This window comes from Micromys minutus (genome assembly GCF_963924665.1).
Source record: "Micromys minutus genome assembly, chromosome: 31".
Taxonomy (NCBI): Eukaryota; Metazoa; Chordata; class Mammalia; order Rodentia; family Muridae; genus Micromys; species Micromys minutus.
In genome coordinates, this window is record NC_137966.1 from 16,619,803 (window position 1) to 16,691,891 (window position 72,089).

The window sequence follows — 72,089 nt, forward strand, 5'->3', positions numbered from 1 at the left end:
CAGAGAGGCAGAGAGAGTACCCAGCTGACCTTCCTACTTCACCGATGTCCCAGAAGGAAAAGGCTCCTGCTCCTTCTTCAGGCTGTCTTAAATACCTGTCAACTCCAAGACCCTCCTTTCTCTTTCCTGGGCTTTCTTGTGTTCACTCCCTGTCACTGGTTGCTTGCTTGCCCTTTGACTTATGTTGACTTTTTTAGCTCTTGTTTACAAAAGGCTCTTGGGTTAAAGGTGTAGGCTAGGGCTGAGCCACACCACAACAAGAAACAGGTTTTTCTAGTTCACCATCTCCGTCTTCACAATTCAATGTGATCAAATATTCTGCAACAGGTACATCTAAATCAAACCCAGTCACTATGGGAAGGCAACCCAAGGGCCTGTTCCATCCTATATCATACAAGACTCAGATGGATTTTGGGATGTAGTAGCAATTCTCCACTGTGGAAGTGAAAGACAAAAGCTTGTACGAGCCTCAAATCCTGTCACTCTGCCACACTCAGAGCAGGATTATATAGACCAACGGCTAGTCCACAGTTTTTTCTCTAACCACCTCCATATTCAGTTATTGAGTAGGACAATGTATTTGCGGCTCAAGGGCGGTCAGGAGGTGCCCATGTGCAGAGGTCTCAGCCTTGGAGTGGAGAAAACTGGTCGAGTTGTTTGGTGTCTTCGCTGCCATCAGTACATAATCCACAGCTGTTCAACTCTGTCCAGGACTCAGTTGGGCCTCCTTTAGCCAGTGTTCCAGTGTTTTCATATGCTTAGACTGAGGTTTGCACCAGAGAGGAACTTGTGGGTCCTTTCCTGCCGCCAGTCTCTCAGCGCAGAGACATTGGGAAGGTAGGGATACTGACCCTCTGGTTCTTGAATCCCAAAGAGCAGTAAATAGTACTTTGCAGCTCCTGTTCTGCTCTGTCTGGTAGAGAACCTGAAGTTCACATGTGGCTGTGATGCTTGGGGTCAGACATGGCGATCACCCCCAGACAACATGCATTGCCTGGGAAATGTGGAGGACTTTCTGGAACTTCTTTCAGGAGCCTGATTTACTAGCAGAGGTAGGTGAGCAAAGCCCCAGGTCCTCTAGTCTAGGAGACATGGGTGGCCCCTTAGGGTTCTGGAGCATATTCCCAGCTCTCTTACTCAGTGAATTCCAGTCCATGCTGGGAAATGTTGGGACAGTGCTCATCTATAATCCCAGTACTTGGGAAGCAGAGGCAGGGGAAAAAGCAGGAAAAGAGCCCAACAACCCAGTTATGCTCATTGTCTTAGATGTTTTGAATTACATGACTGGGGTCTTTTTGTTCTACTTAGAAATTGTGGGTAGGCGAGGACTAGCTCTTTAGATCTCAGCTCTTGGTAGCTTTTGTATCAGCTGAGATGTACAATGTAGTAAGAATATTTTAATGATTTTGGTATGGGGTTCCTTCCTGCCTTAGACCATGTATGTTCCCGGATGAAACACACACACACACACACACACACACACACACAGCCCTTATATTTTAATATACCTTAAGAAGCACAGTAGCTGGGCAATTGCCTACCTTCCATGCTGTTAGACCCCACCTCCCACCTATAAATCGGAGTTACTACTTATTAATTTCTATGTTCCATCTCAGCTTCTCTTGTCCAGTTAAGCAGCCCTCTGAGCCACCTTCTCTTGGCCCTTTTATATGGTGGCTCTCTTCCTCCCTCCTGTACATTCCTGTTCTTCCATGATGGCTCTCCCCTGCACGTTCTTCCCCTTCCTTGGTGACTTTCCTCTCTCCCCTGCTCCTTCCTCCTGGTCCGTAGCCTAGGAAACCTAAACCCCGCCTATCTCCCTCCTCTCAAGCTATTGGCTGCTGCCATCTTTATTTACCAATCAGAATTAACTGGGGGCAGGTTCCCAGAATTTAACTCCAGATCTGGGAACCACCACTTAGCATTACAGTCACAACGTGGGTAACAGTATTCACAACAGCCACCAGTCCTGGGATCCCTCTCTATCCTCAAAACCTCAGCTCTCTGCCATATACTCCTGCCATTCCCGCCTTGCTTCTGCTAGTTTCCTTTTGGAAGGCTGTTACTTTAACTCCCTTACTGTTGTCTTTACTAGTGTTTGTCTTACCAACTCAACGTGCTCTACTAAAAGTTACCCAAGAAGAGGCAAAAGAAGGCCCTGTATGCAAATAGAGGTGTTTGTTTCCACCAATCACAGCTTTCCCTCTATAGCATCAACCACAGCCTTCAAGGCTTGTGTTTTGGACCAATCACAGCCAGCTCTCAGACTGTGAACCCCAAAAAGGCCACCCAGGAGCCGTTTCCGATGTAATCACATTAGGGTTTCTTAATTCAAGCCCGAGCTTGGGCCACACCTGTCTCTCTGACACAGGAGAATGGGAAGGGGCGTCTGAACCCAGTTTCAGGCAATCATTTATAGAGGCAAGAAGGGGGTACGTAGCCTGGTACACATCTGACTGGGGAGCCATTATGGACTTTTACATAACTGGCTGGTGCTGGGAGCTAAACCATAAACTTAACTTCTGTTTTCCTCCTGATTGGTGGTTGTTAGGAAGAGAAGTGTCCGGGGCGGGCTTGTAACCCGGACGTGCAGATTTGTTAGGGGAATAACCTGGAAACTGGTGTTAGGTATCAGTTTATTAACTCAAGTTTAACCTTAGGTCAGGTTCTCTAAGACGGAGTCAAAACACAAAAGATGTAGTCTCTCAGGAGAAACTAAATTCAAGGTCCCAGGCCCTAGGTAATCCGAGGACTTTCCTGTAGCTGAACAGCTTCTGTCGTAAAGAGACAGGTGTCTGAGTCCGGCCGTCTCAGGGATGACAACTCCATTTTGCTGGTAGGCTTAAACAAGTTCATGTTCCCAGACCTAGGTAGGACCTGCTTCTTTGTTTCCTTATCATTCTTGACCTAATGTCTGGGAGAATGAATTAAGGACCCTGAAAGCCAGGTACCCTAGATATGGCCCAATCTCCTATGGGTAATCCCTGGTTTAACCCATAATGTCAAAATACAGTTGTATACTTGACCAAGGCCCGCTGGGTCAGTCAACAACTTCCCAGGGCAGGAGTGAGGGTTGAAAAGAAAAAAGACATTAGTTCTGAGGCTGAAGCGGTTTTATTATTTCCCAATCTGCTTTTAAAGCACTTTAATTACACGCAGAATAATAAGATCAGTTCTGGGTGAAGGAACAAGCAGGGCAATAAACAAAATCCTATAAACTTCTTTCCAGGGGTCAAGCAGGATGACCAAGACAAAAGGAGTGTGGCACATCCTCGCTGAACCTGTTTACATTTACTCAAATGTAATGTTCATAATCAGGGCCTGTTTCCTGAGCCCAGGCCCTGAGTCAGATTTCTGCCTTGAGTTTTTTCTTTTGTCCTGGTAATGTCAAATTCCTGCCCAGGTGTCTAGAAGCTAGTGGCTCCAAAAGGCCCTCCACTGATACCCCTGCAGGTCCCTCCCCTACTTGCTTTGTGTTCCCAGCCTATAAAAATGTTGTACAATTCCCCTTCAGGCTCAGATAGAGAACTGGCTACCTCCCTGGACACTCAGAAAATAAAACTTTCATTTTTAAGCTTCCATCTCTAAAGTGAGTTTTCTTTGATTCCACTCCGAATCCAGCTCTGAGGTCTGGTCTACAGATTCAGTTCCAGGACAGCCAGGGCTACACATAAAAACACTGTCTTGAAAAACCAAACCAAACTAACCAACCAAACAAACAAACAAACAAATTTGTCTATAAGACCAAATAAGACCACAAATACTAATAATGATTTTAATAGTGCTCTAAGAGTAAGGGAATGCTCATTTTTCTGATAATACTTCCATCCCATAAACCATTAAACCTTTTGCAACAAACCTCCACAACATGTTACTTTGTATTAATTAGTTTTCTACAGCTGCCATTACAAATTACTAGAAGCTGGGTAGCTTAAAAGAGTAGAAAGGTATTCTTGCTACTCTGTAGCCAGCAGTCTTTCCTTGAGGTATTTGCAAAGCCCGCTTCCTCTCAAGGTTCCAAGCAGGGCCCTTGTCTCCCAGACTGGTAGCTGCCTGCAATCTGAATTGCTCTTTGGTTACAGACACATACCCTTGTCATCCCAACAGTCTCTTCCCACTGTGTTCTTGTCTATTTCAGGCAATGGATTAGAGCTTATTCAATTTCACTATGACCTCATTTCACATATCTATCTCTGCAAAGACCCCTGTTTTCTAGGTCCTAGGTAGACATGAATTTTTGTTGTTTGTTTTGAAACAAGTCTCACTGTGTAGCCCTTACTTTCTAACTCACAGAGAGCCACCTTCCTTTGCCTCTTGAATGCTGGGATTAAAGGCATGCACCAACCAATACTTATGTTTTGGGAGTGAAAGACCCCCGGAGGGTATCTTCCGTCTGAAGAGACCCCTCCCAAGGAGCAGCGAGACCACTCACTTCGGATGCAAGTAGCAAGAGGTTTATTTACACAGGTACCTGTGGGCACACAGTCTCTCAGAGGACTTGTGCGCCGGACAAAGGGGCAGTCCCCTATTTATAGGGCTTGGGGGGCAGAAGCAAGGTACAGAAGCAGAAGCATAGCAACAGGGTTTTAATTGGTTAGTTTAAATGTGGCCAGGGAGTGAGCCCAAGGACATGGCTCTAAGGAAACAGCTTTTGATACCAGCTGGGGCTGCAGCTCCTGAGAATAGTTGCCTTGGGCTTATCTAAGTGTGGGAACTATGGCAGACATATGGCTCCAAGGACACAACTCTTGGTTCTAGTCGGGGGCTGCAGCTTATCTGAAAGCTGGGCTTGTCTGAATGTCTTCTGTTCTTTGTCTATTGCTAGCTGGCCGCCCACCGGTATCTGGCCACCTGGGACCCCGACCTAGCCTGCACAGCCTTACAGACCCAAGTTCTCAGAAGAGGAGGGCGGCCTTGGCCCCTCCTTTGGGACAAGGAGTTGTTTTTCGTCCTTGCTTTAACATGTGTGGCGGGATGTCCTTGCCTTGGTCCAGGTGGTCAACTGCAGATATTTTTGTTCTGACAGAGACTGGGCTGTCCTCTGGCTCACTTTTGTTTCAGTATTTTTTTATCCTTGCCTGCTCTGGGCCTAGCATGAAATGGCGTTATTGCAGCTAAAGCAGGAGGGGGTCTTTCAGGAGCAAAGTATTTAACCTAGTCCAGATGTTGTTTTGTTGTTGTTGTTGTTTGTTAGGGCCTAGGTAATTGTTACCTGTCTAAGCTTCTGCTGTTACCAGGAAACTTTCTCATGCTTAAGTTAACTACACATTCTGTTATGTTCTGTGCCCTTGGAAACCAGTCACAATAGAAGTCAGTAGAACTGTTTTTTATAGTTACCCACAATAAACTTGGACCCATACCAACCATCTAATAACACTTCCTGCACCTATGTATTAGCTTTTATGGTATTTGCCTTTGTAAGTTGCCCCTGGAATGAGCCCCAGCATAAGAGAGACAGCTGTATCAATATAAGAAACTATTTGTAATGAGGCTTCCTTTTTGAATAGGGCTCTAGGAAGGTTTAAGTTCCCAAGACCTCCCTTGAAACTGACATCCTACTTGGCAGAAAGAGACATGTGTGTGGGTAACTGACATCCTGGTTGGCAAGTCAAGAGGTGAATGTTACTCAAGTCCCATCCTGGTAGACAAGTTAGGACATGAATATTTAAAAAGGCAAGTTTTCTGCCACAGTTGAATGCCCCAACCAATGGGAGCAGGACAAGTGTATGTTCCTAGGGAAATCCCCTATCCCTAAATTCTGATTGGTGAAATAACTTGGTGAAACAAACAGATGTTTGTGGATTTTAGGCTTAAAAATTATGTAGGGTCTTAACTCGGGGTCATGGTTGAATTCCCAACTCTGGACTGTGGCCCTGGTTGACCAGTTCTGGAACATATGCTCAATAAACTATCTCTGTCCATTGTTAGTGTGGTTTGGGAGGCAATTCCTAGACCCCACCAGTTTGATTTTTGTCTTATTTTGAGACAGTCTCCTGTATTCTGTCTAGGCCTTGAACTCCTAGGTAGCTGAGCGGGTCTTGTTGCTCTAGCGGATTGTCAGCCAATTCAATCCACGAGGGCAGAGGAGCAAAGGCAATAAACCGGAGGTTCAGAAGCCCACTGAATACGTATGGTGAATAACCAGACTGGGAACCAGAAGACAGAACTTTACTTAGGGTGATTCAAGGCTTATAAAGTTTTGGGAGACTGTGGGCAGAAACAACAAGGATGTGTAAAGGGGTTTCGGGTACCTGGAATGCCTCTTTAGCACGGAGAAGCAATTCAGGACTCACAGGTGCTGGCTGAACAGGTTTTATCAGGAGAAAGCAAATTGATACTGTAATCTAATTGAGGCTACGTGACATCCCTCAGGCCAAGGCAGACAAGGTCGAAGAAGGAGAAGCCATGCTAATGAAGGGAGTCTCCCATATTGCGCTCTGCCCTGAGGCTGTTCAATCATGGGGGACTTTGACGTTAATTGGCAGTTTTCCCACAGCTGAGGATGAATTTGTACTTTTTTCAACTCCCAAGTGCTGGGGTTCTTAATGGGAAACACCCTGTCTGGCACACCTAGGGATCTTAACACATCATGAAGATCCACCCATACTTAGTTGGTAAACCACAGGGCCAGTTCACAGTCATCTTCTAACGAGAAGCTAGAACCTTCCTGCCAGAAGGTAAGAACAGGACAGATTCAGTCAGAGGGGACTCCCTTGGTCCCGCTGGGAGTTAGGGGACAATGATTTCAAAAGAGCTACTTCCCGAGTCTGGTCCACAATAGAGGAAGTGTCCTGTCTCTATGCTCATGAGTGACATCCTGGCTTCACAAGCCCAAGTACCCAGTGCCTGTTTGATGGTAAAACTGAGAGTGCCTGTTTGATAGTAAATGAGCTGTAACTACCCCTGGAATACTACTAGGCAGCTTTTTGGTACTATTAAAGCCGTTTGTTTGTTTATATTTTGTCTTTTTTGCTGTTTTACAATTAGTGAGCAATTTTTTTTTTTTTTTAGATTTAAATGGCACTTTTGATGCTCATTTTCTTTCTTTGAATAAGCAAAGGCATTGGTGGTTGGGGCAATTTGAATTCTTAATTGGCAGCTCCCAGAAAATCAGACAGTGCTCATCCCAGGCTGCTTCTGTTCCCAGGGGCACGGCTTCAGCCAGGACTGTTTCTGTTTGCAGCAGTCTTTTTGCACAAGCCTGGGCGAACTCTCGGTGAGTCTGCAAGCATTTTCATCGGGGACAGAAAGGGAGGAAGCGCATCTCTTGTAATCTAGCAGAGGGACCACTGTGATTAGGACTAAAGAGAAAATGTTGTGATTGGTGTAAAGGCAAGCCTTCATTTGCATGTGAGGTGTTCTGTGATTGGTGTAACCCCCCCCTTCTTGGCCACGTGATCGGGTGTTCCGGCTCTCTTGGATCAGTCTGCTGAGAAATTTCCTTCTGTACTGTGTGTATCCTGGTGTGGTCTCTCAGCCTTGTCTTGCTTACTTTAGAAGTGCAGGCTAAGCTGCAACCATGCGGCCACTGCAGAGCCCGGTAGGTGCTCTTCTTCACTGGTGGGAAGTGGTGGGCGCTTTTGACCCCACCCACTGTCACCAGACCCAGCTATAAAAGCTGCCAAACACCAACCCTTGATTTTCTCCTTGCCTTCCCACAATTAATATATATATATATTTTAAACAAAAAGGAGCCAGACAGAGGCGCTCAATGAGATTTTCACCCCTTCTCTAGGGCTATAGCCAATTAATGGTGCTGGGTTGGGGAGGTCTTGCTGCACGCCCATGCAAGCAGCCCTACTAAACCTCAGCCCTAAAATCCAGAACGAAAACGAAGCAGCAGGCAAGCAAGCCAACAAACACAGGAGGGAGGCCTTTGGGAATAAGTGGGGACCGGCTGGAGCGGGTGGAAAATGGAGGGGTGAAATGACCAGCATATATAAATAAATGCACGAAACTGGCAAAGAATAAACTTTAAAGGAACCTCCACTAGATAGCAGGTGGGTGACGAAATTGTGGCCTCCTGCTGGGTTTGGTCCCAAGGATTCTCATAGGCCTAGAGGAGACCCATCTTTTGAGAACCATGGCAGGTAGACACACTTTGTCCCCCTTATTCTCACTAACCTACACTCCTGGACATGGACTTCAGTGATTAAAAAGAGCTCTCGAGTTTCCTGGAGAATATGCGATCGCTTGAGAGCAAACGCCCCTGAATGCCTAATCAGAGTAAATCTCCAGACTTCTGGCCTCAGTACCAAACATTTAGCGGCTCTTAGCGGCCTCCCAGCCCGCGCCTCGGTGGATCCGTGCCCGCGCGTTCTTCCCACAGCCACGCGGGTTTCTCAATAGTCGGTACGGCACTCTCTTTATTTCCCACTTGGGATTTTCTCCACCATGATTTCACCAGAGAGAGATGGACAATAGTGGCTCTGTGACTCTCAGCATACACGTGTGCTGCATAGCCCGGCTAGCTCAGTCGGTAGAGCATGAGACTCTTAATCTCAGGGTCGTGGGTTCGAGCCCCACGTTGGGCGTGACTGTTTTGTTATTGGAGACCTCGAACTGGAGTAAGGGAAGTAAAAAATATTGGGAAACAGGGCCCCCTGGAAAACTCAAACTAGATAGAATTCTAAAAGTAAAGGAAATAAGTAAAAATATTGGGAAACTGGACCCCCTCCAGGGCTCGTCCGGGATTTGAACCCGGGACCTCTCGCACCCGAAGCGAGAATCATACCCCTAGACCAACGAGCCACACAGTCCTTTGGTCCCAATGATTCCTTATAGGCCTGTATTCATTCCCAAATGAGCGGCGCTTTGCAACTTGCTGGGGTTGTCGAGTGGGGTTAAAAATTTGGCAATTTACCACAGAGCCTGCTACAAAGTAGCCTGTACCTCGGAGAAAAGCTACACTTTGGGAAGTCCTGGCGTGGAGGCTGGGACGACTTCTGAGGCTGTGTGTCTAGAGAGCAAAGGAAGAAGCAAGAAAAACCCATTAAAAAAAAAACCTTCCCACTAACGCTCCCCAAACACACGGCCAAATGGCCCCACTGTTTGGGTAATGAATAAGGTTCGCGCCTCACTCTCTCTGGTTCCTTGGATCTCAGCCATAAAATTTTGCCTGCGTCTGGAAGGTTCAGCGCCAGGGGACGGTGGGAATACGAAAAGGCCCCCTAGGAGCAGCTGAATGATCTGATACCTCCGATCAAAGAAAACAAGATACCCAACTGGCACGTGGGAGCCCAGCCAGCATAGCGGGTGGAGCACGGGGCCTGACCCACAGGAGTGCCGTCGTGAATTCCTGCCCTACTCGGGATTCCAACTGGGATGCTTTACTCCTCCAAACTAAGAAGTTGTTTGTAGGGACTCGGTGAAAGAGACCTATTTTCTGTCCCGTTAAGAGGAAATAACCGTCGAGGGCCGAGTTTCTCCAGCATTTGACCCTCTTACACTCTAAGCAAGAATCCTAGATTGGGCCAACGAACCCACACACAACCTTATTTTTCTCACCCACTTTGGTCGTCCTTGTGCCTGGCTCCCTAGTCTGGAATCCAACTCCCTATGAGTCCTTATTCTGAGAGATGTTGATTCATTCATGTCTGATCAAGGAATTGGGTGGAGGAATCCCACAATTCAATGGTATGGTAGTCTCAGTTCTGTTCTAAGCTGTAGCCAGGTGGGAAGTGGGTGGAAGGCTCCTTCCAGATGTCCCTAGTGCAGCCGCGGGAGCAGGCTCTGGACTTCTGAATTGTCCCCGTCCCCCTTTCTGCTACCCCGAACTGCCTGTGTGGTCAGCTTGGTTCTCCTAGAACTTTAGTTCAAAGTCCCGAGGCCAGCAATGGTAGCTGGGCAACTGGAAGAGAGCACCGGAAGTGTGAGGAGACCTGTGCATTGTTGCTTGGAGACAGTCTCCCGGCAACCCAGACTGCCTCCCAGCCTCGGCCTCCACAGTGCAGGGATTACAACTGTGCAGTTTGGGGTCTTGAAATTCTTCCCTGTCCCCCAAGGAACCTCCTTCTGTCTAACTCCACTTCAGAGCTTTGTTATTTCTCATCTGATCGACTTAGGCGCAGTCCGGGACTGTACACCCGTAGCAGGGTAACTTCTTTGGGTTAGCCTAGGCAATATAACGAGTTCCAAAGACGAGGGAAACAGAGTTATGGCTCATAGTTATCAATGTCTAGGATTCCATTTCTTTTTTCTTACCACATGACCAAAAAACCAAACCAAACCACCGCCACCACCACCACCACCACCACCACCACCATCATCACCACCACCATCACCACCACCACCATCATCACCACCACCACCACCACCACCACCACCATCATCACCACCACCACCACCACCACCACCATCATCACCACCACCATCACCACCACCACCATCACCACCACCACCACCGCCACCGCCACCGCCACCACCACCACCATCATCACCACCACCATCACCACCATCACCACCACAGGCAGCAGCAGCAGCAGAAAGCAGGAGACCTACATGTCTTTGAGGGTCTCATGTAGCACAGGCTGGCTTCAAACCCACTATGGAGCCAAAGACGACCTCGAACTCCTAACACACTTCACTTCACATCCCAAGTACTGCGATAGGCTTTTCTCGTCACACCTGACTTTAAATCTATGTAGCCAAGTTATAAGTCTTTGGTTTGTTAGTTTTATATTTTGTTTTCATTGGCATTTATCATTTTGAAAAATGGATGCTTGTCTGCACTTTCCTTTGTGATCTCGATCCGCCTAGACTGTCTTCTACTTTGATGACAGGTAAGCCCATTCGTATTTCATGCTAGTTAGGCATTTAGAGGATGGAAAATTTGCCAGTTCATCGTCTCTTTGGTTTATGCCACTGGACTAGCGCTCGCCCTGGAAATCCCACCGCGGCTGTGAAACAGTGAATCCTCACGGTTCCTGTGCACAGCGATACTGAACAACCTAAGAATTAAGAATAAATATAATAAACGACAGTGGGTTTACCTCATTTGGAGAGAAGGGAGTGAGGTAACCCTTGTATGCTGGCTCGTTGGTCTAGGGGTATGATTCTCGCTTTGGGTGCGAGAGGTCCCGGGTTCAAATCCCGGACGAGCCCAGTGTGGAGCTCTTTTACAAGCTCCACTACCATTTCTTTCTGAAACAGCAAAAGGCGGAGAGGCAGATTAGGGAAGCGGCCCTGAAAACAGAGAGAAGAGAAACGCGCACAGAAACAGAACAGAGGCAACTAGTGGCTTTGGAGCCATGGAAGGGGCACACCTTCAACTCAGGTTTGCTGGATATTAGGAGGTTAAGTGACCATGGGCTGGGGCTGGACACCCATTCCGCGCTCTGGGCATTGCCCTGGTTTCTCAAAGCAACGTCCTTCATCTATTGAGAGAGAACACAGCAACTGCCCCCAGCAAAGGAGAGAGAGAGAGATGGAGGGACATCGGTGGTCTGATGCTTCTGTATCCACTTTTCTCTAGGACCTGAAATCCTGCATATGCTTCGAGGAGTTGTCGTCCTTAGGTCAGTCTTTTCCTTTCTTTTTCTTCTCCCCCCTTCTCTCTCTCTCTCTCCCACTCTCCTTTTTCTTCCCCCTTCTTCTTCTTCTTCTTCTTCTTCTTCTTCTTCTTCTTCTTCTTCTTCTTCTTCTTCTTCTTCTTCTTCTTCTTCTTCTTCTTCTTCTTCTTCTTCTTTCTTCTCCTTCTTCCTTCTCTCTGTCTCTCTGTCTGTCTCTGTCTGTCCGTCTCTGTCTCTCTTTGAGATACAATTCTGTCCGTCCTGGAATTCACTATGTGGACCAGGATGGCCTCGAAGATTTAAGTTGTGAGCCACTACACCCAGCTGGGGAGCCTTCTTGATTTTGACCGGGATGGTCAGATGGAGCACAAAATGGAAGAAGTGGCGAGGGGCTTGGTACAAGCTGACATTTACTGAGCTCTGGCGCTGCTGTGCAGCTAAGGACGCGGGCAAGGACCCTACACACAGCCGCCCCTTGATTCTTAGGAACTCAATCTGATCCTCGGGAGAGAGACCTCAGCGTCCAGACAGCGAGCAGCCGCGGGGGCAGACGCTGATCCCAGCCTTCCTGCCTGTAGCCAAGGCCAAGACCGATGGGACCCCGGACTGTGGATCTGGGGCTGTTTTTCATTTTGTAGGTCGTGAAGGGCGACTGGAAACGTTGGTTCTTTTGGCGTACACGGGAGTCTGCTCTTCCAGGATTATCTGAAACATTTTCGTTGGGCGCTTCAGGGTCCGCCGCTGTTTCAACTGCCACCATAAAGTGGTACTGCCAAGGTAACTAACGTGGCTCGTTGGTCTAGGGGTATGATTCTCGCTTAGGGTGCGAGAGGTCCCGGGTTCAAATCCCGGACGAGCCCATCACCTTTTTTTGTTCTTTTAGTTTATGAAACACGACAGCTGTAGAAGCACTCCATCCACGTCTGCTTGTTGAAGAGACGCCTCCTGAATATCTTGAGCCCAATCTTTAGTCAGAAAGACTATTAAAACCTGTGCCTGCGAATCCAATTCCTGCCCCTCGCTCAGGTCAGATTTTGGAGAGGCAACCAACCCTTCAAGTAGGCAAATGCCAAGATAGGAAATTTAAACTTCCTCTGCAAAACCAATTTATACCGGTTCCCCAGAAGTGTTTGTGTGGGTTTTCCAGCTAGCTCAGTTGGTAGAGCACAAGGCCTTTTTGTTCTGTTTGTTTGTGTTTTGAGAGACTGCCAGGTGGAGAGCATCAGACTGTTAACCTTTGGGTCGTGAGTTTGAGCCCCACGTGATGTTTTAGTTTGGACAAGAGTCCTGAGACACTGGCTAGGGGCTATTCTCCTGCCTTACTGTGTTACAGAAACTCTACCTTTGAGTATAGCAACCTGCTACTCGGATTCCCCAGAGTCCTCCTCTCCACTGCAGAAATCCTATCATGGACCCACTCAGTGGGGGACACTAGTGTAAACTGACCCTTGGACTCGAGATCAAGAGAGTGCAGGGGTCCAAATCCTGAATGAACCGGCCTTATTTAAAAACAAACAAACAAACAAACAAACAAACAAACAAACAAACAAACAAACAACTCATCCGGAGCCCAGAGAGACAGTTCCGTGGCTGAAACGCCTGATGCTGAGCCTGATCACGTGAGGGCTCACATGACAAAGAGAACCTATTTCCAGCACAGATTGTCCTCTGACCTCTGACCTCCACCCACAACAAAATAAACATAAAAAAAAAAAAAAACCAAAAGAATTAAAAATCAAATCAATTGATCAGTGTAGTGTAGTGCTGTAGGTCTTTAATACCATAATGGGAGGAGGCAGAGGATGGAACATCTCTACTAATTCGAGGCCAGCCTGGCTTACTTAGTGACCAGGTCAGCCAGCGCTGCATAGTGAGGCCCTATCTAAAACAACCAAAAAAAAAAAAAAAAAAAAAAAAAAAAAAAAAAAAAAAAACCAAAAAAAAAAACAAAAAAAAAAAACCAAAAAAAAAAAACCAAAAAAAACCCAAAAAAACAAAAAAACCAAAAACCAAAAACCAAAAAAAAACACAAAAAAAACCAAAACCAAAAAAAACACAAAAAAAACAAAAAACAAAACAAAACAAAAAACCCAACCCCCCCACCAAAATCACAAATAAAAATAACAAATAAATAAATTAAGCAACCATATTCTATCTTTTCTTTCTCTAGATGATACTCAGAGATCTCAGCGCTTTACCCATGGGACCTCAGCTCTGGATACCAAAACCGGTTTCCTACCAAGTACTAGGGCTTGAACCTGAGGTGCTCTACGGCTGAGTTATGTCCCCTGCTACAAAAAGGATGTTGTTTTCCGAGGCCACAGGCTCTCAACACTGTTGGTCATTACAGTTGAGTCACAGCCCTGAACTTTCAGTGTTGGAGGCACTGAGAAATGCTTCCTATGTTCATAAGAGTCCAAGTCTTACAGTTACAAGGTTAACTCTGGACTCCCCCACCCCCCGGGGCTTCCCTGGAGTTCCCAGAGTGGAGCCTGGGCAGGAGGTGTGGTAACAGAAGGCTTTCTCTTGCTTTGGTTTCTCTTGGTTTGGTATTTTTCTACATAGCCCCTTTCCCTTCCTAGCCGCCATGGCTGTCCTGGACCAGGCTGGTCTCGAACTCACTAATTTGCCTGTCTCGCCCCCAGAGTGCTGGGGTTAAAGGCATTTTCCACCATCCAGAGGAAAAACTCCCTGAGCACCTCATTTCTCCCTCTGTAATTTCTAGTCCTGAGGCCTGACTGGGGGCTCTTCCACTTTCTGCTAATGGCTATGCAAATGGAAGGCCTGCTCTTTGCTCTGTTTGTTTTTGTTTGTTTTTATTTTGTTTTGAGGACAGAAACCTTGACCCTTAAATCATAAGTGATATAAATTTGTATATCTGAATACCAACTTGAGGGAGGGATTTAACAAAACAAAATGGAAACCAGTTTAGTTAAAACTGGTTTGCCATGCCTTTCTATCCCTGGAAAAAGTAAATCCTCAAGTTTTGGTGGGGAAACACACTTTTATGGTATATTTTTTCGGAATCCCTTGTGGAGAGAAATATATAAAGAAAGCAGAAGTGGAGTTTTCATTGGAGAGCTGGCTTAGCAGTTAAGTGCATTTGTTCCCCTTGCAAAGGGTCCAGCTTCAGTTCCCAGTGCCCACATGATAGCTCCACACTGCCACCGGATTCTGCAGGATCTAACTCCCTCTTCTTGTCTGCACATGATGCACATAAACTCAGCCTCACATATGCTCATTAAAAAAAAAAAAAAAAAAAAAAAAAAGGCGGGGCTGGAGAATTGGCTCAACAATTTAGAGCACTGTCTGCTCTTCCAGAGGACCTGGGCTCAATTCCCAGCAACCACATGGTGGCCTCTCTCCAGTTCCAGGGGATCTAATTTTCTATTCTGGCCTCTGTGGGCACTGTTCACACATGCAAAACACCCTTACACTAAAAATAAAGTAGATCATTTAGAGAGAGAGAGAGAGAGAGAGAGAGAGAGAGAGAGAGAGAGAGAGAAGAAGAAGAAGAAGAAGAAGAGGAGGAGGAGGAAGAGGAGGAGGAGGAGGAGAGAGAGAGGAGGTAAAGACATGAGTTTGAAGACCTGAGCTTCATCACTCACACAAATAAATAAATGCGACATATTAAAACAAAAAAACAAAAAAAAAAAAAAAACTCTGCGGTTTACTTTTTAAAATACCAAGAAAACAAATTCTATGAGAAACGGTTACATTTACTGTATCTAAAGGAGGACAAAAATATCCTTGAAAGAGAAAAGGTCTTTTAGTCTTAAAAACGGGAAAAAAAAAAAAAAAAAAAAAAAAAAAAAAAAAAAAACCGAACCAAGTGTTTTTCCATATACAAAGCACACAGTGACTGAAAATTTAAACCTGGGGCTGGAGAGATGGCTCAGAGGTTAAGCTCTTCCAGAGCTCCTGAGTTCAATTCCCAGCAACCACATGGTGGCTCACAACCATGCTGTTTTCTGGTGTGTCTGAAAAACATGACAGTGTACTCATATACATTAAAAAAATATTTAAAAAAAAAGAAAATTTAAACCTGGACGTGAGGCACGGTAGTGAAGTCTGGCCCAGCCTGTGTAAAGTCAGACATGGAGTCCCGTGTGTGTGTTGGGGGGGGGGGAGTGGGGAGGAGGTGACAACGGAGTCCTTCCTATGCCGGTTCTCTGTGCCTCTTCTTTCCACAGTTAAGAATGTTTGCAGTTATGTGGATAAGGCAGCTCAGCCCAGCCCTCATAGGGGATACAGCTGAAGACAGACCCCCATTAGTGTGTGTTCTGGAGACTTCAACGGGAGCTCTGGCAGTCTGTGTGCGGTACTGCTGTGTGACAGGTCTTCCTGAGGCGTGGGTAAGACCAGACTCCTGGGTCTCTGACTCACAGGAAAGGAACGGGGAGAAACCCAGAGGATGGGTGTGGTTAGGACCCTTGGGGGTGCCCCTGTTGGCTGAGATCAGTACCCCTGGGTTTGTCGGAACCTTGGCTAGGATACCAAGGTAAACCCTACTGACCCGTACTCTGAGCCCTAGCTGGAGTCCTCTGACCTACCTGTTTCCCGCTATGGTCACCCTATGCCAGCTCCCAGACTCTGTGCCACCTGGGCTAAGACCTGAGAGGCTATGGCTCTTAACGACAAAGTCGGGGCATCATCTCTTACGTTTAGATTAGGTTCAATTTTGGGGAAACAAAGGAAAGCAGAGACGTCTGTCTGGGCAAACACACAGTTTAATAAGCAACTATTGAGCGCCTGTCTTCTGAGCAGATGCGGACCCAGGTTGGACCTTGCTCCTCCAGCGCCAGCCGCTGCTGAATTTGTCTGCATTGCATTTCTATGACGTGCGGAAGGAGCAAGTGTTAGCCAAGGTCTGGCTTTGGCTCTGGGGACGCTTACTTCGAGGTCAGGGGGAAAGACTAGGTTTCACCTGCGGCTGGGAGGAGAAGGAGGAGAACGGAGCAGACAGTTAAACCTTAATCCTCTCTCACATGAAGATGATCAATCGTTTCGTTCCCGGAGAGGGTCCTCAGGAACTAGCCCTAGCCCCAGTCCTCTCTTTACTCTCTAGTCGCTCCTTTTGGTGCTCAGGGCCGAGAGATGTGTCGCTCAGTGCTCTGGGGGCATGTGTCTGCTTTGTGGAGGGGAACCCCCTTATTTCAGAAGCTGCTCTTAATCTGAAATAGCTTTATTTACTTAGCCAGTTTAGGTTCATTTAGGTCACGTGTAGTAAACTTTTGAACAGTCTCCTGGCTGCCCGGCTAGCTCAGTCGGTAGAGCATGAGACTCTTAATCTCAGGGTCGTGGGTTCGAGCCCCACGTTGGGCGGTTATATATTTTTGGTTTGGCCTTCAGAGAATCTTATGTGTTGTTAGTCGGCAATTCAAACACAGGACTGAGGCTGAGGCAGGCGGGTCTCTGTGATCCAAGCCTGGTCTATAGAGTGAGTCCCAGGACAGTCAAAACCGAAGACAACCCCACGTTGTATGTCATCTGAATGGAAGGTACTTTTCAAGTGACCTCGGGAGGGAAACTCCTCCAAATTCTTGCCACTCCCTCATCTCAGCTTCAGGATCTGAGTCTGCCCGCGTAGATAAGTGTGTGGGGTCTAATTCCGGCTGAGTCATAATATTTTTCCCGGTTAGAAGACTGGAGGGAGGCTGGCCGAGCACAGAGGCAAAGGTGGAAGGGAAGCCCCATCTGGCATGGGCGAAAAGATGGACAGTCAGTCCGTGTCCATCTGTCTGTCGCTCTCTGGATAGTTTCTTTAGCCTGGGCTTGCAGGACCCTTGGCTGTGCGCTCCCTGGCCCTCCGTCCTCCTGGTGCGATAACTCTGGTGCCCTGGCTTGAGAGAAACCTGGACATCGAGGTGAGTTGTGGTGGGAGACTGTGGAATTCGGAGATGACCTCATTATTTCAGGTTCCAGTATTGTACCAACCTTGATAGACATGATGCTCAAAGGCTAAACCATGGGATGCCCGGCTAGCTCAGTCGGTAGAGCATGAGACTCTTAATCTCAGGGTCGTGGGTTCGAGCCCCACGTTGGGCGACCACACATTTTTGGTTTGGCCTTTGAGAATCTTATGTGTTGTTAGTGGGCAGTTCAAACACAGGACCCAGGCAGAGGCAGGCGCGTCTCTGGTGAGTCCCAGGACAGTCAGAGAGAAAACGTGTTTGGGAAAACCGAAGAAAAACCCCATGTTGTATGTCACCTGAATGGAAGGTACTTTTCAAGTGGCCTCGGAAGGGGAACGCCTCCAAATTCTTGCCATTCCCTCATCTCAGCCTCAGGATCTGGAGGTCTCTACCCTCTTGACCCTCTCAGTTTTCTGGACCAAACCTTGGGGTAGCTACAAGGGTCTGTGGTAACTAGTGGATGACTTGTCTTTTTCTCCCCCAACCCCAGTTGTGATCCAGAGCCTGCAGCTTTGTGTGTCCTACCCCCGGCCCACCCATCCGTCCTACAGACACGTTATTGTCAGGTCTGATCCTTGGTTTTGTTTGGGATAGAGAGCTTGAGATCCTCCCACAAGTCAAATTATCCTAAAAGCGATGTACAACAATGTGTCTGGGGTGGGGGGGGGATGGAAGCTGACTTAGTTAGAGTGACTTATAATTTCTTCCACCCCGTGTTCCTGACAGGAGCACACAATTCTTATCCTGCATTTTGCAGAGTTTTCGCTATAAAGAAATGTACAAAGAAAAGGGCAATTCACCTTTATAAAATTACAACGCAACCGATTTTAGGTGACATGTGGTGAGCACAGCGGTAGAACTTTTGCCTAGCTCTACCGTCTCAGGACCTGGGGTGTCTTAGTCAGCGTTTCTATTCCTGCACAAAAAACATCATGGCCAAGAAGCAAGTTGGGGAGGAAAGGGTTTATTCAGCTCACACTTCCACATTGCTGTTCATCACCAAAGGAAGTCAGGACTGGAACTCAAGCAGGTCAGGAAGCAGGAGCTGATGCAGTGGCCATGGAGGGATGTTACTTACTGGTTTGCTCCCCCTGGCTTGCTCAGCCTGCTTTCTTATAGAACCCAGGTCTACCAGCCCAGGGATGGCTCCACCCACAATGGGCTGGGTCAGGGATGGCTCCACCCACAATGGGCTGGGCCCTCCCCCCTTGATCACTAGTTGAGAAAATGCCTTAGAGCTGGATCTCATGGAGGCATTTCCTCAAAACTGAGGCTCCTTTCTCTATGATAACTCGAGCTTGTGTCAAGTTGACACAAAACCAGCCAGTATATGGAGTGTGGACGTTTGGGCCATGTTAGAATAGTACAATATTCTGAGCACTTCCAGAACCTCAGCTTGGACGCCAGGGTAAAACTCTGATGATCCAGGCTGAGACTCCGAGCTGGAGCTTCTCCCAGGGCCACCGTGAGCCATCCAGACCCAGTTCTCGGTTCTGGTGTCCTCAAGCACCAGGATATGGGTTTTATTCCCTGAGTCTGCCTGCATAGATAAGTGTGTGGGGTCTAATTCCGGCTGAGTCATAATATTTTTCCCGGTTAGAAGACTGGAGGGAGGCTGGCCGAGCACAGAGGCAAAGGTGGAAGGGAAGCCCCATCTGGCATGGGCGAAAAGATGGACAGTCAGTCCGTGTCCATCTGTCTGTCGCTCTCTGGATAGTTTCTTTAGCCTGGGCTTGCAGGACCTTGGCTGTGCGCTCCCTGGCCCTCCGTCCTTCTGGTGCGATAACTCTGGTGCCCTGGCTTGAGAGAAACCTGGACATCGAGGTGAATTGTGGGAGACTGTGGAATTCGGAGATGACCTCATTATTTCAGGTTCCAGTATTGTACCAACCTTGATAGACATGATGCTCAAGGGATAAGTCATGGGACGCCCGGCTAGCTCAGTCGGTAGAGCATGAGACTCTTAATCTCAGGGTCGTGGGTTCGAGCCCCACGTTGGGCGGTTGGTGAAACTTTTGTTTGGGAGTCTAACAAAGACAACAACGCTGGCACTTCCGTACAGTGCCCCATTGTTGGGGCTGTGGATTCGGTAACTCTGACTTTTAGGCCGGAAGTGGAGTCAGTGAGCAGTTTGTAGATCTTTTGTTCTGTCAGTAATGGACGCACTATATTAGAGTAGGTGGAAATGTCACAGAATCTACCTTACTTTTGGCGTTCTGGGTAGAGTGGGGCAGTGGGCAATCTTGCAACACCCTTAGATTTACCCTTTCTGGGTAGATCTGAAATTCAACTCCTGGGTATACCGAGCCCAACCGCAGGACTCCACTATGTCTTCCTTAGATGGAACAGATGGCGTCCAACTATCAGGCTCGTTGGTCTAGGGGTATGATTCTCGCTTAGGGTGCGAGAGGTCCCGGGTTCAAATCCCGGACGAGCCCTTCTGCTTTTGCCCACGAAACCCCAACTACTACCTAAACTACCTGAAAAATGAAAAACTGTTCAGGGGCTCTGTGTTCCTGGCCCTGGAAAGTGGAGATGCTGAAAATTCCAAGTTGAATGTGGCTACTGAAGTCTGTAAGTACTCAAGGTTGCTTCTTGTTTGCTCTCTGTTTGAGTCAGGGTCTCGCTCCTGTAGCTCAGGCTGGTCCGGAGCAAAGTCAAGGATAACTATATTTCCAATCTTCCTGCCTTCACTTCTCTTGTGCTGAAAATCTAGGTGTGTTTATTGATCTGGTGTTCAGGGTGGAATCCAGGGTTAGGCAAACAATTAGCTGAGCTACAGCATCAGCTCATAACTCAAAATTTCCACCAAGAATGGCTGTGATTATTCAAATTGACCTGATGAATAAAAATAATGGAAAATGTTGGAATTAAAAAAAATTTTTTTTAAGTCTAGCTGTGGTGTTGCATACAAAACAAAAGCAACCTTGACCGTGAGGAGAATGGTGTATGCCTGAGATTCCAGCTCTAGGGCAGACGGGGGGCAGGAGACCAGAGTTTAGAACAGCCTGGACTAATTTGTGGTCCTCTCTTCACCCCCCAACCCCAGTTCCAACCACCACATCAGAAAACTTTCAAAACAGTAAAGGAATTCTTGGCCAAATTTATATGAGCTCGAAGAAGGCGCGCGGAGCCTCAGAGTTATCCTCTCTTAGAAGGCAATTGCCAGTTGCTCCGGGACGCTGTGCCTAGAAAAAGACCCTACCTGCCTCCATCCCCTGGAGTTTTTGAGAAGTTTTTCCTCCGGGAGAGGACGGGTCCTAAGACTCTGAGACCCTCAGATACCTCGTCAGGGTTTGTGGAGAACAAAATCACATCCCCCTGGGCTCATTGTCGTTACACTCTTTAGTAATCTTTCAGGAGGTGGCTTAAGGAGAAGGGGGGGGCTTTCTAGCCTGCCTCAGTTTCTGGTTAGATCCCCTGCACTCCATCTAAAGAAAAAGAGAAAAGGAGGAGACTTTTTTGCATCTTGTCGGAAATGACCAATTTACGGTGATAAAGCTTGTCACACACGTAAAAGTAACGTGCAGGCATCCGGAAATACAGCTCAACCAAATGGCTTTTCAGCAAGGCGGGTACGGGTTGATTTACCAAGCTGACTTGTTCTTCCTCACTAATCCCAGAGTCTGCATTTTTTTTCCCCTTTGGCTCCCTCCCTCCCTAAATTTGGCTTTTGTAAGAAAAACAACTAGAAGCTCAGTGTAGCAGTACACGCCATACCTGTTATCCCAGAGAGTGGGAAGGGAAGGCAGGAGGATCAGAAGTTTAAGGTTATCCCCTCAGCTTTATAGTGTGTTTGTGGCACGCTGGGCTATGAGAGACAAAACACAATTAGGCTTGCTAATTAATACCAGTTTGAAGTTTGCCAGTAGTCCTTAAGTGCAAATCAGGGTCCAGATCACTGGCCTCTAGTCATTACTAGTCTGCTTGGGTTCCAACACGACCCGAAACGTGCTTAAAAACCTGTGCCCTCCTGGGATTCGCTGGGTTAGCATTTTTCAGGTCCCTGGGACGCAGACCCGAGAAAGGGAAGCCGCGCCCGGAACTTGCTCGGATCTAGCTTGCGGGTCTGCGTCGGAGCTCCCCCCCCCCATCTCCTCTCCGTAAAAAATGCAAAGGATTTTTAAACTAGAGAAGACTTCGCGCTTCGGATGGGAAACATACTCCAAGAATCGCAGGCAGCTCGCCCGTCCCTGCAGAGTCTTGACCGAACCCCCAGTCTCCCAGCTCGACGTTTCGAAACCGCAAGGCGAATTCCAGCGCGGAAAACGACTGTAGACGCGAGGAGGAGGAAGGAGTCCCTCTAGGGCTCCGAGAGCCGGAAGGCGGGGTGGGGACCGATCGGAGCAGCTCCAGATTCTGAGTCGCTTCGGGCAGCTCTCGGGGGTGGGAGGGCCGTCTGGAGCCCCGATGCCTCTACTGCTCTGGTGTGTACACTGCAAGGCTCCGGACTGAATCTTCAGGTTCCTGAACGGTGGCCGAGCTTCGAAGGTGGCGTTCAGTCCCCGGGCTGCGCCCGTGGGAGGCGAAGAAGGCTCTGACTTCTGCGATCGAGCCCTAGAGGATCAGCTGAGGTTGTCCCTCTGTTTTATTGGGAGTCTGTCCCTGCATCTCAATCCGCAGTACGGTTCAGGGATGGGCTGGGAAGGAACACCCGCGAGGACCCCCCGAGGACTTTCCGAGGGCCCAGGGCTTTACCGTCAGAGTCAAGTCAGGGTTCGCCAATTTTCTAGGGCTACCCAAGTCTTTTTATCCTTGGGTGAATGCGGTGAGTACAGAGCCAGGAAGCCCTGGGAAGGAAGCGCAGGCGTAGGTCCCTGCAGAGTGGCTGAGGTTTCAGAAGCACAGCCAGGGGAGATCAACGTTCGTGAGGGCGCAAGGCCTGGAAACCTGTGGCAATTCAGACAAGAAATCCTGGGCAATGAAATCCCCACACTAGTAACTGGATGACACTTTGACTATGGTGAAAAGGATTCCATTTAACATTTTTCAAGGGACCTGCTACCACCTGCCCCAGTGGCCTAATGGATAAGGCACTGGCCTCCTAAGCCAGGGATTGTGGGTTCGAGTCCCACCTGGGGTAAGAAGGAACTTCTACCTGGTTGGCAGGTAGTATTTTGAGCCATACAAAAGACCTCACGACATATTCAGAAAAGTGAGCATTTGTTCACTATTTGCCTAAGCAGTTGTTTAGGGTAGTGTGTCTCTGAGAGCAAGCCTAGCTCTCTCAACTTTAAAGTTCTGCCTTTGTTTGCAGTGCGCTGTAATTATGCCTGAAGTACCCCTTATTTTAGGAGTGTATGGAAACAGAAATCTGTTTACAAAGAGGTTCTATTGTTGCTGTTAGCTAAAAGGAGGCAAAGAGTCATTAATAGGGGGAGAAGTAAATACATTTGTTTCTTCTTCTGTCTCTGGCCCCGCACCCCCAACTGCCCTAATCCCCTATGTAGCCCAGGCTGGCTTTGAACTCTCCTTATCCCTACTTCCCGGGTACCACCATTACAGCAGTGACATTGCATGCAACTTCAGTTTGTGCTACTAACAATGTTCAAACTCACAAAGGGAAAATTTCCCTTGTATCCACGTGTTCAAGGCTCTTTCCCACTTTCTCTTTTACTAGATTCTATGTATCTGGTTTTATGCTGAGGTCCTTGACCCACTTGGACTTGAGCTTTGTACAAGGAGATAAAAATGAAACAATTTACATTCTTCTACATGCAGACCACCAGTTAGACCAGCACCGTTTGTTGAAAAGGCTGTCTTTTCCCCAATGTATGGTTTTGGCTTCTTTGTCAAAGATCACGTGACCATAGGTGTGTGAGTTTATTTCTGGGTCTTCAGTTTTAATTCCATTGGTCTACCTGTCTGTCTCTGTACCAATACTATGTGGGTTTTATCATTATTGCTCAGTAATACAGCTTTAGGTTAGGGATGGTGATTCCCCCAGAAGTTCTTTTATTGTTGAGAATAGTATTCGCTACTCTGGGTTTTTTGTTATTCCAAATGAATTTGCAATTTTCTCTTTCCAACTGTATGAAGAATTGAGTTGGAATTTTGGTGGGGATTGCATTGAATCTGTAGATTGCTTTTGGTAATATGGCCATTTTTACTATGTTAATCTGACTGATTCATGGGTATAGATCTTTCCATCTCCTGAGGTCTTCTATTACTTTCTTCAGAGACTTGAGGTTCTTGTCATACAGATATTTCACTTGCTTGGTTAGAATTATGCTAAGATACTTTTTTTTAAAAAAATTATTTGTAACTATTGTGAGTAGTGTTGTTTCCTAAATTTCTTTCTCAGCCCTTTATCATTTGTGTAGAGAAAGGCTACTTACTGATTTATTTAAGTTAATTTTATATCCAGCCACTTTACTGAAGTTGTTTAGCAGGGTTAGGATTTCTTTGGTAGAATTTTAGGGTCGTTTATATATATTATCATATCATCTGCAAATGGTGACACCCCAACCTCTTCCTTTCCCATTTGTATCCTTTGATCTTCTTTTGTTGTTTAATTGTTGTTCAATTTTGTTGTCTTTTGTTGTTCAATATTGTTGAGTACTATATTGAACAGAGAGTGGGCAGCTTTGTCTTGTCCCGGATTCTAGTGGGATTGCTTCAAATTTTTCTCCATTTGAATTTAATTGAATGTTGGCTGTTGGTTTGCTGAATATTGCTTTTATTATGTTTAGGTATTTGCCTTGAATTTCTGATCTTTTCAAGATTTTTAATATGAAGGGTTTTTTTTGTTTGTTTTTGTTGAAGGCTTTTCAGCATCTAATGAGATAATTTTCATTGAGTTTGTTTATATAGTGGATTACCTTGGTGGATTTCCATATATTGAACCATCCCTGTATTCCTGGGATGAAACCTATTTGACCGTGGTGAATAATTGTTTTGATGTGTTCTTGGGTACAGTTTTCAAGAATTTTATTAAGTATTTTTGCATTGACTTCATAAGTGAAATTGGCCTGAAGTCTTCTTTCTTTGTGTGGCTTAGGTATCAGCCTAACTGTGGCTTAATAGAATGAATTAGGTAGTATGTCTTCTCTTTCTATTTTGTAAAATAGTTTGAGAAGTGAGAAGTGTTGGTATTAGATCTTTGTTGAAGGTCTGATAGAATTCTTCACTAAAACCATCTGGTTCTGGGATTTTCTTTTGGGTGGAGGGGTTTGGAGATTTTTATGACTGCTTCTATTGCTAAGGGTTCTGGGGCTGTTTAGATTATCTGGTCCTGATTTAATTTGGTACCTGGTCTAGGATATAGTACATTTTATTTAAATATTCATGTTTTGTTGAGCATAGGCTTTTGTAGTAGGATCTAGTGATATTTTTTGAGTTTCCTCAGTTTCTGTTATGTCTCCCTTTTCATTTTTGATTTTTATTAATTTCTGTCTCAGTATCCTTTAGTTAGTTTAGCTAAAGGTTTAACTATCTTGTTGATTGTTTTCAAAGAACTAGCTCTTAGTTTTGTTGATTCTTTGTACAGTACTCTTTGTTTCTAATTGGTTGATTTCAGTTCTGAGTTTGATTATTTCCTGCCATCTACTACTCTTGGGTGTGTTTGCATCTTTGTGTTCTGGAGTTTTCAGATGTGGTGTTAAGTTTCTAGTGTAGAATCTTTCCAATTTCTTTATGAAGGTATTCAGTGATATGATTTCCTCTTAGCACTGCTTTCATTATGTCCCATAAGTTTGCGTATGTTATATCCCCATTTTCATTAAATTCTAGAAAATCTTTAATTTCTTTATTTTTTTCCCTGAACTAGTTATCATTTGAGTATAGAGTTGTTCTGTTCAGAGTATGTGGTATTTCTGTTGTTTTTGTTGTTATTGAAGTCTAGCCTTAGTTTGTTGTGATTTGATAGAATGCTTGGGATTATTTCCAATCTTCTTGTATCTGTTGAGGCTTGTTTTGTGTCTGATTATATGGTCAGTTTTGGAGAAGGTACCATGAGGTGCTGAGAAGGAGGTGTAGTGTTTTGTTTTTAGGTGAAATGATCTGTAGCTGTCTGTCAACTCCATTTGCTTCATAAATTTTATGAATTTCACCACGTCTCTGTTTAGTTTCTGTCTCAGTGACCTGTCCACTGATGAGAGTGGGATGTTGAAGTCTCCCAGTATTTTGTTAGTGGTGCAATGTGTGCTTTGAGCTTTAGTAAAGTTTCTTGTGCAAATGTGGTGCCCTTGCATTTGGAGCACAGGTGTTCAGAATTGAGAGTTTATCTTGGTAGATTTTTTTTCCTTTGATGAGTATAAAGTGGCTTCCCCCATCTTTTTTGATAACTTTTCATTGAAAGTCAAATCTGTTCAATATTAGAATGGCTACTCCAGCTTGTTTCTTAGGATTATTTGCTTGGAAAAAAATTCCAGACTTTACTCTAAGGTAGTCTCTGTCTTTACTCAAAGATCCCACTGTCTTCCAGTGGAGACTTGATGGGCTCTAAGCCTTTAATTTGTAGACTTTGAGGAGCATTTAAGATCTATGAACATAAGGGAATTTATCGGAATGACTTACAGGCTGTGTCCAACTAACCCAACAATGGCCAGCTGTGAATGGGAAGTCCAAGAATCTAGTAGTTTCTTACTCCTACAAGGCTGGGTATTTAGCTGGCCTTCTGTATAAGCTGGAGTCCTGAAGAAGTGGACTCCAATAGACATGCTGGAAAATTAAATGCAACCAGGCAAACGAAGAACAAATAAACCCTTCCTTCTTCCCTCATCCTTAGGTAGACCTCAGCAGAAGGAATGGTCCAGATTAAAGGTGTGCCTCAAGATCTGGATAAATAGTGCATGTTGATCTGGGTTAAGATTGTGTGTCATTCCACCTCAAGATCTGGAGCAAAAGCTTGTGACCTTCATCCTCAAGGTCTGGGTCACAGGTGTGCCCTCTATTTTGGATTGCAATTCATTCCAGATGGAGCCAAGTACAGGCATCACACAGGTTTTCTCTATAGCCCTGCCCATCCTTGTACTGTCTGTGTAGAGCAGGACGGTCTTGAACCTGCAGAGATCTACTACTTATGCCTCCTGAGTGCTGGGACTAAAAGTGTGCTGCCATGCTGCTTCTTTTCCTTCCTTTATTCTAGCCCAGGAAGTGGTAGCTCCCACGGCAGGTATGATTTCCTCCTTCAGTTATCCTAATCAGGATCCCAACCCTTCACAGTTGTGTGCAGAAAAGGCATGATTGTAGTGTTACCCAGGGGAACAGGAACAAGATGAAGGCAGCTCTGCGAGGCATTTATAAAAAGGGACATGGCCAGAACCCTGACTGGGCTAACCAGTACACTCAGCTGAGATGGCCTCTCTCTTTCTCTCTGTCTCTGATCTAAGTGATGATGATGGCATCTCAGCCACTGGTGGGAGCTTGACTTCAGAATCTGACACAATTGGCTGGTGGGTGCTATATGAGAGGGGCCAGTGGGAGAGGCTCGGGGTCCTTATCAGGTTATTTACCTTTGAGAGAAAAACCTGTTTCTCACAAGTCTCTCAATTATCTTGTTTTTTCAACATTAGACACCACAGGTTGAGCATTTGAAGTCTCTAGTGACGATGAATCATTGTTATGACATGTGCCAACAAAAGCATGGCTTAAAGTGAGCTCATCCTAGGGTTGACCCTCAACTGAGCAGCTGACCTGGTCAAACCTAGTCTGAGATTCTAATCTTCTGACTAGGAAAGGTTTTTTGTAATAGGTACTGAGTGCTATTTTATTGTTTTCTACCCCCAACCCCAATGTGGTTTGAATATGCTAGGACCTACTACTTGTTGAAGTAGGTGTGGTCTTGTGGGAGGAAGTGTGTCGTTGTTGTTGTGGGCTTTGAAGCTCCAGCCAGTGTGGAAGACACAGTTTGCTCCTGGCTTCCTTTGGATGAAGATGTAGAACTCTCAGCTCTCCTGCACCAAGCCTGCATGGATGCTGTTATGCTTCCTGCCTTGATGATAATGAACTGAACCTCTGCATCTGTAAGCCAGCTCCAATTAAATGTTGTCCTCTATAAGAGTTGCTTTGGTCATGGCGTCTCTTCACAATGAAATCCCTGATTAATACAAGCCCTCTCAAAAAGTAACCCTAGAAAGTGTTTAGGAACAATCTCAGAGAACAACCCTTCCCCAATACTTTTGGTCAGTGCAGAGGCTTCCCAGTTGGCATTTACTCAAGGAGAAAGTGGTTGCTTCTTTGGAATTGTCTTTCCCTAGACTGCTTACCCAATTCTTTGAACTTTCAAGTTTTTTTACCCACCCTTCTAAAAGGTACCCCTAACTGCCATGTGGAATTGGGGCAGTGACTGATTTAGCTAATCAAGGTAATTGGGTCTGACAGTCAGGATTCCCCACCTACAGGCCAATACAGAAGCACACAGGATTTTTATTATGTGACAGCCAGGTATCTGGAGGAAAGAAGTCCTAGGCTGGATCCTGGATAGAAATATGAGGGGCAAGTAGAGGGGAGAGCTATTACCATTACAAGGCCTACAGGAGAAACCAGGAAGCCAGGTGAACAGAACAGAGGACATTTTTAAAATGTCCAAATCAACATCTATTAGAAATTCTTGTAGAGATTTGAGCCATTGTCTATTAGGCTCCTCCTTATTTTTCATTTGTCTTTAAGGCTTTGAGAGCTAGAGGGGAAATATTCCCCCTTTTACTCTCTGTGGCTATACCAGTGTTGGCCTCCATGTGAGGTCACTAGACAAGTGGCCCAGTCACACATGTCCCTTACTTTTTACTATTGCATAATGTCTAGTAAAGCAGAGACAAACCACTAACACTTTTAAAATAAACCTTAAATAAATCATTAGACACAGATTTTGTCAGCATAATGTGAGTGTGTGCTGTGTCAAGATTATCCTTGTATTATCCAAATGCTGATTTCTGTGCCCTCATATCTGGTTGAAATCAGTCATATTGTTGAAATGCTTATTCTAAGAATCTCCTGCCTCAATATTGTGTAAACATTGCCCCCAATTATTCCCTGATTGGTCAATAAAGAGCTGATCAGCCAGTGACTGAATAGAGGAGAGAATAGGGCTAAATTTCTGTCTTTGTTAGGGTTTCATTGCTCTGAAGATATACCATGACTAAGACAACTCTTATAAAGGCAAACATTTAACTGGGGCTGGCTCCCAGGTCAGAGGTTCAGTCCATGATCATTATGGTGGGAAGCATGGCAGCATGGAGGCAGATCTGATGATGGAGGAGCCCAGGATTCTACATTTTGATCCAAAGGCAGCCAGGAGGAGACTCCTTTTCCCAGACAGCCAAAAAGGGACTCTGATTTCACACAAGGGAGTGCTTGAGCACCAGGAGAATTCCAAGCCCACCCCTACAGTGACACAGTTCTTCCAAAGGCAACAGCTACTCCAATAAAGACACACCTCTTAATAGTGCTATTCCCTGTGGGCCAAGCATTTAAACACATGAGTCTATGGGAGCCAAACCTATTAAAACCATTACAGCTTCCCAAACCAGCAACAGGAGACAGAGGAAGTGAGGGAAGGAGAGGGAGAGAGGGAGGGAAGCAAACGGAGTGGGAAGGAGGGAAAGAGAAGGAGAGGGAGGGAGTAAGAGAGGGAGATAGATAGATAGATAGATAGATAGAGAGAGAGAGAGAGAGAGAGAGAGAGAGAGAGAGAGAGAGAGAGAGATGGAGGGAGGAAGGGAGGAAAAGAGGGAGAGATACTGGTCCTGCTGAAAACTTTTTAAACCTCTTATCCCAACCCAGTAACATACATCATACAGCAAGGCCAAACCTCTTAATCCCTCCCGAGACAGTCCACCAACTAGGAACTAGACATTGAAGAATATGAGCCCATGGAAACCATTCTCATTCAAACTACCACACAAAGTATCTTCCTCAGTTGCTCTCCACCTTATATGTTTAGGCAAGGACTCCTGATGTAATCAGCAATCACCAATCATGACTAGTCTCACTAGCTGGCTTGCCATAGGGATACCCTGTTGCTGCTTCTCCAGGGTTAGGATGACAGGGAGTCACCATGCTGGCATGGCTTTCATATGGGTCAAGGAATCTGGACTTGATCCTCATACATGCATGGTAAACATTTGTACACTGTGCCTTCTACAAAGTCCCAGTAGAAAGTTTTTAATAAATGAATCTTGATTCAACAGTGGGTAAATGTTGAAAAAACAAATTGTACCAACCCTTCCTGAAGTGTACCATTTGGGGTTGGAAGCATTAGGGCCAGGGGAAGCAGCTGATGTTCCTGACAGTATCTCGGACTGGCAAAGTGCAGCACCCAATGTTTGCTGTTTACTTCCACTATCCAGATCTGGTTCCCAAATGGATGCTCTTCTGAGGCTGGATTCAAATCTTCTCCAGGGAAACAGAACCCACACCTAAAAGTATATATTCTAATACACACACACACACACACACATATTGAAATTAAGACAAAAAATAGATATATTGATTGTTCTAACGTACTTGGGAGGACATGGTCACACTATGTAGCCTTAGATGGCCTGGGACCTTTTATATAGAAAAAGCTGGCCTTAAACTAACAGACATCCACCTGCCTCTTTGTATGGCATAACTCTTAGCTTAAAAATAATTCTACTTGAAACAGGAGATGGTTCTGTATTTAAGAAGCTTCCCTTCCAAGCACAGGAGACAAATTTAATCCTCAGAACCAAAGTAAAATATAGGACTCATTAGAGTGCTTTTGTAGTCCCAGGCTGAAGGAATGAGAACCAGATGATCTAGGGGTGCACTGGCCTGACTGATGAGCCTGTGGTCCTGTGAGAGGCACTGTCTCCAAAAGAGGGTATACTTCTTTTCTGTTTGCTTTTTTCTTAGACTACACAAAAGATAGGTCTCTGTCCTCTATTCATGCATTTACAAATATATTCCAAACATATGAACATACAAGCAGCAATGACAGACTGACATAAAAAAACGTAGGGACTTGACCTGCACTCCAAATTTTCTATTTCGTATGAAGGTCTGCAGAATGCAGTTCAGTGGTTGAGCTCTTCCATAACATGTGCAGAGACCCATCCCCATAAACCCAAAAACCAAACAACACAGAGCCAATTCCATCATTTGGTAAATCCACCCATGCACCTAGTCAATGAGAGAACCCTAACAACAATGACTAAATTGTTTTCTGACTGAACCTAACACAGTCTAGTTGCTGAATTGTGCTCAACTCTGAAATGTGGTAGGGAACAAGGATCAGTCCAACTCATTGAACAGAAAAAGTACTTCTGTGGACCAGTTTTTGTAGAGCCCCTTTTAGGTCCCTGTTTCTCAGGCTGTAGATGAAAGGGTTCAACATGGGGGTCACCACTGTGTACAGCACAGTGGCCACCCTGTTCTTCTCATATGAGTGGGCAGTTGAGGGGTTGAAATACATAGCAATAATAGTTCCATAGAAGAGACAGACTGAAGCCAGGTGGGAGCCACAGGTGGAGAAGGCTTTCCATCCTCCCTTAGTGGAGGACACTCTCAGGACAGCACAGGTAATGTGCATGTAAGAGATCAGGATGCAGACAAATGGGGTGACTATGACCACAGCTCCCTCTGTAAGAATCAACATCTCATTGAGATGTGTGTCTGAGCAGGAGAGTTTCAGGAGGGGAGTCACATCACAGAAGAAGTGTGGAATGATGTTGTCCTTACAAAAGGAGAGTCGAGCTATGAGCACAGTGTGCAATAGGACATTCATATTGGCAGTGACCCATGATCCAGCCACCATCAGGACACAGAACTTATGGGTCATCTTTGTTGTGTAGTGTAAAGGGTGGCATATGGCCACAAATCGGTCATAGGCCATCACAGCCAGCAGGAAATTGTCCATGTCCACAAACATGAAAAGGAAATACATCTGTGTGAGACACCCAGAGAAGGAAATGGTCTGAATCCCGAGTATGTGGTTGGCCAGTACCTTGGGGACAGTGGTGGAGGAGAAGCAGACATCCACAAAGGACAGGTTGCTGAGGAAGAAGTACATGGGGGTGTGCAGACGGGAGTCTGTGCTGATGGCCAGGATGATGAGCAGGTTTCCCAGGACAGTGGCCAGGTACATGATGAGGAAGAGCAGGAAGAAAAGCTGCTGCTCTTGGGGCTGACTGGAGAGTCCCAGGAGGAAAAATTCGGAGACCCTTGTCTGGTTGGTGCTGCTCATGAGCCTGAGCCCACCGAGGTGAATAGAAAAAAATAAAGTCAAACCCTGATGGACAGTATCATCTTGTGATAGGTTGTCAGACAGGGTCATGATGTGATAGGATGCTTGTGACCTGGATTTCCAAATTGATGTATAATGTTCCTAACACAAAATATGCCCACCCTATCTATATATCTTTATTCCAACACTCACCACTAATGTATTACCTACCTGAGCATCTTACATCCACACAGTCTCTAAGACTAGCTGTGTTTATGTTCACACCTCTCAGATCTTCCTCTACCTAAGACACAGTTCAGAACAACATCAAAGCAGTAGATTTTTAGTCCTGTATTCATCACAGGGGTTAACCAATGGATTCATGGCTTCTAAATTACCTCCCTGCTTCTGGAAGAAGTTGCAAGGAAATTTCTAAAATAACTTGATCTCTGAATAATCAAATGTTTATGTTCTCACTGCTGTAACCTTACCTGGAGGGAGGATGGTGCCATCCAATAGAGCGTCTGTGATGTCTGGAAACATGGGAGAGCCCTAAGCAAGTGAGGAGCAGATATTTGTGTGTGGATCTTTTGAGCAGAAAAGATGTTCAGAACAATCACAGAACAGTCATTTACAGAAGTCACTTTGCCTGATGGGACCAGAATCCCTCAGAGCCTCATTAGAGACAAGAAGAGAGAAACTCCCATTTACATCTTTGGCCCCTTTAGACCAAAGGCAAACAGAGAATATTATTAAAGTTTACATACAGTGGCTAGTTTAAAATTTACAGGCTTCAGAAATGAGTCTGCCTTGGTGGACCTAGCTCCCAGATGGCATTTTTTACTAGATCAATTCTTAAACATTTTTATGACCCGAGCCTATATCTCATTGGTGTGGAGAAGAATTTTTGCATTCTTGTATGTGTGATGTAATCCTTGCTTTCTTGTGTTCTGTCATCTTTAGCAGTGATCAGTGAGGTCCTATCATCTTTCATTTGAGTCAGGAATAGGAAGGGCATGTACTGAGTTGGACCAAGTACAGGAAGCTTTGAATAAAGTGGAGCCAGCACCTAAGGGGCACTGTGTTGTTTTGAAACAAAATCTCAATAGTTCAGTTTTACCAAATGAAAACTCAGAAGCCAAATGCTGTGAATCACAGAAAGCACACAGCTGATCTTTCCCCTCAACTGATGTTCCAGAAGGACAGTCCTCTTCCTCCTCTTCTTTCTCCTTCATTTTCTTCATCTTCCTTTTTCTTTTCCCTCTCCTCTTCATCTTCCTTATTTTGCTCTTTTCTCCTCCTTTCCTTTATCTACACTGTCCTTAAAACCTCTCAAACTGAAGTCCCATTGTTCTACTTCCTGTATATCTCTCTATCTTCTGCCTAACTTCCTCCCACTTTATATTGGTCCTGACTTTGCCATCAATCTTAATGAATCTCAGCATGCAGATCCTTCTTACTTCATCTCCCGTCAGGGCATACTTGAGTCTGTTCCTTAGGAAAATGATCAGAGGCAGGCATTCCCTCTGCTTATGAGGACCAGTGGATGGATGAGGAGCAAACATACCAGTCAAATTATCCAGCACCAATGTTTTGAGAAGGCCACACACTGGGGCCTAGTCAAGTGTGTAGAGCACTCTGAGTTCAGGAGCTCTCACTGCAAAGGACTGTCTGCCTGCAAATATCAGCCTGCACTCCAATTGTGTTTTCTGATTCACCTACCAGGTATCCCTAGTCCTTGACAACTCCCAACTCCTGTCGAGGCTTAACCTGGGAAAACAGTTTAATTAACATATAAGTTTTGGTGGATACATGAGATGATACTAGTATCTTTCCCAAAAGTCTTGGAATTCAGATTGGACATGTCAGAAGTTTTACACACAGTATATAGGACTTGATAAATTATAAGACAAAGTGTTCAATGGATTAACTTTGTGGGATCAGCAGGGCAAACAGGGTAGGTAAGACCTTATGTGACTGACTTACCCACTAATTTATCGGGGCTGGATCTCTTACAACACTAGGGTTTGCAAGTCAATGTTCCTGCAATTCCGGGGACAGCAAATGAGGAAAGTAAGTGTGATTTGGTCGATGCTCCTTGGAATGATACTGATACTGGTGATCGAAAAATATTACAAGATGTTGCCATGGTCCAAAACCAAGACATCACAGTGAATGAATTTATAAATGTATAAACAGGTCACTGTGACAAACCAACAGCTTTGGCCCTAAAATGGTCATCAAATACACCTGGGTGGCAGGCGCAGTGTCCCATAATTAAGGAAACACTGCAGGCATTTGGACAACTAGTCCAAGAGCAGCTGGAGGTTCAAAACATAGAAGAGCCAGGCTACCAGCTCATTGGACTCACCTTTGTCTGCTCTAAAATAAAAAAAGAAAACAGATTAATGGAGAATAATAATAAATTTAAGAGCAGTTAATAAAATAATTCAAACAATGGGTCCTTTGCAGCCTGGACTGTCTTTACCTTGTTTGTTACCATGATCATGAACTATCACAATAAGTGACTTGAGAGACTGCTTTCCCCACACCCTTACATGAGCAGGGTAGTGAAAGGTTTGCTCCTCAGTACCTACTCTGAACAACAGTGGTCCAATGAGAAGATTCGATTGGATTGACTTCCACAAGGAATGTAAAGTAGTCCAACTTTATGTCAGTATTTTGTGCGACAACCATTAGAAATAATTCATAGGCAATGTCCTCAGTCTACCATTATCTTTATATAGAGGAATATGGTGAAGATGTTTTAAAGCATATGTTTAAGATAACACAGAATTCTGTCATGCTGGGGAACATAGATTGTTCCCAGAAAAAAAAATACAAAGAGGAGATTCACATAGTTATTTAGGTTATAAATTCAATCAGCATAAAATTTCATTACATAAGGTATAGAAGCATAGGAACCAATTGCAAACTCTTAACACTTTTCAATATTAATGGAATATATTAATGAGCTGAGAAATTGGACTCAGTACATATAAGTTATAGATTTGTTCTAAATATTACAAGAAGATTCAAATTAGACAGTCCAAACAGTCTACAGCTGAAGCAGAAAACAGTTAACCCTTATAGAATAAGTACTCTAAGAGGCATACATGGATTAAATTGACCCTAAACTTAATTGTACTTTTGCCCTTTTGCCTTCAACTCATTCTCCTGTTGGACACAGAATGCAAATGGACGGCCAAGCCATGGATGGATCTTCTTAGCTCATGAGCAAAGTAAGAAATTGAAGATATATATGGGAACATGTGGAGAGTATTTTTGGCACCTGTTGGTGGCAGAGTAATATTAATTTTTCAGGACCCCTTGAAGCTGACCATAGGCAGGAATCTGGCTTCTGTGCTACACCCTGTAAGGGCTAGTATTAAGCACATTGGCATCTGTGGCTCTAGGCAGAGCTCCTTGGACAAGGCTATGAGGAAGTACATCCACATCTGAGGTTCAGGGCAGGGCTTTCAAGAATGTGGTACAGGGAAGTACATTCAAATTTGAAGCTCCAGGCGGTATCCTTAGGAAAAGAGCCCAGGGCAGGGCAAATTTCTGAATGTAGGCACAGCAGTATCCATTTTTGTCCCTGACCTTTTCCACCTGACCTCCAGTAAGATGTTTGCAGGATCTTTGGTTGTTATCTCGATTGATCCCTGTCTCAGAACTGATGTTACCTTTTAACATGTAATTAAATTGATTTAAAAAGAGACGGATTAAACCAAGCTTTTCTTCAGCCAAGAGTTTTTGGCCTCAAGTCAGGCCGAAGTCATGCTGCAACTTTAACTAACCATAACTCCTTTTTCTTTCTGTCCTTGCTCTGGCCCTGGGAGGAATCCCTGTAGTTTTCCCAAGCTGGCCTCAGACAGGAACAAATATTTCTGAATTAATTATGAAAGGTATAAGACTGTGTCAATTGTCAGAAACAGATCTGGCCAAAATTGTAGTAGCTCCTAAAATTCTGAGATAATCTCACTATGGTTGATCAATGAAAATTGGCAAAGTGCTCATAAACTAATTGGGTGAAATTAATAACTATTTGAAAAGCAAACATATAAAAATCACTGATTGGATGCTTTAACACATTATAACGAGAACATCAACTCCATAGGCCACAACATTCGAATCTGATGCACCCAAGGGGAAGATGGCAGGTTATATATCGGACAAAATAAGCAAGGTGCTCAAAAGCTTATATATTGGTTTTAAAAGTTAAAATTGCATGTAATTCTTGTAAAAATCTTTTCTGAATCTCTTAATGTCATTACTGATTGTTATATGCACAAGTGGGTTTTTTTGTTTTGCATATAGAGACTATGAAATTTGTACAGGGCAACTCACAATTAACATTGCTATTCATACAATTGCAAGCGGTCATAAGAAGTAGAAATCATCCACTATTATTACTCATAGTCGGTCTCATATAGGTTTTCCAGATCCATTAACTCAAGGAAATGATGAAATTGACCAATTGCTAATAGAAAATGTGTTAAAAGCTGCAACATTTCACAAGAAACATCCCATTAAGGGCTGGAGGGATGTCTCAGCGGTTAAGAGCACTGACTGCTCTTTCACAGGTCCTGAGTTCAATTCCCAGCAACCACATGGTGGCTCACAACCATCTGTAATGGGACCTGAAGCCCTCGTCTGGTGTGTCTGAGGACAGCTACAGTGTACTCATGAATAAAAAAAGTAATAAAAAATATTTTAAAAACCACAGCAATGAGAAAAGTTTAAAGAAAAGTTGTCTATAACTCCACAACAGGACAAATAAATAATTGGAAATGTTCTATGTGTTCTTTATACAACCAAACTCCATTACCTGCTGGTAATAACCGTAGGGCTAGCAAAAGAAATGACATCGGCAGGTGGATGTTTTCCATTTTGCAGAATTTGGGAAATATACCATTGACACTAATCAGGGTTTCAATGGACAGCTTCTTTAAGTTCTGAAAGACTGATTGGATAATTACACACTTATTGAAAATAATGATAATTATGGGGATACCTACTTAAGTCAATACTGATAATGCTCCCACATGTGTATTCAATAAAATGAAGCAATTCTTTGCATATTGTAATGTAAAGCATATTATTGATATACTTCACAATTCCACAGGATAAGCAGTTGTAGAAAGAGCCAATCATGCCTTAAAAGAGAAGCTTATTATACAAAAAGGGAGAGTAAAAGACCCCAGGGACAGACTGAAAAATGCTTTTTTACCTCTAAAGTTTCAAATGTTGGTGAAAAAGGAACAACGGCAGCTGAGAGACACTGGGTTATCAAAAACTGAGGAACTGGTCCAACCAATATTCAATAAGGATGTGTTGGCATTAGAATGGAATCCTGCAATAGTTTAAGATGGAGACATGGCTATGCTTATATATCTACAATGAATGAAAAAATGTGGTTACCAAGACAACTTATATAGATTATTTCTGACCAGGAGAAACCTCTTGTCAGCTGGGACAGGAATGTCTTCACAGAGCAAATAGCCCAGGGATCCACTCTCACAGACTTTCTCATTACTGACTTCTCCAAAATATGCATGAAAATCAAGTTCGAAAAGGTTAGCCCAAGTGATTGATCACACAGAGACTGGAAGGACCATCAGAGACTGGACAACAAATGCTTCAGAGAGCTTTTCTCAGACTGACCATTTTTCCTCTCGGGGCCTAAATTAAATTCTTCACTCCAATTCAGCAAGAAGCAATTATAAGAAGACCATCATCTTGATCCCTTAAGTTGGGGTGAGCGGGGTTTGGGTCATTTGAAATATTATATTTCTTATTATCAAGGGTGGTAGGTTGTTGTTGGTTATGACCAGAGAGAAAACAAAAATGTGGATTATTAATGTATATTGATAGATTTTGAGGTTGTAGTGCTTGAATTATTTTATACTGATGGAATTTAAGGTTGTTTTATTGAATTGTGGTATACTGGTAGAAAAAATTTTAATTTAATTTTTTTTTAGATATTCCCTATATTTACATTTCAAATGTTATCCCCTTTCTCCCTACTCCCATTCTTTCCCCCCTCCACTTGCTTTCATGAAGGGGCTCCCTCTCCCACTCACCCTCTCCACCTCAGTGCCTTGGGATTCCCCTACAATGAGAAAACGCGCCTTCACTGGACCAAAGGCCTCATCTCCCATTGATGCCAGACAATGCTATCCTCTGCTACATATGCAACTGGAGCCATAGATCTCTCCATGTGTGATCTCTGGTTCTTGTTTTAGTCCCTGGGAGTTTGGGAGGGTTGTTTGGTTGATAATATTGTTCTTCCCATGGAGTTGCAAACCCTTTCAGTTCCTTTAGTCCTTTTTCTAGCTCTTTCACTGGGGTCCCCATGTTCATTCTGATGGTTAGCTGCAAGCCTCCTCTGCTGTCTCTGTATGATTCTGGAAGAGCCTCTGAGGAGGCATTCATATCTGGTTTTTGCCAGTAAGCACTTCTTGGCATCAACAATAGTGCTTGGGTTTGGTGGCTGCATATGGTGCCTCTGGGGCTTCTGAAATGGTCTTACAGAAGGGAGCCGTCACCTCTATGAAGATTATAATGGAGGGCAGGCAAGAGGCTGACAGTGTCTGTGCACACTGGCCATTAGAAACACAGAGGAGGTTGTCTCAGACTCTGTGTTGCCCCTTCCTATAGAACCTCTGACTGCTGTGTTCAGTGTGGAGATTGTACACTGTATTATATCCTTAGGTGATCTCAATATGCAAATGCACACCTAAAACATGCTCCAAAACAGACTTCCTACTGGGGCATCTCTCAGGGGCAGGCAAGGTGTCTCAGGGGATAAAGGCACGTGCCACAAAGACCAACATATGAGTTGGGTTCCTGGCACATAGATCATTGACTCCTGCAAGTTGTTTCCTGGCCTCCACCTCTAATGATATGACATGCATGTACACATACACTGACACACACACACACACACACACACACACACACACACACACTAAAATAACAAAAACAAATCTTTTTTGATTGTATGTATTTGAGACAAGGTCACAGTAATTAGCCTTAGCTGTCCTCAGACACTGTATATAGACCAGGTTGGCCTCAAACTCACAGACATCCACCTGTCTCTCTGTATGGCACCATGGTTAGCTCAAAAAACAATTATTTCTTAAACAGCAGATGGTTCAGTCTGTAAGCAAAGTCCCTTCTATGCATGAGAGTCTGAATCAATCCTATGAACCATGTAAAAGGCAGGACTCAGTTGAGTGCTTTTGTTATCCTAGTGCTGAAGGATGAGAACCAGGAATCCTGGGGAGCACCGTCCAGCCAGTCTGGCCTGACTGATGAGCTATGGTCCCCTGAGAAACACTGTCTCAAAAAGAGGGTGTATGGCTCCTGAGACATGACACTCAAGGTTGATGCCTGTTCTCTATTCACACACTCACAAACATAAACCAAACATATGAGCGTACAACGGGACGGACACACAGATAAATAAAAAGTAATGACTTGACCTGCACACAGGATGATTTTATAGGCTGTATGAAGGTCTGAAGAATACAGCAGGTAGTTGAGCTCTTTGTGAGTATGTGCTAAGTTCCATCCCTACAACCCCCAAAACTCACAAGACCTATCCCCACCCTTTTTTAAATATACCCAGACATCTGGAGGATCAGAGTCCCCTAAGAAACAAGAATCAAATTGTATTGTGACTGAGCCTGGCACAGTCCAGTGGCTGAACTGTGCTTGACTCTGAAATGTTGTAGGGAACACAGTCAGTACAACCATTGTCACTGAAAAGAAAAAGTCCTTCTATGGACCACTTTTTGTAGAGCCCTTTTCAAGTCCCTGTTCCTCAGGCTGTAGATGAAAGGGTTCAGCATGGGGGTCACCACTGTGTACAGCACAGTGGCTGCCGTGTCTTTCTCAGATGAGTGAGCAGATGAGGGGTTGAAATACACAGCGATGATGGTGCCATAGAAGAGACAGACCACAGCCAGGTGTGAGCCACAGGTGGAGAAGGCTTTCCATCCTCCCCTAGAGGATGAGACCCTCAGGACAGCACGGGTGATGTGGATGTAGGAGATGAGGATGCAGACAAATGGGGTGACCATGATCACAGCTCCCTCTGCATTAATCATCAGCTCATTGAGATGTGTGTCTGAGCAGGAGAGTTTCAGGAGGGGAGTTATATCACAGAAGAAGTGAGGGATTGTGTTGTCCCCACAAAAGGAGAGTCGAGCCATAAGCACAGTGTGTAATAGGACATTCATATTGGCAGTGACCCAAGATCCAGCCACCATCAGGACACAGAGCTTCTGGGTCATCTTTGTAGTGTAGTGTAAGGGGTGGCATATGGCCACATACCGGTCATAGGCCATCACAGCCAGCAGGAAATTGTCCATGTCCACAAACATGAAAAGGAAATACATCTGTGTGAGACACCCAGAGAAGGAAATGGTCTGAATCCCGAGTATGTGGTTGGTCAGTACCTTGGGGACAGTGGTGGAGGAGAAGCAGACATCCACAAAGGACAGGTTGCTGAGGAAGAAGTACATGGGGGTGTGCAGACGGGAGTCTGTGCTGATGGCCAGGATGATGAGCAGGTTTCCCAGGACAGTGGCCAGGTACATGATGAGGAAGAGCAGGAAGAGGAGCTGCTGCTGCTCAGGCTGCCTGGAGAGTCCCAGGAGGAGGAACTCAGAGACACTAGACTGGTTGGTGCCACTCATTGGTCTATGACTAGACAGATGGTTAAATCCTGTGCTTGGGGATGCTGGTGAAAACTCAATGATTAAAATAACAGAGAAACAGGTTAAAGAAGCTAGTGCAAGTATGAGCATTGTGTCCAGTGCAGTGGCTTAACTTCTTTATTAGTGCAGTCATAGCTTGTCTATGGGCTGTGTGTCCCATCTCAGGAAACAAGGTTAGGACTGTTCCATTGTTGGGTTACTGATGAGTCATGTGTCCTCTTTGTTCATCGTGACAGGGACTCCTGTATTATCAAGGGTGACCTAGAATTCTCCTGAAATTGCTTCCTAAGTTTATTTGGAGATGACCTCAATGCCTGACATTCTAATTTTTTTAAATAAAAGAGTAGTTTTTAAGAATTACAGACTTAAGAAATGGAGGAGTGTTCATTGGGAGGGTGCAGGGGTCCATGCCCAGAATCCCAGTGTGCAGAAAGCAGAAGGGCAGGATCAGTGTTCAAGGTCATCGGCTGCAGAGTCGGTCTGAGAGCAGCCTAAGCTACGTCCAGTTTCTTATACATGCCTATTAATGGATTAATGGACAAATTAATTATGGCATTTTATAAATATATGACAGTGTTTTATTTAAATATACAAACAAAATTAGATTATTAGAAGGAAAATAGGCAGAAAATTATAAGATAGTAAGTGATATATGCCAGATTAATAAAAAACTACATTTCTTTTTGTGTCTTTTTTGTATATGCACAGGGCTTCTTTCTACAGTTCTGAATGTCCTGGAACTGGCTCCATAGACCAGGCTTGCACTGACCTTGCCTCCTGCATCCCAAGTGCTGAGATTAAAAATGTGCACAGCCACCAAAACCCAGCTGCATTTCTTTTCAAATGGAGAAATCTGGGTTAAAATTAAAAACCAAACAAAGGAATAAATAAGGTGAGGGGTGGTGCACATTTAATGCTAGTACTACAAAGGCAGAGCCAAGCAGCTTTCCATGAGTTAGAGGCTAATCTGTCTACACAAGTCCAGTACAACCAGAGCTACAGAGATACACTATTTTAATTAATTCATGCACACTATTTAATAAACAGTAAAGTAGAAAGGGATCGACTTCACGTGACAGGAAAACCGGAGGGGATACAAAACCCAGTGAAAGATGAAATGATTTGCTTGTGAACAAACTACATTTTCTCCAGTAAAAATGACATCATAAAAACTATGAATTTGTACAAGTAATCTATATTAACAATACAAATGAAAACCACAAAAATACCCCCACCCACACAGAGTGATTGCCATAGATGTCCAGTACTCTGGAACCACCGACGTTTCTGTCGCTTTAGAGAAAATGTGACTCTCCTCCTCTGTGCTCTGAACCAATAGCTTTACTGACCTGTTTGCTCTGCAGACCTAACCGGCCTCATCCCCGACTCCCAGGGAGAAATGACAGTGCGCTGTGCTCTGGACTCCCATCTACAAAGCCCACCTACAAGTCCTCAGGTGGGTCTCGGCTATGTGCACTGAGCTGCACCTAAAGAATGAAACCAGAGGATGGTGAGAATGGACAGAATGTGGGCTAACCGGGACTACCCACAGCAGATCCCAGAACCTGACACAACTGGATCTGGTCACAATGGGTGATTACAAAGCATGGCCAGTGACCTCAGGACTTTCCTTGGCTCCATGTAAAAGTAAGGGGCGTCCCTGGAAGTCTTCACCTTTAATATGCAGTTACTGATGAAATCTTACTGACCTGACTTTAGGCAGTCTTCGATGTCACCAGAGGACTGGGAGGGGACATATTGTAGTGTCATCACTGTATGTGGGAGCTCTGGAGCAGGAGCTCAGCCCTTAGAACCAGAGGACATCTGGGAGAGTCACAGGACAAGATCTTTAGAGGGTTCCCATGGCCACTAGGGTCATGGTCCCTGAGAGCCTCATTAGACACAAGCAGAGTGCAATTTGTCCTTTCTCTTCCTTGGGCTTTTTGGGGTCCTATACTGTCACTTGAATTATGCAGTTTCTGTTTAGAATGTAGTAACATTGAAAATGGTGGAATATGAAAGTAGCTACAGGCAATACTTCTCTGTTACACAGAAACTCAGAATCCATTATTTTCTTCTTTGTCTGCCCAGTCCAATTAATATTGTTGCTGATATATAGAATTCTCTATTAAGATTAAGAGACTGACCTTTGAGCGTTGGTAAGATGGCTCAATTAAAGGCTCTGACCACCATACATGAGGACTTTAGCCAATGCTCAAGCTTATATGGTCAAACTGACTCCAGCAAGTTTTCTTAGACATCTACTGTGCACTATGGCCTATTATTATGTGTATACACATGTGCACACACATGCACACAGAAAAACAAAGAGGGAGAGGGAGGAGAAGGGGGAGTGGGAGGAGAAATGGGGAGACAGAAGGGGAGAAGAGGGAGGGGTTTCGGGGAGGGCAGAAAGTGAAGGAGAGAGAGAGAGACAGAGATAGATAGATAGATCGATAGATAGATAGATAGATAGATAGATAGATAGATAGAGAGAGAGAGAGAGAGAGAGAGAGAGAGAGAGAGAGAGAGAGAGAGATTGCTTTAATGAGCATGGCCCCTCTAGGCTCATATTTGAATAGTTGTACCCTAGTTGGTGAATTATTTTGGGAAAGATTAGGAGGCTTTCTTGTAGAAAATGTATCACAGGCGAGGGGTAGAGGGAGAAGGAGTTGGTGAATTAAGGAGTTGGGGAGGAGGGAAGTAGGGGAAGGAAGAAAGGGGTTGGGGGATTGGGTGAGGGAGTTTAGTGTTTCAAATCCCAAATTAGCCATGTTGCCACTAAAAGTCATACCTCAGCATATGTTTCTACAGAAACACATGTTTCTATATGTGGTTTGTGTTACTGTGCTTGGCCTGTGTTACCATCAAAGGCCACAGGGATGTCCATGGCCTGGAACCATGTTGGTGTCCATGGGTTGTGCTGCCATCTGAGATCACAGTGACGTCTGTGGTCTAGCCTGTCTTGAGGGCTTTGTTTGGATCTTGGGTCTACTGCAGCCAGGGACAGTGTTCATGGTCTGTGTTGTGACAAGAACCATGTAGAAGCCTATTATCCATGCTCCTGCTCACTGTAATAGGAAGGAAGCTACTTTTGCATCTCTACCAATGATTGCAGATGAAGAGCTGAGAAAGAGGGACACAAAAGGTTTCTCTGACCACCCCTACCCCCTACCCAATTTCCTCATCTTCTAAAAAGTAGCAGCCCAAACAGGAAGCTATCGAACAGATCTTTTAAAGGTGGTAAGGATACTGAAGTTTTCTCTCCACAAATGATGGCTTTATTGTGCCTATTAAGCATTCTTGAACCCCCAAAGACCATCAAGGAGCTGGTTGAGATGCAATCTAAGAAGAGTCTTTTTATTCAAGGTCAAGCTTGGTCTCACAGCCATCCCTGACTCAGGAAGCTGGGTGGGTGAGTTCTGAACTCAGTTTCACACAAGTATTTATAGAGGCAAACAAACAATCAGGGGGTATCCAGCTTGGCACACATCTGATTAGGAGGCTATTATGCCCTTTAAAATGATTGGCTACTTTTGGGTGGCAAAAATTAAACTTAACTATTGCTTTTCTCCTGATTGGTGGTTGTCAGGGAGTGAATTGGAGGTATGGGTGTGTTGAGGGGTGATCTGGAGACTAGTTCTAGGTGCAGGCTTGTTGGTAACTTGAGTCCATCCTTAGGTTCTCTAAATGGAGCATGAAACCAAGATAGAGTGTGTGTGATCTCTCACTCCTTCCTTTTCTCTGGTAACAGGAAGACTTCATTTTCAAGGGTTTGGAGGGATTGATAGTGACTCCTAATGACCATAAGATGAATAGTCCCCAGTCTCTCTTATGTTAAAAAAGGCCCTCTCTAAGTTTGGTCAACATAGAAACAACGTTCTTCTTGGAGGGCTGCACATAGTCCTTCTTGTATGAACAGTAGTAGATTGAGGCTCTTCCTGTTTTGGAGTAATACTTCTGCCATGGAGCCTGAGACTCTTGGCGGTGGGAGATTGTTTTCTAATTTTTGTATCAGTTGTTTGTCTCAGCTCATCACAATGTTTGCTTTGTAATGACAGAGAGCTTAGCTCAGTGTCATTGTCAGCTATTTCTAATCTCATGAGAACAGCTAGTAACAGGGCTATGTCTTTAAAATAGGGCAGTTTTATCTCATAGTATAACCACTATGACTCAGGTAACTCAGGTCTGGATGTATTGGTGACCTCAACCATTATATATTACAGAGAGGGTCAACGTTGTCATTACCCAGTCCTTATGGTATCCCTAGGGCTTGGGTAGGAGCTGCATTCGTGGGAGGCAGGAGGGAGTCCTCAGGATGAGTTTCTTTTTACTGGGCTGGGGCAGCTTCAACTGCAAATCTGTCTGTAATTCAGGCCTGGGTGTGGTGGATCCAGGATGCAATTCCATGGAGCTTCAAGTCAGTGAGTGTGGTCAAGTTTATAAAATAGGGACCTTTCTAACAAGGCTCTAGTATCCTCTGGCAGTGTTTCTTTATTAGGACCCACTGGTTATGAAGGGGTACCTGTTTCATAGAGAGCATAATTTTTAGGCCAAATGCATTTATGAAACCATTGCATAGCTTTGAGATTGTCCAGCAACTGATGATCCTCTAATTCAATGATGACCTCTGCCTGAATGTTAAGAATAATAGGAGGTGGTATCCTGAACATGATTTCAGAAGGGGTGGGTCCCATCTAGTAAGGGGAGTTTCACAACCAGTAGAGATGGAAGGGAAGGAGAGTTACACAGTCATTGCCAGTATCTATTGTTAACTTAGTTAAGGTTTCTTTTATGGTTCTATTTATCTTTTTTTTTTTTTACCTGTCTTGAGCTCTGGGGTCTGAATAAACAATAAAGTTTTAAATCAATTAGCAGAATACTGGGTAGTCTCTGCCTTACCTTGGACACAAAGTTTGGCCTATTATATGACCTTGTCATCTGGGGAATGCCATACCTTGGCGATATGTCTTCTAAGAGTTTCTTTGTGTCCATGGATGTAGTTTCATGCTTGGTGGGGAAAGTATCAGTCCAGCCTGAAAAGAGATCTATGAACACAACTATCTACATCTGAACTTTTGGATTTACTTCAGTGAAGTCAGTTTTCCAGTAGGCTCTGAGTCTCCTTCCACAGAACCTGTAGCCAGAATTCTTTTCATGAAGGCTGTGTTAGTGAGCTGACAGGCCTTGTAGTCTTAACTATTTTAATGATTTTTGGAGCTGGCATCTCTTATCCTGATCAGGTGTTGCATCCTTTGGATACCCATGTGGGAGGAACGACGAACGTTTTCAGCATATGAGTACCCAGCTCCTCAGAGAGAACGAATTTTCCATCTGTCATTTTTTATCATCGAATGAGGCAACAGGCCAGGACAATAGATAATGGTCAACTTTTGGGGCACTGTTAATGTTTGTAGAAGGACGGGACTCTTTCTTTTGTTTTAGATAGTCTTTTCTTCAGCTGCCAAGAAGCGCCTCTCTCTGTAGATGGACATGGGATGTCTCATATATATATATATATATATATATATATATATATATATATATATATATATGTTAAGCCTCTTGCTCATTTCTAGCCTTAGGTCATTCTAAGGCTATTAATTTGGCCTTCTGTGTTGATGTCCCCTGTGTCAGGGATTCAGCCTATATCCTCTCAGTTTCTGAACCTTTGCTGCCCCTGCATACCTATGTCTTTCTTGGATAAAGTTGTTGCCATTGGTGAATTACATTACCTCAACATCCACCAAAGAGGTATCCTAAAGATCTAGTCTGGTCCCATGGATGTGGGCCAAAATATCTGAGCAGTCACACAGTGGCCCATTGAGGTCTGTGTCAGGCAGCAGGGTAGCTGGGCTCAGGGAAGTTGGGGCATTAAAGGTCATGCTAGGGGAATTTATGAGGAGAGACTCATAATGAGTCACTCTGGCATTGGTGATGGTCAGGCTTTGGCTCAGTGACAGTTGTCAGCATCCTTAACCAGGAGGGTCATGGCTACCATGATGTACAAACAGGCAGGCTAGACTCTGAAAAATGGGTCTAATTTCTTTGACAGGTAGGCCACTGGCTAGGGCTAAGGCCCAGAGTCTGAGTGAAGATCACTTTCACTATCTCTGACTTCTTGTCTATGAAGAGATGGAAGATCTGAGTCACTTCTGGAAACCCCAAAGCTGGTATAGAATTTTTTTTCTGGCCTAGGAGAGCTACCTCTGACCTTCTCTTAATGTGTATTCCTAAGATCTAGGGAGGTCACCTGTGGTTAGCAGAGTAAGAACTTCTTAGTGGAGGCTCAATAGTCCAAATTCACCAGGGCCTCCAAGAGGTCCTGGGTCCCCTCTAGGCATTTTGGTTTCTGCTACCATGCTCTCACCTTGATGACAATGGACTGTACCTCTGAACCTGGAAGCCATTCTTAATTGAATGTTGTCCTTTATAAGAGTTGCATTGATCATGGAATCACTTTACAACAATGGAAATCCCAACTGAGACAGTCCCTTTCCACTTGGTTCTAATTGCCCAATTGCATTAGATTGTAAAGTTGAGCTCTAACCACCGGGATGAGACACAGTCGCCAGCTACATCAGGCACAGAAGACAAAACCTGTCTTGGCTGAGTAAGCTCAATAGCTCTCTCAGAGTGTCATTGCTGTGAGGAAATGCTTATAAAGGGAAACATTTTATTGAATCTGATTTACAGGTTCAGAGGTTCAGTCTATTATCACCCTGGGAAGCATGCAGTGTCCAGGCAGACATGGTGCAGGAAGAGCTGAGAAGTCAACATCTTGATCCAAAGGCCGCAGCAGGATGAGACTGTCATCTGCAGGTAGTGAGAAGGAGGGTCTCTCTTCTACCCTGAGAGGATCTGAAGCATAGGACATCAAAGCCGAGGCCTGTAGTAACACACTGCCAACAAGGCCACACCTGTGCCAACAAAACCACATCTCCTATTAGTGACACTTTTCATGGGTCTAGCATATTCAAACCACCACCACAGCCCTATTTGGTTTCTAGTATACCCTTCTTACAAAAAGAAATTGCTTTGCCAACTTACTTTCTCTTTGTTAGCGTATTCCTTTGAATAATTGTGAGGTTCATTTAGATTTTCAAATCCAGCTGATAGAGTTTTTAGATTTCCTCCTTTGGAGGAAGAGTACCCCTCCCTTACCAAGGTGACCTCCACATCCTCAGGTGAATGATACTTTTTTATATCCAAAATAATCTCAGGACAGAAAGTTCCTCAAAAAAATGACCTCAGAGGCCAGAAACCTCTGGTACAAAAAGACCAAGGTAGGAAAGGGAAAGAATGGCAAAGTGCACCTTGGTGGCAGGATCTTCCTAGAGGTTGGGTAAGAGACACATCACTGATAGGAGGTGAATGTGGAGAACTGCTCCATCACCCCGCTGCTGTCTGTGGTGACTTCTGAATGCTAAGACATTCCTGACACAGCGCTGCCCATTGAGGGTGTTGGTTGGAGATGTTTGGAAAATGTGGTGCAAGAAACAAAACTCCATTGCTGGATGCTTAAACTCTGGCTGGTTATCAAAGTGCAAGACACTCTATTGTGTAGGGATGCCAGTCTGAGAGGTTTACTCTCACATAGCCAGGATGGGAAACAACTGCGTTTAAAAAACAAACAAGCAAACAAACAAAAAAGTTCTAAAGAAATAAATCCTTCCAGACAGGAAGTAATCAACTTCTCTTGCTCACCCCAAGACTCACCTACTTCACTCACTATTCACAAATCTGTCTGATCTCAGCCCAGGCCATGGCTAGTTTTTCTCTCAGATCCTGTGAGAGAAAATGATGGTACAGTCACTTTCTCCTTACCAGCTCCTCTCTGTGTTTCTAGTACAACAGCAGCACCTATAGGCTCACCTAGACTTCCCCTCTGCTTCTCTCATGGGTTCCCCTTCCCAGTAACACTTGGCCCTAGGAACTGAAGGGAAGTCAACATGTTTCTAGAGCACAGCACACATATCAGAAAGTGAACATTTGCTCATTATTTGTCTAAAAAATGTAATAAATGTAAGAAAAATTGTGAGACTTGCCAACCAAACCAAGTTCGGGTAGTGTATAAACCTCTGAGAGCAGTCAAGCTCTCTCAACTTTAAAGTTCTGCTCTGTCAAAGCCGTTGTCTGCAGTGCACTGGAATTATGCCAGAAGTACCCCTTATTTTAGGAGCTGTTAGCTAAAAGGAGGCAAAGAGTCATTAACAGGTGAAGAAGTAAATACATTTGTTTCTTCTTCTGTCTCTGGCCCCCAAACACCAACCCCCCCCCCCAGTCCCCTATGTAGCCCAGGCTGGCTTAGAACTCTCCTTATCCCAGCTTCCCGGGTACCAACATTACAGCAGTGACATTGCATGCAACTTCATTTTCTGTTAATAACACTGTCCAAACTCACAAAGGGAAAATTTCCCTTGTATCCACGTGTTCAAGGCTCTTTCCCACTTTCTCTTCTACTAGATTCAATGTATCTGGTTTTATGCTGAGGTCCTTGATCCACTTGGACTTGAGCTTTGTACAAGGAGATAAAAATGAAACAATTTACATTCTTCTACATGCAGACCACCAGTTAAACCAGCACTGTCTGTTGAAAAGGCTGTCTTTTCCCCAATGTATGGTTTTGGCTTCTTTGTCAAAGATCACATGACCATAGGTGTGTGAGTTTATTTCTGGGTCTTCAATTTTATTCCATTGGTCTACCTGTCTGTCTCTGTACCAATACTATGTGGGTTTTATCATTATTGCTCAGTAATACAGCTTTAGGTTAGGGATGGTGATTCCGCCAGAAGTTCTTTTATTGTTGAGAATAGTTTTCGCTATTCTGGGATTTTTGTTATTCCAAATAAATTTGCAAATTTCTCTTTCCAACTGTATGAAGAATTGAGTTGGAATATTGGTGGGAATTGCATTGAATCTGTAGATTGCTTTTGGTACTATGGCCATTTTTACTATGTTAATCTGGCTGATTCATGGGTATAGATCTTTCCATCTCCTGAGGTCTTCTTCTATTACTTTCTTCAGATACTGGAGGTTCTTGTCATACAGATATTTCACTTGCTTGGTTAGATTTATGTCAAGATACTTTTTTTATTATTTGTGACTATTGTGAGAAGTGTTGTTTCCTAAATTTCTTTCTCAGCGCATTTATCATTTGTGCAGAGAAAAGCTACTTACTGATTTGTTTGAGTTAATTTTATATCCAGCCACTGTACTGAAGTTGTTTACAGGGTTAGGATTTCTTTGGTAGGAATTTTAGGGTTGTTTATGTATATTATCATATCATCTGCAAATGGTGACACCCCAACGTCTTACTTTCCACTTTGTATACTTTGATCTTCTTTTGTTGTCTAATTGTTGTTCAATTTTGTTGACTTTTGTTGTTCAATATTGTTGAGTACTATATTGAACAGAGAGTGGGCAGCCTTGTCTTGTCCCTGATTCTAGTGGGATTGCTTCAAATTTTTCTCCATTTGAATTTAATTGAATGTTGGCTGTTGGTTTGCTGAATATTGCTTTTATTATGTTTAGGTATTTGCCTTGAATTTCTGATCTTTCCAAGACTTTTAATATAAAGTGTTTTTGTTGTTTGTTTTTGTTGAAGGCCTTTTCAGCATCTAAAGAGATAATTTCATTGAGTTTGTTTATATAGTGGATTACCTTGGTGGATTTCCATATATTTAACCATCCCTGTATTCCTGGGGTGAAACCTACTTGACGGAGGTGAATAAACGTTTTGATATGTTCTTGGGTACAGTTTTCGAGAATTTTATTGTATTGACTTAACAAGTGAAATTGGACTGAAGTCTTCTTTCTTTGTGTGGCTTAGGTATCAGCCTAACTGTGGCTTAATAGAATGAATTAGGTAGTATGTCTTCTCTTTCTATTTTGTAAAATAGTTTGAGAAGTGAGAAGTGTTGGTATTAGATCTTTGTTGTAGGTCTGATAGAATTCTTCACTAAAACCATTCGGTTCTGGGAATTTTTTGGGTGGAGGGGTTTGGAGATTTTAATGACTGCCTCTATTGCTTAGGGGTTCTGGGGCTGTTTAGATTTTCTGGTCCTGATTTAACTTTGGTACCTGGTATAGGATATAGTACATTTTATTTAAATATTCATGTTTTGTTGGGCATAGGCTTTGTAGTAGGATCTAGTGATAATATTTGAGTTTCCTCCGTTTCTGTTGTTATGTCTCCCTTTTCATTTCTGATTTTTATTAATTTGGATTCTGTCTCAGTGTCCTTTAGTTAGTTTAGCTAAAGGTTTAACTATCTTGTTGATTGTTTTCAAAGAACTAGCTCTTAGTTTGGCTGATTCTTTGTACAGTTCTCTTTGTTTCTAATTGGTTGATTTCAGTTCTGAGTTTGATTATTTCCTGCCATCTACTACTCTTGGGTGTGTTTGCATCTTTGTGTTCTGGAGTTTTCAGATGTGGTGTTAAGTTTCTAGTGTAGAATCTTTCCAATTTCTTTATGAAAGTATTCAGTGATATGATTTCTTCTTCACACTGCTTTCATTATGTCCCATAAGTTTGCGTATGTTATACCCCCATTTTCATTAAATTATAGAAAATCTTTAATTTCTTTATTTTTTTCCCTGAACAAGTTATCATTTCAGTATAGAGTTGTTCTGTTCAGAGTATGTGGGATATCTGTTGTTTTTGTTGTTATTGAAGTCTAGCCTTAGTTTGTTGTAATTTGATAGAATGCTTGGGATTATTTCCAATCTTCTTGTATCTGTTGAGGCTTGTTTTGTGTCTGATTATATGGTCAGTTTTGGAGAAGGTACCATGAGGTGCCGAGAAGAAGATGTAGTGTTTGTTTTTAGGTGAAATGATCTGTAGCTGTCTGTCAACTCCATTTGCTTCATAAATTTTATGAATTTCACCACGTCTCTGTTTAGTTTCTGTCTCAGTGACCTGTCCACTGATGAGAGTGGGATGTTGAAGTCTCCCAGTATTTTGTTAGTGGTGCAATGTGTGCTTTGAGCTTTAGTAAAGTTTCTTTTACAAATGTGGGTGCCCTGGCATTTGGAGCACAGGTGTTCAGAATTGAGAGTTTATTTTGGTAGATTTTTTTTCTTTGATGAGTATAAAGTGGCTTCCCTCATCTTGTTGAAAGTCAATTTTGTTCAATATTAGATTGACTACTCCAGCTTGTTTCTTATGATTATTTGCTTGGAAAAAAAATCCACACATTAAGGTAGTCTCTGTCTTTACTCAATGGTCCCACTGTCTTCCAGTGGAGACTTGCTGGGCTCTACGCCTTTAATTTGTAGACTTTGAGGAGCATTTAAGATCTATGAACATAAGGGAATTTATTGGAATGACTTACAGGCTGTGTCCAACTAACCCAACAATGGCCAGCTGTGAATGGGAAGTCCAAGAATCTAGTAGTTTCTTACTCCTACAAGGCTGGGTATTTAGCTGGCCTTCTGTATAAACTGGAGTCCTGAAGAAGTGGACTCCAATAGACATGCTGGAAAATTAAATGCAACCAGGCAAACGAAGAACAAATAAACCCTTCCTTCTTCCCTCATCCTTAGGTAGACCTCAGCAGAAGGAATGGTCCAGATTAAAGGTGTGCCTCAAGATCTGGATAAATAGTGCATGTTGATCTGGGTTAAGAGTGTGTGTCATTCCACCTCAAGATCTGGAGCAAAAGCTTGTGACCTTCATCCTCAAGGTCTGGGTCACAGGTGTGCCCTCTATTTTGGATTGCAATTCATTCCAGATGGAGCCAAGTACAGGCATCACACAGGTTTTCTCTATAGCCCTGCCCATCCTTGTACTGTCTGTGTACAGGACGGTCTTGAACCTGCAGAGATCTACTACTTATGCCTCCTGAGTGCTGGGACTAAAAGTGTGCTGCCATGCTGCTTCTTTTCCTTCCTTTATTCTAGCCCAGGAAGTGGTAGCTCCCACGGCAGGTATGATTTCCTCCTTCAGTTATCCTAATCAGGATCCCAACCCTTCACAGTTGTTTCCAGAAAAGGCATAATTGTAGTGTTACCCAGGGGAACAGGAACAAGATGAAGGCAGCTCTGCGAGGCATTTATAAAAAGGGACATGGCCAGAACCCTGACTGGGCTAACCAGTACACTCAGCTGAGATGGCCTCTCTCTTTCTCTCTGTCTCTGATCTAAGTGATGATGATGGCATCTCAGCCACTGGTGGGAGCTTGACTTCAGAATCTGACACAATTGGCTGGTGGGTGCTATATGAGAGGGGCCAGTGGGAGAGGCTCGGGGTCCTTATCAGGTTATTTACCTTTGAGAGAAAAACCTGTTTCTCACAAGTCTCTCAATTATCTTGTTTTTTCAACATTAGACACCACAGGTTGAGCATTTGAAGTCTCTAGTGACAATGAATCATTGTTATGACATGTGCCAACAAAAGCATGGCTTAAAGTGAGCTCATCCTAGGGTTGACCCTCAACTGAGCAGCTGACCTGGTCAAACCTAGTCTGAGATTCTAATCTTCTGACTAGGAAAGGTTTTTTGTAATAGGTACTGAGTGCTATTTTATTGTTTTCTACCCCCAACCCCAATGTGGTTTGAATATGCTAGGACCTACTACTTGTTGAAGTAGGTGTGGTCTTGTGGGAGGAAGTGTGTCGTTGTTGTTGTGGGCTTTGAAGCTCCAGCCAGTGTGGAAGATAGAGTTTGCTCCTGGCTTCCTTTGGATGAAGATGTAGAACTCTCAGCTCTCCTGCACCAAGCCTGCATGGATGCTGTTATGCTTCCTGCCTTGATGATAATGAACTGAACCTCTGCATCTGTAAGCCAGCTCCAATTAAATGTTGTCCTCTATAAGAGTTGCTTTGGTCATGGCGTCTCTTCACAATGAAATCCCTGATTAATACAAGCCCTCTCAAAAAGTAACCCTAGAAAGTGTTTAGGAACAATCTCAGAGAACAACCCTTCCCCAATACTTTTGGTCAGTGCAGAGGCTTCCCAGTTGGCATTTACTCAAGGAGAAAGTGGTTGCTTCTTTGGAATTGTCTTTCCCTAGACTGCTTACCCAATTCTTTGAACTTTCAAGTTTTTTTCCCCACCCTTCTAAAAGGTACCCCTAACTGCCATGTGGAATTGGGGCAGTGACTGATTTAGCTAATCAAGGTAATTGGGTCTGACAGTCAGGATTCCCCACCTACAGGCCAATACAGAAGCACACAGGATTTTTATTATGTGACAGCCAGGTATCTGGAGGAAAGAAGTCCTAGGCTGGATCCTGGATAGAAATATGAGGGGCAAGTAGAGGGGAGAGCTATTACCATTACAAGGCCTACAGGAGAAACCAGGAAGCCAGGTGAACAGAACAGAGGACATTTTTAAAATGTCCAAATCAACATCTATTAGAAATTCTTGTAGAGATTTGAGCCATTGTCTATTAGGCTCCTCCTTATTTTTCATTTGTCTTTAAGGCTTTGAGAGCTAGAGGGGAAATATTCCCCCTTTTACTCTCTGTGGCTATACCAGTGTTGGCCTCCATGTGAGGTCACTAGACAAGTGGCCCAGTCACACATGTCCCTTACTTTTTACTATTGCATAATGTCTAGTAAAGCAGAGACAAACCACTAACACTTTTAAAATAAACCTTAAATAAATCATTAGACACAGATTTTGTCAGCATAATGTGAGTGTGTGCTGTGTCAAGATTATCCTTGTATTATCCAAATGCTGATTTCTGTGCCCTCATATCTGGTTGAAATCAGTCATATTGTTGAAATGCTTATTCTAAGAATCTCCTGCCTCAATATTGTGTAAACATTGCCCCCAATTATTCCCTGATTGGTCAATAAAGAGCTGATCAGCCAGTGACTGAATAGAGGAGAGAATAGGGCTAAATTTCTGTCTTTGTTAGGGTTTCATTGCTCTGAAGATATACCATGACTAAGACAACTCTTATAAAGGCAAACATTTAACTGGGGCTGGCTCCCAGGTCAGAGGTTCAGTCCATGATCATTATGGTGGGAAGCATGGCAGCATGGAGGCAGATCTGATGATGGAGGAGCCCAGGATTCTACATTTTGATCCAAAGGCAGCCAGGAGGAGACTCCTTTTCCCAGACAGCCAAAAAGGGACTCTGATTTCACACAAGGGAGTGCTTGAGCACCAGGAGAATTCCAAGCCCACCCCTACAGTGACACAGTTCTTCCAAAGGCAACAGCTACTCCAATAAAGACACACCTCTTAATAGTGCTATTCCCTGTGGGCCAAGCATTTAAACACATGAGTCTATGGGAGCCAAACCTATTAAAACCATTACAGCTTCCCAAACCAGCAACAGGAGACAGAGGAAGTGAGGGAAGGAGAGGGAGAGAGGGAGGGAAGCAAACGGAGTGGGAAGGAGGGAAAGAGAAGGAGAGGGAGGGAGTAAGAGAGGGAGATAGATAGATAGATAGAGAGAGAGAGAGAGAGAGAGAGAGAGAGAGAGAGAGAGAGAGAGAGAGAGAGAGAGAGATGGAGGGAGGAAGGGAGGAAAGGAGGGAGAGATACTGGTCCTGCTGAAAACTTTTTAAACCTCTTATCCCAACCCAGTAACATACATCATACAGCAAGGCCAAACCTCTTAATCCCTCCCGAGACAGTCCACCAACTAGGAACTAGACATTGAAGAATATGAGCCCATGGAAACCATTCTCATTCAAACTACCACACAAAGTATCTTCCTCAGTTGCTCTCCACCTTATATGTTTAGGCAAGGACTCCTGATGTAATCAGCAATCACCAATCATGACTAGTCTCACTAGCTGGCTTGCCATAGGGATACCCTGTTGCTGCTTCTCCAGGGTTAGGATGACAGGGAGTCACCATGCTGGCATGGCTTTCATATGGGTCAAGGAATCTGGACTTGATCCTCATACATGCATGGTAAACATTTGTACACTGTGCCTTCTACAAAGTCCCAGTAGAAAGTTTTTAATAAATGAATCTTGATTCAACAGTGGGTAAATGTTGAAAAAACAAATTGTACCAACCCTTCCTGAAGTGTACCATTTGGGGTTGGAAGCATTAGGGCCAGGGGAAGCAGCTGATGTTCCTGACAGTATCTCGGACTGGCAAAGTGCAGCACCCAATGTTTGCTGTTTACTTCCACTATCCAGATCTGGTTCCCAAATGGATGCTCTTCTGAGGCTGGATTCAAATCTTCTCCAGGGAAACAGAACCCACACCTAAAAGTATATATTCTAATACACACACACACACACACACATATTGAAATTAAGACAAAAAATAGATATATTGATTGTTCTAACGTACTTGGGAGGACATGGTCACACTATGTAGCCTTAGATGGCCTGGGACCTTTTATATAGAAAAAGCTGGCCTTAAACTAACAGACATCCACCTGCCTCTTTGTGTGGCATAACTCTTAGCTTAAAAATAATTCTACTTGAAACAGGAGATGGTTCTGTATTTAAGAAGCTTCCCTTCCAAGCACAGGAGACAAATTTAATCCTCAGAACCAAAGTAAAATATAGGACTCATTAGAGTGCTTTTGTAGTCCCAGGCTGAAGGAATGAGAACCAGATGATCTAGGGGTGCACTGGCCTGACTGATGAGCCTGTGGTCCTGTGAGAGGCACTGTCTCCAAAAGAGGGTATACTTCTTTTCTGTTTGCTTTTTTCTTAGACTACACAAAAGATAGGTCTCTGTCCTCTATTCATGCATTTACAAATATATTCCAAACATATGAACATACAAGCAGCAATGACAGACTGACATAAAAAAACGTAGGGACTTGACCTGCACTCCAAATTTTCTATTTCGTATGAAGGTCTGCAGAATGCAGTTCAGTGGTTGAGCTCTTCCATAACATGTGCAGAGACCCATCCCCATAAACCCAAAAACCAAACAACACAGAGCCAATTCCATCATTTGGTAAATCCACCCATGCACCTAGTCAATGAGAGAACCCTAACAACAATGACTAAATTGTTTTCTGACTGAACCTAACACAGTCTAGTTGCTGAATTGTGCTCAACTCTGAAATGTGGTAGGGAACAAGGATCAGTCCAACTCATTGAACAGAAAAAGTACTTCTGTGGACCAGTTTTTGTAGAGCCCCTTTTAGGTCCCTGTTTCTCAGGCTGTAGATGAAAGGGTTCAACATGGGGGTCACCACTGTGTACAGCACAGTGGCCACCCTGTTCTTCTCATATGAGTGGGCAGTTGAGGGGTTGAAATACATAGCAATAATAGTTCCATAGAAGAGACAGACTGAAGCCAGGTGGGAGCCACAGGTGGAGAAGGCTTTCCATCCTCCCTTAGTGGAGGACACTCTCAGGACAGCACAGGTAATGTGCATGTAAGAGATCAGGATGCAGACAAATGGGGTGACTATGACCACAGCTCCCTCTGTAAGAATCAACATCTCATTGAGATGTGTGTCTGAGCAGGAGAGTTTCAGGAGGGGAGTCACATCACAGAAGAAGTGTGGAATGATGTTGTCCTTACAAAAGGAGAGTCGAGCTATGAGCACAGTGTGCAATAGGACATTCATATTGGCAGTGACCCATGATCCAGCCACCATCAGGACACAGAACTTATGGGTCATCTTTGTTGTGTAGTGTAAAGGGTGGCATATGGCCACAAATCGGTCATAGGCCATCACAGCCAGCAGGAAATTGTCCATGTCCACAAACATGAAAAGGAAATACATCTGTGTGAGACACCCAGAGAAGGAAATGGTCTGAATCCCGAGTATGTGGTTGGCCAGTACCTTGGGGACAGTGGTGGAGGAGAAGCAGACATCCACAAAGGACAGGTTGCTGAGGAAGAAGTACATGGGGGTGTGCAGACGGGAGTCTGTGCTGATGGCCAGGATGATGAGCAGGTTTCCCAGGACAGTGGCCAGGTACATGATGAGGAAGAGCAGGAAGAAAAGCTGCTGCTCTTGGGGCTGACTGGAGAGTCCCAGGAGGAAAAATTCGGAGACCCTTGTCTGGTTGGTGCTGCTCATGAGCCTGAGCCCACCGAGGTGAATAGAAAAAAATAAAGTCAAACCCTGATGGACAGTATCATCTTGTGATAGGTTGTCAGACAGGGTCATGATGTGATAGGATGCTTGTGACCTGGATTTCCAAATTGATGTATAATGTTCCTAACACAAAATATGCCCACCCTATCTATATATCTTTATTCCAACACTCACCACTAATGTATTACCTACCTGAGCATCTTACATCCACACAGTCTCTAAGACTAGCTGTGTTTATGTTCACACCTCTCAGATCTTCCTCTACCTAAGACACAGTTCAGAACAACATCAAAGCAGTAGATTTTTAGTCCTGTATTCATCACAGGGGTTAACCAATGGATTCATGGCTTCTAAATTACCTCCCTGCTTCTGGAAGAAGTTGCAAGGAAATTTCTAAAATAACTTGATCTCTGAATAATCAAATGTTTATGTTCTCACTGCTGTAACCTTACCTGGAGGGAGGATGGTGCCATCCAATAGAGCGTCTGTGATGTCTGGAAACATGGGAGAGCCCTAAGCAAGTGAGGAGCAGATATTTGTGTGTGGATCTTTTGAGCAGAAAAGATGTTCAGAACAATCACAGAACAGTCATTTACAGAAGTCACTTTGCCTGATGGGACCAGAATCCCTCAGAGCCTCATTAGAGACAAGAAGAGAGAAACTCCCATTTACATCTTTGGCCCCTTTAGACCAAAGGCAAACAGAGAATATTATTAAAGTTTACATACAGTGGCTAGTTTAAAATTTACAGGCTTCAGAAATGAGTCTGCCTTGGTGGACCTAGCTCCCAGATGGCATTTTTTACTAGATCAATTCTTAAACATTTTTATGACCCGAGCCTATATCTCATTGGTGTGGAGAAGAATTTTTGCATTCTTGTATGTGTGATGTAATCCTTGCTTTCTTGTGTTCTGTCATCTTTAGCAGTGATCAGTGAGGTCCTATCATCTTTCATTTGAGTCAGGAATAGGAAGGGCATGTACTGAGTTGGACCAAGTACAGGAAGCTTTGAATAAAGTGGAGCCAGCACCTAAGGGGCACTGTGTTGTTTTGAAACAAAATCTCAATAGTTCAGTTTTACCAAATGAAAACTCAGAAGCCAAATGCTGTGAATCACAGAAAGCACACAGCTGATCTTTCCCCTCAACTGATGTTCCAGAAGGACAGTCCTCTTCCTCCTCTTCTTTCTCCTTCATTTTCTTCATCTTCCTTTTTCTTTTCCCTCTCCTCTTCATCTTCCTTATTTTGCTCTTTTCTCCTCCTTTCCTTTATCTACACTGTCCTTAAAACCTCTCAAACTGAAGTCCCATTGTTCTACTTCCTGTATATCTCTCTATCTTCTGCCTAACTTCCTCCCACTTTATATTGGTCCTGACTTTGCCATCAATCTTAATGAATCTCAGCATGCAGATCCTTCTTACTTCATCTCCCGTCAGGGCATACTTGAGTCTGTTCCTTAGGAAAATGATCAGAGGCAGGCATTCCCTCTGCTTATGAGGACCAGTGGATGGATGAGGAGCAAACATACCAGTCAAATTATCCAGCACCAATGTTTTGAGAAGGCCACACACTGGGGCCTAGTCAAGTGTGTAGAGCACTCTGAGTTCAGGAGCTCTCACTGCAAAGGACTGTCTGCCTGCAAATATCAGCCTGCACTCCAATTGTGTTTTCTGATTCACCTACCAGGTATCCCTAGTCCTTGACAACTCCCAACTCCTGTCGAGGCCTAACCTGGGAAAACAGTTTAATTAACATATAAGTTTTGGTGGATACATGAGATGATACTAGTATCTTTCCCAAAAGTCTTGGAATTCAGATTGGACATGTCAGAAGTTTTACACACAGTATATAGGACTTGATAAATTATAAGACAAAGTGTTCAATGGATTAACTTTGTGGGATCAGCAGGGCAAACAGGGTAGGTAAGACCTTATGTGACTGACTTACCCACTAATTTATCGGGGCTGGATCTCTTACAACACTAGGGTTTGCAAGTCAATGTTCCTGCAATTCCGGGGACAGCAAATGAGGAAAGTAAGTGTGATTTGGTCGATGCTCCTTGGAATGATACTGATACTGGTGATCGAAAAATATTACAAGATGTTGCCATGGTCCAAAACCAAGACATCACAGTGAATGAATTTATAAATGTATAAACAGGTCACTGTGACAAACCAACAGCTTTGGCCCTAAAATGGTCATCAAATACACCTGGGTGGCAGGCGCAGTGTCCCATAATTAAGGAAACACTGCAGGCATTTGGACAACTAGTCCAAGAGCAGCTGGAGGTTCAAAACATAGAAGAGCCAGGCTACCAGCTCATTGGACTCACCTTTGTCTGCTCTAAAATAAAAAAAGAAAACAGATTAATGGAGAATAATAATAAATTTAAGAGCAGTTAATAAAATAATTCAAACAATGGGTCCTTTGCAGCCTGGACTGTCTTTACCTTGTTTGTTACCATGATCATGAACTATCACAATAAGTGACTTGAGAGACTGCTTTCCCCACACCCTTACATGAGCAGGGTAGTGAAAGGTTTGCTCCTCAGTACCTACTCTGAACAACAGTGGTCCAATGAGAAGATTCGATTGGATTGACTTCCACAAGGAATGTAAAGTAGTCCAACTTTATGTCAGTATTTTGTGCGACAACCATTAGAAATAATTCATAGGCAATGTCCTCAGTCTACCATTATCTTTATATAGAGGAATATGGTGAAGATGTTTTAAAGCATATGTTTAAGATAACACAGAATTCTGTCATGCTGGGGAACATAGATTGTTCCCAGAAAAAAAAATACAAAGAGGAGATTCACATAGTTATTTAGGTTATAAATTCAATCAGCATAAAATTTCATTACATAAGGTATAGAAGCATAGGAACCAATTGCAAACTCTTAACACTTTTCAATATTAATGGAATATATTAATGAGCTGAGAAATTGGACTCAGTACATATAAGTTATAGATTTGTTCTAAATATTACAAGAAGATTCAAATTAGACAGTCCAAACAGTCTACAGCTGAAGCAGAAAACAGTTAACCCTTATAGAATAAGTACTCTAAGAGGCATACATGGATTAAATTGACCCTAAAGTTAATTGTACTTTTGCCCTTTTGCCTTCAACTCATTCTCCTGTTGGACACAGAATGCAAATGGACGGCCAAGCCATGGATGGATCTTCTTAGCTCATGAGCAAAGTAAGAAATTGAAGATATATATGGGAACATGTGGAGAGTATTTTTGGCACCTGTTGGTGGCAGAGTAATATTAATTTTTCAGGACCCCTTGAAGCTGACCATAGGCAGGAATCTGGCTTCTGTGCTACACCCTGTAAGGGCTAGTATTAAGCACATTGGCATCTGTGGCTCTAGGCAGAGCTCCTTGGACAAGGCTATGAGGAAGTACATCCACATCTGAGGTTCAGGGCAGGGCTTTCAAGAATGTGGTACAGGGAAGTACATTCAAATTTGAAGCTCCAGGCGGTATCCTTAGGAAAAGAGCCCAGGGCAGGGCAAATTTCTGAATGTAGGCACAGCAGTATCCATTTTTGTCCCTGACCTTTTCCACCTGACCTCCAGTAAGATGTTTGCAGGATCTTTGGTTGTTATCTCGATTGATCCCTGTCTCAGAACTGATGTTACCTTTTAACATGTAATTAAATTGATTTAAAAAGAGACGGATTAAACCAAGCTTTTCTTCAGCCAAGAGTTTTTGGCCTCAAGTCAGGCCGAAGTCATGCTGCAACTTTAACTAACCATAACTCCTTTTTCTTTCTGTCCTTGCTCTGGCCCTGGGAGGAATCCCTGTAGTTTTCCCAAGCTGGCCTCAGACAGGAACAAATATTTCTGAATTAATTATGAAAGGTATAAGACTGTGTCAATTGTCAGAAACAGATCTGGCCAAAATTGTAGTAGCTCCTAAAATTCTGAGATAATCTCACTATGGTTGATCAATGAAAATTGGCAAAGTGCTCATAAACTAATTGGGTGAAATTAATAACTATTTGAAAAGCAAACATATAAAAATCACTGATTGGATGCTTTAACACATTATAACGAGAACATCAACTCCATAGGCCACAACATTCGAATCTGATGCACCCAAGGGGAAGATGGCAGGTTATATATCGGACAAAATAAGCAAGGTGCTCAAAAGCTTATATATTGGTTTTAAAAGTTAAAATTGCATGTAATTCTTGTAAAAATCTTTTCTGAATCTCTTAATGTCATTACTGATTGTTATATGCACAAGTGGGTTTTTTTGTTTTGCATATAGAGACTATGAAATTTGTACAGGGCAACTCACAATTAACATTGCTATTAATACAATTGCAAGCGGTCATAAGAAGTAGAAATCATCCACTATTATTACTCATAGTCGGTCTCATATAGGTTTTCCAGATCCATTAACTCAAGGAAATGATGAAATTGACCAATTGCTAATAGAAAATGTGTTAAAAGCTGCAACATTTCACAAGAAACATCCCATTAAGGGCTGGAGGGATGTCTCAGCGGTTAAGAGCACTGACTGCTCTTCCAGAGGTCCTGAGTTCAATTCCCAGCAACCACATGGTGGCTCACAACCATCTGTAATGGGACCTGAAGCCCTCGTCTGGTGTGTCTGAGGACAGCTACAGTGTACTCATGAATAAAAAAAGTAATAAAAAATATTTTAAAAACCACAGCAATGAGAAAAGTTTAAAGAAAAGTTGTCTATAACTCCACAACAGGACAAATAAATAATTGGAAATGTTCTATGTGTTCTTTATACAACCAAACTCCATTACCTGCTGGTAATAACCGTAGGGCTAGCAAAAGAAATGACATCGGCAGGTGGATGTTTTCCATTTTGCAGAATTTGGGAAATATACCATTGACACTAATCAGGGTTTCAATGGACAGCTTCTTTAAGTTCTGAAAGACTGATTGGATAATTACACACTTATTGAAAATAATGATAATTATGGGGATACCTACTTAAGTCAATACTGATAATGCTCCCACATGTGTATTCAATAAAATGAAGCAATTCTTTGCATATTGTAATGTAAAGCATATTATTGATATACTTCACAATTCCACAGGATAAGCAGTTGTAGAAAGAGCCAATCATGCCTTAAAAGAGAAGCTTATTATACAAAAAGGGAGAGTAAAAGACCCCAGGGACAGACTGAAAAATGCTTTTTTACCTCTAAAGTTTCAAATGTTGGTGAAAAAGGAACAACGGCAGCTGAGAGACACTGGGTTATCAAAAAACTGAGGAACTGGTCCAACCAATATTCAATAAGGATGTGTTGGCATTAGAATGGAATCCTGCAATAGTTTAAGATGGAGACATGGCTATGCTTATATATCTACAATGAATGAAAAAATGTGGTTACCAAGACAACTTATATAGATTATTTCTGACCAGGAGAAACCTCTTGTCAGCTGGGACAGGAATGTCTTCACAGAGCAAATAGCCCAGGGGGTCCACTCTCACAGACTTTCTCATTACTGACTTCTCCAAAATATGCATGAAAATCAAGTTCGAAAAGGTTAGCCCAAGTGATTGATCACACAGAGACTGGAAGGACCATCAGACTGGACAACAAATGCTTCAGAGAGCTTTTCTCAGACTGACCATTTTTCCTCTCGGGGCCTAAATTAAATTCTTCACTCATATTCAGCAAGAAGCAATTATAAGAAGACCATCATCTTGATCCCTTAAGTTGGGGTGAGCGGGGTTTGGGTCATTTGAAATATTATATTTCTTATTATCAAGGGTGGTAGGTTGTTGTTGGTTATGACCAGAGAGAAAACAAAAATGTGGATTATTAATGTATATTGATAGATTTTGAGGTTGTAGTGCTTGAATTATTTTATACTGATAGAATTTAAGGTTGTTTTATTGAATTGTGGTATACTGATAGAAAAAAATTTAATTTAATTTTTTATTAGATATTCCCAATATTTATATTTCAAATGTTATCCCCTTTCTCCCTACTCCCATTCTTTCCTCCCTCCACTTGCTTTCATGAAGGGGCTCCCTCTCCCACTCACCCTCTCCACCTCAGTGCCTTGGGATTCCCCTACAATGAGAAAACGCGCCTTCACTGGACCAAAGGCCTCATCTCCCATTGATGCCAGACAATGCTATCCTCTGCTACATATGCAACTGGAGCCATAGATCTCTCCATTTGTGATCTCTGGTTCGTGTTTTAGTCCCTGGGAGTTTGGGAGGGTTGTTTGGTTGATAATATTGTTCTTCCCATGGAGTTGCAAACCCTTTCAGTTCCTTTAGTCCTTTTTCTAGCTCTTTCACTGGGGTCCCCATGTTCATTCTGATGGTTAGCTGCAAGCCTCCTCTGCTGTCTCTGTATGATTCTGGAAGAGCCTCTGAGGAGGCATTCATATCTGGTTTTTGCCAGTAAGCACTTCTTGGCATCAACAATAGTGCTTGGGTTTGGTGGCTGCATATGGTGCCTCTGGGGCTTCTGAAATGGTCTTACAGAAGGGAGCCGTCACCTCTATGAAGATTATAATGGAGGGCAGGCAAGAGGCTGACACTGTCTGTGCACACTGGCCATTAGAAACACCAGGGAGGTTGTCACAGACTCTTTGTTGCCCCTTCCTCTAGAGCCTCTGACTGATGTGTTCAGTGTAGAGATTGAACACTGTATTATATCCTTAGGTGATCTCAATATGCAAATGCACACCTAACACATGTTCCAAAACAGACTTCCTACTGGGGCATCTCTCAGGGGCAGGCAAGGTGTCTCAGGGGATAAAGGCACGTGCCACAAAGACCAACATATGAGTTGGGTCCTGGCACATAGATCATTGACTCCTGTAATTTGTTTCCTGGCCTCCACCTCTAATGATATGACATGCATGTACACATACACTGACACACACACACACACACACACACACACACACACACACTAAAATAACAAAAACAAATCTTTTTTGATTGTATGTATTTGAGACAAGGTCACAGTAATTAGCCTTAGCTGTCCTCAGACACTGTATATAGACCAGGTTGGCCTCAAACTCACAGACATCCACCTGTCTCTCTGTATGGCACCATGGTTAGCTCAAAAAACAATTATTTCTTAAACAGCAGATGGTTCAGTCTGTAAGCAAAGTCCCTTCTATGCATGAGAGTCTGAATCAATCCTATGAACCATGTAAAAGGCAGGATTCAACTGAGTGCTTTGTAATCCTAGTGCTGAAGGATGAGAACCAGGAATCCTGGGGAGCACCGTCCAGCCAGTCTGGCCTGACTGATGAGCTATGGTCCCCTGAGAGGCACTGTCTCAAAAAGAGGGTGTATGGCTCCTGAGACATGACACTCAAGGTTGATGCCTGTTCTCTATTCACACACTCACAAACATATAGCAAACATATGAGCGTACAACAGGACAGACAGACAGATGAACAAAAAGTAATGACTTGACCTACACACAGGATGATTTTATAGGCTGTATGAAGGTCTGAAGAATACAGCAGGTGGTTGAGCTCTTTGTGAGTATGTGCTAAGTTCCATCCCTAGAACCCCCAAAACTCACAAGACCTATCCCCACCCTTTTGTAAATATACCTAACACCTGGAGAATCAGAGTCCCCTAAGAAACAAGAATCACATTGTATTGTGACTGAGGCTGACACAGTCCAGTGGCTGAACTGTGCTTGACTCTGAAATGTTGTAGGGAACACAGTCAGTACAACCATTGTCACTGAAAAGAAAAAGTCCTTCTATGGACCACTTTTCGTAGAGCCCTTTTCAAGTCCCTGTTCCTCAGGCTGTAGATGAAAGGGTTCAGCATGGGGGTCACCACTGTGTACAGCACAGTGGCTGCCGTGTCCTTCTCAGATGAGTGGGCAGATGAGGGGTTGAAATACACAGCGATGATGGTGCCATAGAAGAGACAGACCACAGCCAGGTGTGAGCCACAGGTGGAGAAGGCTTTCCATCCTCCCCTAGAGGATGAGACCCTCAGGACAGCACGGGTGATGTGGATGTAGAAGATGAGGATGCAGACAAATGGGGTGACCATGACCACAGCTCCCTCTGTAAGAATCAACAGCTCATTGAGATGTGTGTCTGAGCAGGAGAGTTTCAGGAGGGCAGTCATATCACAGAAGAAGTGAGGGATTGTGTTGTCCCCACAAAAGGAGAGTCGAGCCATGAGCACAGTGTGTAATAGGATGTTCAGGTTGGCAGTGACCCATGATCCAGCCACCATCAGGACACAGAGCTTATAGGTCATCTTTGTTGTGTAGTGTAAAGGGTGGCATATGGCCACAAATCGGTCATAGGCCATCACAGCCAGCAGGAAATTGTCCATGTCAGCAAATACACACAAAAAGTACAGCTGTGTGAGACACCCAGAGAAGGAAATGGTCTGAATCCCGAGTATGTGGTTGGTCAGTACCTTGGGGACAGTGGTGGAGGAGAAGCAGACATCCACAAAGGACAGGTTGCTGAGGAAGAAGTACATGGGGGTGTGCAGACGGGAGTCTGTGCTGATGGCCAGGATGATGAGCAGGTTTCCCAGGACAGTGGCCAGGTACATGATGAGGAAGAGCAGGAAGAGGACCTGCTTCTGCTGGGGCTGCCTGGAGAGTCCCAGGAGGAGGAATTCAGAGACACTTGACTGGTTGGTGCCACTCATTGGTTTATGACTAGACAAATGGTTAAATCCTGTGCTTAGAGATGCTGGTGAAAACTCAATGATTAAAATAACAGAGAAGCTAGAAAGAACCCAGATGTCCTTCAATAGATGAATGGATACAAAAATTGTGGTATATTTACACAATGGAATACTACTCAGCTATCAGAAACAATGACTTAACGAAATTCTTAAGAAATTGGATGCATCTAGAGAATATCATCCTGAGTGAGATAAGCCAGTCACAAAAGAACAGACATAATATGCAGTCACTGATAATGGGATACTAACCCGAGAAAGCTCTGAAGAGCACAGAACAACTCACAAGCTGTGTGAAGTTCAACCAAAAAAAAAGAATATATTTTAATTAAAATAGAACTGTATCACATCCCCCTTTCCTCCCTTCAGCCTCTCCTATTCTCTCAAATTAATAGCCTCTTTTCCTATATTGTTGTTACATATATACATATTTGTTTGTATATGTCCCCACAAATACTTAATTACAAGCTTAAAAAATGTATTCGTATACTTTTATACAAAATTCTGAAAATTTGTACATTTATCTTTGTTTTTTAAAATAAAGTAAATAAAATTTTAAAAAGCTAAAAATACAAATAAAATAAAATAAAATAACAGAGAAACAGGTTAAAGAAGCTAGTGCAAGTGTGAGCATTGTGCATAGTTCAGTGGCTTAACTTCTTTATTAGTGCAGTCATAGCTTGTTTATGAAATGTGTGCTCCATCTCAGGAAGACAAGGGACAGGTTAGGACAGTTCCATTGGTGGGTTACTTTTGAGTCATGTGTGCTTTTTATTCATTGAGACAGGGACTCCTGTATTATCCGGGGTGACCTAGAATTCTCCTGAAATTGCTTCCTAAGTTCATTTGGAGATGACCACAATGACTGACTATCTAATGCTTTTTAAGAAAGTAGTGTTTAAGAATCATAGACTTAAGAAATGGAGGAGTGTTCGTTGGGAGGGTGCAGGGGTCCATGCCCAGAATCCCAGTGTGCAGAAATCAGAAGGGCAGGATCAGTGTTCAAGGTCATCGGCTGCAGAGTCGGTCTGAGAGCAGCCTAAGCTACGTCCAGTTTCTTATACATGCCTATTAATGGATTAATGGACAAATTAATTATGGCATTTATAAATACATGACAGTGTTTTATTTAAATATACAAACAAAATTAGATTATTAGAAGGAAAATAGGCAGAAAATTATAAGATAGTAAGTGATATATGCCAGATTAATAAAAAACTACATTTCTTTTTGTCTTTTTTGTATATGCACAGGGCTTCTTTCTACAGTTCTGAATGTCCTGGAACTGGCTCCATAGACCAGGCTTGCACTGACCTTGCCTCTTGCATGCCAAGTGCTGAGATTAAAAATGTGCACAGCCACCAAAACCCAGCTGCATTTCTTTTCAAATGGAGAAATCTGGGTTAAAATAAAAAAACAACCAAACAAACAAGGAATAAATAAGGCGAGGGGTGGTGCACATTTAATGCTAGTACTACAAAGGCAGAGCCAAGCAGCTTTCCATGAGTTAGAGGCTAATCTGGTCTACACAAGTCCAGTACAACCAGAGCTACAGAGAGACACTATTTGAATTAATTCATGCACACTATTTAATAAACAGTAAAGTAGAAAGGGATCGACTTCACGTGACAGGAAAACCGGAGGGGATACAAAACCCAGTAAAAGATGAAATGATTTGCTTGTGAACAAACTACATTTTCTCCAGTAAAAATGGCATCATAAAAACTATGATTTTGTACAAGTAATCTATATTAACAATACAAATGAAAACCACAAAAATACCCCCACCCACACAGAGTGATTGCCATAGATGTCCAGTACTCTGGAACCACCAACGTTTCTGTCGCTTTAGAGAAAACGTGACTCTCCTCCTCTGTGCTCTGAACCAATAGCTTTACTGACCTGTTTGCTCTGCAGACCTAACCGGCCTCATCCCCGACTCCCAGGGAGAAATGACAGTGCGCTGTGCTCTGGACTCCCATCTACAAAGCCCACCTACAAGTCCTCAGGTGGGTCTCGGCTATGTGCACTGAGCTGCACTTAAAGAATGAAACCAGAGGATGGTGAGAATGGACAGAATGTGGGCTAACCGGGACTACCCACAGCAGATCCCAGAACCTGACACAACTGGATCTGGTCACAATGGGTGATTACAAAGCATGGCCAGTGACCTCAGGACTGTTTCCTTGGCTCCATGTAAAAGTAAGGGGCGTCCCTGGAAGTCTTCACCTTTAATATGCAGTTACTGATGAAATCTTACTGACCTGACTTTAGGCAGTCCTCGATGTCACCAGAGGACTGGGAGGGGACTTATTGTAGTGTCATCACTGTATGTGGGAGCTCTGGAGCAGGAGCTCAGCCCTTAGAACCAGAAGGACATCTGGGAGAGACACAGGACAAGCTCTTTAGAGGGTTCCCATGGCCACTAGGGTCATGGTCCCTGAGAGCCTCGTTAGACGCAAGCAGAGTGCAATTTGTCCTTTCTCTTTCTTGAGCTCTTTGGGGCCCAAGACTGGTAGTAACAACCTGTCACTGAGTTATGCAGTTCCTGTCTTAGGATGTAGTAACACTGGAAACGGTGGGTTATTGAGAGCAGCTACAGGCAATACTCTTCTGTTACAGAGAAACTCAGAATCCAACACGTTCTCTTCTACCTCTCCCCAGTCCAAGCTAATGTCCTTGATGAGAAATATGACACCATATTCGAAGGAAGCACCTGACCTTCAAGAGCTAGTAAATTGGCTCAGTTAAAGGGTCTGACCTCCAAAAATGAGGACTTCAGCTAATGCCCAAGACCCACATTGTCAAAGTAACTCCTGCAAGTTTTCTCTAACATCAATAGTGCACCATAACCTATTTCCGCATGCACACACAGAAGGGGCAGGTGCTTTGAAAGAGAATAGCCCCTATACCCTCATAAGTGAATATTGGATCCTAGTTGGTGAACCGTTTTGAAAATGATTTGTAGGTGTGTCCGTTAGGAAAGAAGTGTGTCATGTGGGAGGGGTAGAGAGAAGAGGGATGGGGGAAGGAGAGTAGAAGAGAGGGAGGATTTTGTGTGGCTGGTGAGTTTTGATGTTTCAAAAGCCCAGATTAGCCATGTTGCCATTGAGGGCCATCCATGGGCGCGTGGTTTTACAGACAATGGGGTCAGTGTTACTGTAATTGGTCCCAGTTATCACCAAAGGCCACAGGGATGTCCATGGTCTGGAACCATGTTGGTGTCCATGGGCTGTGCTGCCATCTGAGATCACAATGACGTCAGTGGTCTAGACCGCCTTGAGGGCATTGTCTGGGTCCCTGGGCCTACTGAAGCCAGGGACAGTGTTCATAGTCTGTGTTGTCACTAGAACCACGTGGAAGCCATGATTCATGCTTCTGCTCCCTGTAACAGGAAGAAAGCTGCCTTTGCAGCTCTACCAGTGATTGCAGATACAGAGTTGAGAAAGAGGGACATGTAAGGCTTATGTGACAACCCCTATCCATACCTCAATCACCACACCCCCAAAAATGTAGCAACCTGGACAGGAACTCATTAAAGAGAACTCTTAAAAGGGGTGTATTAGTCAGGGTTCTCTAGAGACACAGAACTTATGGTAGTTTCTATATAGTAAGAGAATTTGTTGGTGACATACAGTCTGTAGTCCAACTCCCCAACTATGGTCAGCAGCAGCTGTGAATGGAAGGCCAAGGATCTAGCAATTGCTCAGTCCCACAAGTCAAGGAGGCAAAGAAGAGAGCAAGTCTTCCTTCTTCACACACACACACACACAAAATCTCATGTCCACATGAAACAATAACAAGGTAATGAATATTCCTAACATGATATAACTATTCCTCATACAATTGGAAACACATTTGTAAATTTACAATGAGGCAATGTCCCTTGGGAACATTCTTTTAGTATCTCAACTTAATTACCAATTGATGTTAAAGAAATTTGAAGACAGACAACTGTGTTCATAACAAAACAAAACAGAATCATTCATATTACTTTATAATCCTCATTTCTGTAACTGATTACATGGCCTTAGCTGATATTTATAACCACCTTCCTCTACTACCCATTCTGTCTTTCCTCTACTGTCTGCAAGCACCTCAGCAGATCTTGGCTCTTTTTCTGGAGTAGTGACCCATACCTTCCTTCCTGATGGGTTGTGTCTTTTGTCATCCTGCTTTCATTAGGTGGTTGTAGTTTCCCATTGACTTTCATCACAGGACATGGTAGTATGGAGAGACACCCTAAGGAATCTCCTGCACTCCAAACATAATCCTTCTTACTTTTATTGTGGATAGGCAATCCAATTTCTCCATGGTAATCTGGATTTATCACCCCTCCTAACACTGTTACTCCTTTCTTAGCCTGTTGGTTTAAGGGTATTAGAAGCCCAAAATGGCCAGGGGAGGAGTCTGAGCTTCCAGTTTAGTGGAATGTTTGTTGTAGCTCCAGTAAGAGCACTTCCCCCTCTGGAACCAAATCTTCTAGGCCAGCAGAACCTAGAGTTGTGGGGGCAAGAAGCAAACATTTCCTAGCGGGTCACTAGGAGTGATAGTAAGTGGAACTATTCCCTCTTCCATCCCTTGATTTCTGGGTCCATGGATCCCTGGCTATGGGAGAAACTGTACCATATATCAGATGCTGATTCAAAGCACACACTTCCTTATGAAGAACTCTGCCCCAGCCCTCCATTCTGCTGCCATCTAATTGGCTCTGTAACTGTGTCTTCAAAAGGCCATTCCATCTTTCTATCAGACCAGCATCTTCAGGATGATGTGGAACATGGTAAGACCAGTGAATTCCATGATCATGGGTCCACTGTCACACTTCTCTGGCTGTGAAATGAGTTCTGAAGCAATACTGTGCGAAATACCATGACAATGGATAAGGCATTCTGTAAGTCCATAGATGGTGGTTTTGGCAGAAGCATTACACGAAGGAAAGGTAAATCTAGAACCAGAATGAGTATCTACTCCTCTAAGAACAAAACTTTGTCCTTTCCATGGAGGAAGTGGTCCAGTGTAGAAAACTGCCACCAGGTTGCTGGCTGGTCACTTCAAGAAATGGTGCCATATCTGGGGCTCAGTGTTGGTCTCTGCTGTTGGCAGATCTGGCACTCAGCAGCATCTGTGGCCATTTCAGCCTTTGTGAATGGAAGTCTGTGTTGTTGAGCCCAAGTATAACCTCTATCTCAGCCACCACGGCCACTTTGTGCTTGTGCTCTTTAAGCAATGACAGGGATGGCTGGGGAAAGAGGCTGACTTTCCACAGAATGGGTCATCTTATCCACTTGATTACTGAACTCCTCCTCAGCTGAAATCACCTTTTGATGAGCATTTGCATAGAACAAAAATATCTTCACATCCTTCACCCATTTAGAGAGATCTATCCACATACTTCTTCCCCAGATGTTTTTCTCACTAATTTTCCAATCATGATCTTTTCAAGTCCCTGACCACCAGCCAATCCATTGGCGACAGCCTAAGAGTCTGTGAACAATTATACATCTGGCCATTTCTTCTTCTAAACAAACTGAAATACCATGTGCACTGCCTAAAGTTCTGCCCACTGTGAAGACTTTACCTTCACCTGTATCTTTCAGGGTTGTCCCAGAAAGGGGTTGTGATGCTGCAACTGTCCACTTCTGGGTGGTACCTGCATAACGTGCAGAGCCGTCAGTAAACCATGTCCTAGTCTTCTCTTCTTCAGTCAGCTGATCATAGGGAACAGCCCGTGAGGTTCATGCTTAGCATTGTAACAGGAGTAGAAACCATAGACATTTGAGCAAGTTCTTCATGTAACTTGCTTGTGCCTTCAGAACCTTCCCAGGTATGATCACATATACACCACTTCCATTTGATAATAGACTGCTGCTGTGCATGTCCTACTTTATGGCTTGGAGGATCTGATAGCATGATGGGCAGTTCAAGTCAAATGGTAACTTGGTGTCCTATTGTCAAACATTCAGTTACCACTAAGGCCAAATAGCAAGCCAAGAGCTATTTTTCAAAGGGAGAATAGTTGTCTGCAGATGGTAGCAGAGCTTTACTCCAAACTCCCAAAAGTCTCTTCTGTGATACTTTTACAGAGGCCTGTCAGAGGCTCCAAACAGCATCTCTATCT

The 72,089-nt window shown here is 43.7% G+C and overlaps 4 protein-coding genes across 4 annotated transcripts; all 4 read right to left on the bottom strand.

Moving 5' to 3' along the window:
• Nucleotides 1–30,632: 30,632 nt before the first annotated feature.
• LOC308440285 (olfactory receptor 1f45-like) lies at nt 30,633–31,574 on the bottom strand (the record flags this gene model as incomplete). Its single annotated transcript, XM_080942303.1, has 1 exon — nt 30,633–31,574. The coding sequence occupies one exon, from the start codon at nt 31,572–31,574 to the stop codon at nt 30,633–30,635; it is 942 nt and encodes a 313-aa protein (XP_080798429.1).
• A 7,745-nt stretch (nt 31,575–39,319) lies between these two features.
• LOC308440286 (olfactory receptor 1f45-like) lies at nt 39,320–40,261 on the bottom strand (the record flags this gene model as incomplete). Its single annotated transcript, XM_080942304.1, has 1 exon — nt 39,320–40,261. One exon carries the CDS (start codon nt 40,259–40,261, stop codon nt 39,320–39,322), a length of 942 nt encoding a protein of 313 aa, XP_080798430.1.
• Nucleotides 40,262–56,308: 16,047 nt separating this feature from the next.
• LOC308440287 (olfactory receptor 1f45-like) lies at nt 56,309–57,250 on the bottom strand (the record flags this gene model as incomplete). The annotated part of the gene is made up of 1 exon (XM_080942305.1): nt 56,309–57,250. One exon carries the CDS (start codon nt 57,248–57,250, stop codon nt 56,309–56,311), a length of 942 nt encoding a protein of 313 aa, XP_080798431.1.
• Nucleotides 57,251–64,990: 7,740 nt separating this feature from the next.
• Nucleotides 64,991–65,932, bottom strand: LOC308440288 (olfactory receptor 1f45-like; the record flags this gene model as incomplete). Its single annotated transcript, XM_080942306.1, has 1 exon — nt 64,991–65,932. The coding sequence occupies one exon, from the start codon at nt 65,930–65,932 to the stop codon at nt 64,991–64,993; it is 942 nt and encodes a 313-aa protein (XP_080798432.1).
• Nucleotides 65,933–72,089: the final 6,157 nt, after the last annotated feature.